At 37.8% G+C, this 72,089-nt stretch overlaps 1 protein-coding gene and 1 long non-coding RNA gene across 4 annotated transcripts; both read right to left on the bottom strand.

Moving 5' to 3' along the window:
• Nucleotides 1-27,064: 27,064 nt before the first annotated feature.
• LOC133778192 (uncharacterized) lies at nt 27,065-54,966 on the bottom strand. 3 transcript variants are annotated; one of them, XM_062218057.1, is made up of 25 exons: nt 54,789-54,966; nt 54,481-54,677; nt 31,917-32,134; nt 31,714-31,819; nt 31,523-31,624; nt 31,373-31,432; nt 31,212-31,290; nt 30,965-31,112; nt 30,697-30,820; nt 30,403-30,583; nt 30,272-30,300; nt 30,027-30,175; nt 29,788-29,890; nt 29,597-29,692; nt 29,454-29,509; nt 29,213-29,342; nt 28,886-28,948; nt 28,749-28,808; nt 28,511-28,672; nt 28,241-28,314; nt 28,078-28,171; nt 27,834-27,970; nt 27,671-27,751; nt 27,475-27,580; nt 27,065-27,339 (listed from the first exon to the last, which is right to left on the bottom strand). In XM_062218057.1, exons 2-25 carry the CDS (start codon nt 54,652-54,654, stop codon nt 27,253-27,255), a joined length of 2,619 nt encoding a protein of 872 aa, XP_062074041.1. In that variant the 5' UTR covers nt 54,655-54,677; nt 54,789-54,966; the 3' UTR covers nt 27,065-27,252. The 3 variants fall into 3 exon arrangements, with proteins under 3 accessions (XP_062074041.1, XP_062074042.1, XP_062074043.1); XM_062218058.1 differs by lacking the exon at nt 31,523-31,624 and having other exon boundaries at nt 54,789-54,965; XM_062218059.1 differs by lacking the exons at nt 31,523-31,624; nt 31,714-31,819; nt 54,481-54,677; nt 54,789-54,966 and having other exon boundaries at nt 31,917-32,055.
• An 8,061-nt stretch (nt 54,967-63,027) lies between these two features.
• LOC133833979 (uncharacterized) lies at nt 63,028-65,090 on the bottom strand. Its single transcript, XR_009893247.1, has 2 exons — nt 63,639-65,090; nt 63,028-63,456 (listed from the first exon to the last, which is right to left on the bottom strand). It is a non-coding gene; the product is annotated as an uncharacterized LOC133833979 (long non-coding RNA).
• Nucleotides 65,091-72,089: the final 6,999 nt, after the last annotated feature.

The raw sequence follows: 72,089 nt of genomic DNA, 5'->3' as shown, positions 1-72,089 counted from the left end.
TTAAGCTTGAGTTTCAATGCATTCATGCACAGTTTACTCAATATATCCATGTCTGGCCTCATTATTGTCAAGGTCGAATCTTACTTTTACCATGTACTCGAAAGTACTTATATGGCATGTAATCTTGGTAGTTTAGTTATATTTTTCTTTTCTAGTCATTTTTTTCATCCTCGAGTAGGCCCTCGAGGTTGTGAGGTCAAAACTAATTTTCGCAAAATTTTCTAGCCTTGGACTCAACTTAATTCGAAGCAGGTTTATTTACATTCCAACTTTCTATCGATTAGTTTTAGCTGGTTTGTTCCAAACTTATTTAGCTCATGTCTGGTTTGTAATCCATCCACTTATATTTTTTTATAATATGGTTGTGTCCAGACCATCTTATAATCTGGTTATGTCCAGAACATCTTAGCTCACGTGTTTGGTTATTAATCCATACACTTGTAATTTTTATAATCTGTTTATGTCGAGAACATCTTAGCTCGCATGTTTGGTTATTGATCCATACACTTATAATTTTTATAATCTGGTTATGTTCAGACCATCTTAACTCGCGTGTTTGGTTATTAATCCACACACTTATAATTTTTAGCCTGGTTATAGTCCAAACAATTTTAGTTCATGTATACACTTATAAACTTTTATGTCGGGTTAACGATCCAAACATTTATGTCAGGTTATATCCAGACATTTATGTCGGGTTAGATCCAGACATTTTTGTTCTTATGTTATTTATTTTTTAAAACTTATGTCGTGTACATTTATTTTTGTACACGTGCACACACAGTCGTGTAGGGCTATTTTCAAGGATAGGATTTTTAATTTTATTTATTTATTTAATTAATTAATGGATAATTCAAAAATCGGTTTTTGGATTTTTTCATTAATAGAATAATTAATTAATTAAAAAAATAAATTGTAAGTTGGTTACAGATTTATTTTTTAAATTTGAATATTTTCTTTCAAGTATGACTAATCAAAAAATATTTAGATATCAGAAAAAACTCAGTCTATTCGCTCTGTGAAAAATAGAACGATAGTTTTCTCTCCCTGAAAAATAAAGAACCAATTCTTAGGCCTATTCTCTTGATCTCATGTGTTGAGTACATCAAGTAGAATCACAAATAAACTATCATTCGTTCTCTAAGTGCCCACACACTTCTTGAGGTGAAGTGAACACTTTGGAAGATCATGGTGTGAGTGCTAAGGAGCAGATTGGATAGGAAGATCGTTCTAAATACGAAAAGATAGCAAGGATACTTGATAGTCTTGCGATATGATTTCTATTTTTATCTTACTTATGATTAATGTATGTATATTAATGGATCCGCATATTTAAAGGTAGTTCTTCGATCTGATCGAGGAGGAGAGTACCTGGATTAAGAATTCGAGGACCACCTACGTGAGCATGGAATTAAATCCCAACTCACTGCACCAGGATAGCTACAACAGAATGGTGTTTCTGAAAGAAGGAACATGACGTTATTGGACATGATTAGATCAATGATGAGTTACTCATCATTGCCATTATCATTCTGGGGCTATGCCATTCAATGTGCAATGTACATATTGAATGTCGTTCCTTTCAATTCTATCAAAAAGACACCATTGGAATTATGGAATGGTACTAAACCTAATTTACACCATTTTCGTATATGGGGGTGTCCAGCACACATGCTGAAAGGAAAGACTGGAAAACTGGAATCTCACACTGAACTGTGAATGTTTGTGGGAATTCCAAAGAGACTATAGGTGGTATATTTTATAGTCCTAAAGAAAATAAAACATTTGTAACGACAAATGCTACTTTTCTTGAATATGACTATATAAATAATCATAAACCTCATAGTAAGGTTGTACTGGAGGAGATAGTCTCAGATCAAGTAATAAGATCACCGAATGTGTCCAATGAACAACGACAAGAGGAAACCACAAGTTCTAGTTAGAACAATAGAGAGCTTCGTCATAGTGGGAGGATTGTTAGGCAGCTAACTTGCTATGAACATGAGTTTAGATGCTGGTGTCTGACACAAACAAAGATGATCCATTGACATACAGAGATGCAATGGAAGATTTTGACAAAGAAAAATAGCAAGATGCCATGAACTTGGAAATGGAATCAATGTATTCTAATTCCGCCGGTACTCTTGAAGATCTTCCTAAAAATGTTAAACCTATTGGTTGTAAGTGGATATTCAAGAGAAAAAGAGGAGCAGATAGAAAAGTGGAAACTTTCAAAGCTATGTAATATATGTTTCTCATAAAGGTAGTTTTGTAATTTTGCTATTGAAGATATCTTTGCCATTTTACATATTTATGGGTTTAGATATGTATGGATTCCCATGGAAATAAAATTCATAGTTTCTTATGTTTAAATATCTTGGGAAAGATTGTAAAATCCCGACATGTGCATAATGCCAAATAAATAAATAATGACTCGGATTAAAGTTATTATTTATTTTATGAATATTTTTATAATAATAATAATATGGTATGAGTTTTTTTATTATTTTATGAGTTATATTATTATTATTATTTAAATAGATTAAATAATAGCAATTATAAGCAACTATGAAATGACTATAATGTCCCTATTTTTGGGATTTGTTGAGGGATATTTTGAGGACATTTTATGATAAAAAATATCCCAAATATTTGATTAAAATTCGCGATATAACCATATATTACTTATTTTAGTTGTTTATTTTTTTTTTAAATAAAGGAAAATTCCATAGTTTTGTGGGAATTGGAGGAAGAAACGTTCAAATATCAACCAAGCCATTTTTTACTCGTTTATTTCTAGTTATAGCATGACCAAGAGGGTTTTTGAGTGAGAGAAAGTGTGGGAAGCAAGCAGAGAGAGAGAGAAAGAACAATTTCTCTCACAAAACCTAGAGAGAGAAAGGATAATTTCGGGTTTAGGAAGCTTAAGAAAAATATGGGTTGTTTTGATAATTTTAGATGCATTCTTTATGATATAAGGAAGGTTTTTGATGTGATAAAATGACCTGGAAGTGTTGTTTTTGAAACCCACTATTTTTACCATTAAAGTTAAGGTTCTTGGAGGATTTCAGATTTGAAAGTGTTTAGACAAATTTTGTGTGCATGGAGCCACGTGTACAAGCTTAGGGGACTCCAAGGATTAATTTGGACTTAAAGAATCGGAACTTAAAGGCTTAAAACACAAAGTGCATTTTTTTGCTCCATTTTTAGTGGTACACCAGACTTGGAGAAGAAGACTTCGGAACAAGAGATTACAAACATCTTCTTGGGCTGGGGTTTATTGCTTTGAAGTGCTGGACACAAGGGGATCATTTTCCAAGCAAGAGAAGGGTTGGAACGCAGCAAAAACTCAGCCCTAGAGTCGCCGATGCCGAATAAAAAGACAACTTCGGCGATAGCTTCAGCGAACCCGATCTGGGCATTTCTAGAGGTTTTTCTTTTAATTTTTTTTTCTTGTTTTAGATTCTACATGATAATTTAGAGTGTTTGGTGAAGTTTGATATTTATTTGATAAATCCTTGATTTATTATGAATTATTTAATTTTTCTTAGGAAATAATTATGAAAAATACTTAAACTATTTAGAAAATTCAAGGATAATTTTTATATGATCTGTGATTGATACAAAACAATTTGATATGTTTAGATTGAAAGTTTAAACGTTTTTGTAATTTTCTTGAATTTATTTGGTTATTTCTTAAATAAATTATAGAAAATAGCTAGGCTAATGTAAATGGCTCTGAATAATTATTGTAAGCTTGTTTAATGGTTAGAAGCTATTCTGTGAAATTTTAGATAATTATTTACTGCTTACTATTTATCTTGAATTATTTGAATTAAAATAGGTTATCTACGTAGATAAATTATAGAAAATAAGATGGTGTTGTTAAAATTATTGTTTATTGTTTGGAAACTGTTCTTATGAAGTTAAAATTGTATCTTAGTGTCTTGAACTGATTTAGAACTATGTTAGGTTGATTTGGTATTTTATGCATGTAAGAAAAATGTAATTTTATGCATAAATAATAACAATAATTTGTATAAGTTTCTAAGTTGTTTAATCATGTTTTATTATCTGTATAGATGGTTAGGAAGCATGTTAGGTGGGTAATTGTATTGAGTATCTAATTATTTTGGGAATTATGTGTAATTAAAATGATAATTACTGAAAATAAATAATTATAAGGAAATAATTAGTTTAATCTGATTTTATAGGCATAAAAATAAACTTAGAATCTGACTTAGTATATTGTGGTCATTTATTTGGTTATTTGATTATGATCTATTTTTTGTGTGCATAAATATGATAAGAAATGTGATGATTATTATTATAGGTTGTGATTTTGTGGTGAAACCTTGATGTGTTTCATAATTGTGAGAGTGTGTCATTGTATTGCTGGGTGTTTAGGATCTAGTTTTTAGCAAGGACACTTAGTGAGGGGTTCAAGGTAGAACAAATGAATATTTTTTTGCAATTGAGGTAAGAAGAGTGGACATCTGTGCACAGGGTGTATGTTTAAGCATACAACCTTGTTTCTTGGTTTGTATTGTACTGTGGTTGATTATTTTATATACTTAGTATTGTTAGCATGAGAATAGTGCTAGGGTTTTCGCTGCTTGTGTGAGTATAACACTTGCAGGTACACTAAGAGCTTATCATTGGTGAGTACAACTTGTGGTAAGTGAATGCTCCGTTGGATGCCAAGTGTGAGAATAACACAAGGCAGGGCATATTACATTTTATGTTTGATCAACATGAGTGTATGGTTGATTATTGTATGTGAGCATAATGTGCAGTATAAGACTTTGTTTGTTATGTGTGTGAGTATAGCATTCATTGTATCGGTATAATATGAATTGTTATTGCTTAAGGTTTTGATTAAGTTGTGTTTTGTTATCTGGTTAGGGGGATTGTGTCCTACATAGCTCTTCTTATTGGGCGTTAGCTCATGGTTACTATGTGTGCAAGTAAAGGCAAAGCAACACAGTGAGTGAAGTAGGCTCGAGGCGTGGATCTTACATGTTAGCGGAGGGGTCGCAACGTTTTAATGTTTTAAAGACTTAATGAACTTTTATCACTTTTGGACTATGTGTTTTTTAATGTTAGATTAAGTTTTAAGACTTGAAAATTTTTTATTTTTAAGAAACAATGAGATCTCATGCCTTGTTTATTTCAATAAAATAGTCTTTTAAATGGTTATTTCATTTATTGATTTAAATGGACTTTCCTAAGTGACGTCTCGGGAAACCAGGGCGTTATAAGCTAGGCTTGTAGCCAAGGGTTACACTCAAAGAGAATGGGTAGATTATGAAGAAACTTTTTCACCTATAGCCATGCATAAATCCATATGCATACTCTTGTCCATAGCTTCTTGCATGGATTATGACATATAGAAAATGAATGTTAAGACATCTTTTTTGAATGGCTATCTTGACGAAACCATTTATATGTCTCAACCAGAAGGGTTCATAGTAAAAGGTAAAGAGAAAAAAGTTTGCAAGCTTCTTAGGTCCATTTATGGACTCAAACAAGCTTCGAGATCTTGGAATCTGAGATTTGATGACACAATAAAAACGTTTGGTTTTGAACAAAACGTTGATGAGCCTTGTGTCTACAAAAAAAATCAAAGATGGCATCGTGGTATTCTTGGTTCTTTAAGTTGAGGACATCCTACTGATTGGTAATGATGTTGGAACATTGACAAAAGTACAGAAATGGCTAGTCGAGCACTTCCAAATGAAAGATTTGGGAGATGTAAACTATGTTCTAGGCATAAAGATCCTTCGGGATCGTCAGAACAAAGTTTTGGCTTTGTCTCAAGCTACTTATATAGATAAGGTACTGGAACGATTCGATATGCAAAATTCCAAGAAGGGCGATATGCCAACCCATCATGGAATTATCTTTTCTAAAGAGTAGTGTTCTAAAACACCTCAAGAAGAAGAGGATATGAGACAGTATCCTTACGCCTCTGCGATAGGCAGTCTAATATATGATATGCTGTGTACAAGACCTGACATTTGTTATGCATTAGGGATAGTCAGCCGTTATTAATCCAATCCTGGATTGAGCCATTGAATCACAGTAAAGAGTATTCTCAAATATCTCTAGAAAACTAGAGAATATATGCTTGTATATTTAGGTGGTGACCTGAACCCCACAGAATACACTAATTTTGATTTTCAATCAGACAAAGATAGTCGAAAATCTACTTCTGGATCAATGTTCACACTTGGTGGAGGAGCTGTGGTCTAGCGTAGTATTAAACAAACCATTATCGCATATTCTACCATGGAAGCCGAGTACATAGCGGCTTGTGAAGAAACTAATGAGGCTGTGTGGCTAAAGAAGTTCTATTCCAATCTGGAAATTGTTCCAGATATGAATAAGTCACTTGTCCTATACTGTGACAACAGTGGGGTAGTAGCTAACTCGAAGGAACTGAGAAGTCTCAAGAGGGGAAAGCATATTGAAAGGAAATATCATTTGATTAGGGATATTGTTCACATATGAGATGTAGCAGTTATGAAGATAGCTTCAGAACATAAACTTGTCAATCCTTTTACTAAGACTTTGTCTACCAAGTCGTTTAAAGATCATGTTAGCAATATGAGTTTGAGGGAGATGTCTCATTTGCTTTAGGTCAAGTGGGAGATTATTGGGATTAGTGCCCTTTATAGCATATGTTTTGAACAATGTTTTATGAAATAAATAATTGAAATGAATTTTTTCATATATTGTTTGTTTATCAGAAAATTCCCAAATTCGTTATTGTGACTACAATCTTGTATTGGTACGAAATGATTAAGATTGTAGGGAACAAATTTAAACACTTCGCAGTAAAACAAAGTTATGTGGAATCTTTGGATTAAATATTGTAAGTAGGGTTCACTAGTATTATGAATACATGTAATCTAGATTAGGATTACTGATGTAGTAGGACATCTTAGTGGAGGTACTTTGTATAAAGTGGTTATACATGAACAAGACCCGATATGTTATTAATACTTAATAATATTGTTTACTTTATAAGCATTAATTAAACATATCAATAAGATGATCATAGACAAATTGATCTTAATCATGAAGTTATTATGAACTCTTGTTTATATCATATGAGTTCTTTGTTTCACTCGTTATGGTTTGTCAGAATGATTAGGCTGAAAATTTTTGTTTTGGGAACTCATTGATGTAAATGACTGAGCACATAATATCCAGATATGGAATCTATACCTTTCCGAGATCAATTGAATAATGGTTCTCTTAAGGGTTGACTTTTGGAACTGAAAGGTTATCGAGCTCAAATTCATAAATCAGTTTATGAATTAACCTTCACTAGTAAAGTTAATGGTACTTAAGGAAACAAGATATAATTAAAGAAGTTAAACAGTAATTAACTCCTACTTTAATTATGAACCAAGTGATTAAATCGATGGACACTTCTATGTTTTAAAAGTACTCAATAAATAAATGTTTATAATAACAATAGTGCAATCTCATATTTTTAGTGGAATAATATAGAGATTAATAAATTGAGGTTATAAAGTGCTTTAATTAGTAATCTAAATTTATTGGAGTTTGAAACTATAGGTCCATAGGTCCCCTAGATGGCTCTATTAGCACTACTCAAGGTGAGAGTTGAAATTGAGAAAAATCAGGAAAATGACATATTTGGAAGAAATTTGTTCTTTAGGGTCAAATATGTAATTGGGACAAATTAATTAATTAATATATTAATTTTTAAAATTAATATAATAATTAATTATATTTTTGAAAATTATTTTTTAACTAAAAGGGAATTTTCAAAAATAACATTTAAATAATTAAGACAATTAATTAGTTTTATTTATTTAAATAAAGTGAAAAGGATATATCTCATAATTCATATTGGATTTGAAGTTGAAATGATATTTATTCTTTAATTAATATGTTGACGCCGTTTTTCGTCAACTTAAATTGTAGAGCAATTAAACAATAAAACAATTAAGTGAATGAATGGTGAAGAAAGACAGTAGGATTTTTAAGTGGTTCAACAATTAATTCTGCCTAGTCCACGAGTCTATGTTATTATGACTTAGGAGTTTTCTGAAAATTCTTCAGAGATGAATTACCCAGAGCTCCAGAAATCAGAAAATCCATCCTTTACAAGTGGTGATTCCTTCTCTATTTATAGAGAAGGTTGCAGAATTCATTCCCACATATTTCGAGAAGATATTCTGTAAATCAATTGAAATAATGATATTAAATGCATTATCTCTTATATACAAGGAAACGTCCCACGAAGATCGGGAACGGATTACAGATTAAATGGTATCCCTTAAATATTGGGATTACACAACAGGAGCATGTTCAAACGTAATGGACTATCCCAGGAAATTCATCAAGTCTTCGAGATCAGCGATTGACATTGAATTATCAAGACTATGAGTCAGTCACGAGCTTGCCACTCAACTTCATGCTATGCTCAAGAAAGGTGGGTGCTGACAAGGCTGCCACATCCGAGCTTGCACTTCCCGAGATCGAGCTATCTCGTCTGAAGACAATCGGTAAAAATATATTCAAGTGTCGTACCTTTACCCATCGTGAGCTTGGAGAATATTCGAGGCAACACATCCTCGAGGTCGTTGTTTTACTTCAGAGGGGTTTAACGGTTGAATCGTGTGGATACCAAAAATTCACATAAAAAAAAATACATGCATGATCCCGCATTGAGATGAATAAGGGTTTGCGAACATGAAAGAATTGAACCAACGAGCAACACAAGCTAAGTTATAGAGATCGCGATAGCCTATAGCCTAAGGCATAAATGCTCACATGAGGATAGGCCACTATGCGCAAACTGACCTTTGTGGAAGCCAAAAGAAAACGTAATACAAACCCAAGGTAGTCCCAAGAGGCCACGGGTCAAATGATGGAACCTTCGATCCCTACGATATTGGCTACATCCTAGACATGCCCATCTCATACATATGCACCATGCCTTGCGAAGCCGCCCACGGACCTACGGGCCTCACGCGGGTGCCATCTCACGCAGGCGCACCCATGGCCCTGCACCTCACACAGTCACGGCCCCTACCTCGCCCAGGTACCGTCTCGCGCGCCTAGGGGCCTCACTTGGGTGACATCTCGCGCAGGCACTCAAACAGGCCTCGCGCTTCACGCAGCCACAACCCCTGCCTCGCCCAGGTGCCATCTCGTGCACCAGCCACGACAAGGGCCTCGTGACCTCGCCTCGCACACCAGCCACTCTAAGGGCCTCGTGGTCTCGCCTCGCGCACCAGCCACGCTAAGGGCCTAGTGCCCTCGCCTCGCGCACCTGCCATGTTAAGGGCCTAGTGGCCTCACCTCGTGCACCAGTCACGCTAAAGGCCGAGCGGCCTCACCTTGCGCACCCGCCACGACAAGGGCCTCATGGCCTCACCTCGCGCACCCTCCATGACAAGGGCCTCGTGGCCTCACCTCGCGCACCAGCCACGCTAAGGTCCTAGTGGTCTCACCTCGCAGACCAGCCACGATAAGGGCCTCGTGGCCTCGCCTCGCACACCAGCCACGCTAAGGGCCTTGTGACCTCGCCTCGTGCACCATCCATGCTAAGGGCCTACTGTCCTCGCCTCGTGCACCAACCACGTCCTTAAAGGCCTCGCAAGACATGGCCTCCCCAAATCATCTTGCGTCCTTAGGGGACTCGCAAGACATAGGCTCCCCAAAGCGTCTCGCACCCTTCGGGGCCTCACAAGACATCACCTACACTAAACACTCCTCGACCACACACCAAGGGCCTCGCGGCATGGGGCTGCAAAGCGATGGTCTCGCAAGGTGAGATCCTAATCTCATTCATAGGCATCATGCTTCATCGCACACGCAGCAGGCCTCGTTGAAGAGGCCTTACCTCTGTTACTGAGGTAAGTGCCACCAACGGGGCACCACTCTCCCTGTGAGTCCCATGAGATGAAGAGTCAAGGGTCTCTTGAACATGCAGTCGAGGAAGGTCAAAAAGGGCCTCACAACAATTCGACATGAAGTCAGAAGAGATACGGAATGAGCCTATAGACCAAGAAGAGTTAGAGTACAGCTACAATGTCCACGCCAGATAGGTAGTGGCAGTACAAGAATGGTACATGGTCAGGACTCCCTGAGCACGCTTATGAGGTCTATACCCAACAAGTAGTGGAGGCATAATATGGTACCAAGAGAGGAATACTTTTGCAGACCCCTGACACGCACTAGAGCCGACCACCACTCTTCCCACACCACTACCACCTGTGCTATTACCCTGACAGTGTACTCATGTACTACTTTGTCCCGAGGGACCACCATGTATAAGGGGCCATTAGAGCCCAGCTATAAATAGAGCATGACCCCTCAGAATAGGGGGTTGGAAAATTCATTGTATGCTGAAGCTATTAAGCAATATACAGTTTTTACTCCATTGTTGATCTGTGTTTATCCTTCCATAAGTCCATTCTAAGTTCTTATCTAAACATCACCCTACTTACCTTTGAGTTTTTCGATCTAATTTCGTTGACGAGATTTCACCGTCAACAGTTTGGCGTCGTCTGTGGGAAGAACAAGCATCAAGCCAACGTTCTTTCATCATTTCTATAAAAGAAAGATGCCAATGCGTTCACAACGTTTGCGGCAACTACAAGATGTCGAGGTTCACCTGGACGGAGAATGAATGAGGGCTTCCAAGAAAGACCCTCCTCCGCCTGGGCATGAGAATATGCTGGAGGAATGTCCTCCCCCAAGGGAGGAGAAGTAAGTATCATCCCCAGCTATCTGGCCCGACGGAGGTCACTCAGAGCCACCAGTGTACCCACATCCCCGGTCCCCGGTGGCACCATGCTCAGGCCACCAAGACCCGGGTCCCTCGATGCACAGGCCTGGTAAGAGTCCTCGAGTACACTCTGTGAGTTCCAGCTCAAGGACTCGCTTCTACAAGAATGAGATTCGAGAGTTACATAAAAATATTTGAAGGTTGGAAACCACACTAGAGAACATGTAGGAGGTGTTAAACGACCTCCTATGAGGAAAGTCGAGCATACCCCTTACTAAGAGTAAAGAGGAGGAGCATGAAAAAAGGGAAAACACTGTCCCCATAGACGATGGGAGAACCCGATTCTCCACCAGTAAAACCCCTCAGACAAAGTACCATGAGGGACCTAGTCCGAAAAAATACCCCCAGGAGCAACGGCGGAGGGATGATGAAGGTCATAAGAACGACGCAGAAGTCACCTCAAAAGAGGCGCCCCCTGGCCTAAGAGAAAAACTCCATGGGAAGAGGACAAAAGTAAGAAACACACCCCCCGCGGTTCCCCCAAGGAACACAACCAGGGCAAGGGATCAGACTGTGAACCTGCAAGACTCCTTAAGCAAAAAGAGGAGGAGACTAGACAGCAAAACGCAACACCCTCAAGGAAAGATTATCGCTGCACTCGGGGGGGGGGGGGGGGGGGCATAGATATGACGAAAATTTTGACCATGACTCGCCCTTCACAAGGGAGATCCAGGCTGAGCAAATCCTCGCCAACCTCAGAGAGCCTCGCATGACTCCATAAGAGGGTACTACGGACCCAAAGTATCACTTAGACTACTTCAATAACTTGATGAGGTTAATAGGGGTCAATAGCAGAGCAAAATGTCATTTCTTTGTTGTTACACTTAAAGGTGTTGCATACAAGTGGTTTAAGAGGTTAAGGCCAGGAACAATCAAATCATGGCAGCAATTCTCTGGCAAATTTCTTCGGCAGCACCATCTGGTCTGTGATTATGTTATGCCGATTACCAGCCTCGCTAACATAAAGCAAGGCAAAAATGAAAGTCTGAAGAAATATATCCATAGGTTCAATATGGAAGCAACAAAGGTGGGAAGTTTAACCAAATCCGAGCTCAAGATGGCTATTACAGCCGGAGTTCGTCCAGGAAGAAAGTTATGGGGTAACATGCTCAAAAGAGAAGTTTCGAATTTATATGATTTCTTTGAAAGAGCACAGAAGTACATACGTGTGGAAGAAGGCCATAAGAACTCGCATATTGAGAGAAGTGAACCTTCCTCCAGTCGCCCTACCACCGATACATCTGAAGATTCCATATAGAAGAGAACGCCGTGCTAGAGGGGTCGCTGACCAAGTTTGAAATCGGACGAGGACCATCTAGCCGTAAAGGTACTGACTCAGGGGATATCACCTCAAAAATTGTAAAAAGGTTCTCAAAGTAGATGCTTGCAAAAAGGGTCTCAAAGTAGACGCTCGTAAAAAGGGTCTCAAAGTAGACCCTTGCAAAAAGGGTCTCAAAGTAGACCCTTGCAAAAATAGTACTGTGCCTAATGACAAGAAGGACGCTTCTCGCAAGAAATAATAAGTGCGCGCAAAAATATATAAAAGGATAACTAGAACCCAAGTGGTCAACATATCCTTACAGATTCAATCAAGGTGCACCAAAGAGAGACCTATCGAACCCCTTTCCCGTGGGCTCCAAAGGACCTCGAGCATGAAAAAACTAAATAAATATAATAATAAAAAAACAAAAAGAAAGAGAAGAATCTACAAGGACGCCTAAAGGCTTCCCTATAGACTGGGGGGGAAAGTGTGGATACAAATAATCCACATAAAAAAATACATACATGATCCCGCATTGAGATGAGTAAGGGTTTGCGAACATGAAAGAATTGACCCAATGAGCAACACAATCTAAGTTATAGAGATCGGGCAAGCCTAGAGCCTAAGGACTAAATGCTCACATGAGGATAGGCCACGTTGTGCAAAATGACCTTTGTGGAAGCCAAAAGAAAACGTAATACAAACCCAAGGTAGTCCCAAGAGGCCACGGGTCAAATGATGGAACCTTCGATCCCTACGATATTGGCTACATCCTAGACATGCCCATCTCGTACATATGCACCACGCCTTGCAAAGCCACCCACGGACCTACGGGCCTCACGCGAGTGCCATCTCACGCAGGCGCACACACGGCCTTGCACCTCACACAGCCGCGGCCCCTACCTCGCCCAGGTGCCGTCTCGCGCGCCTAGGGCCCTCACTTGGGTGACATCTCGCGCAGGCACTCAAACAGGCCTCGCGCTTCACGCAGCCACGGCCCCTGCCTCGCCCAGGTGCCATCTCGTGCACCAGCCACGACAAGGGCCTCGTGGCCTCGCCTCGCGCACCAGCCACGACAAGGGCCTCGTGGTCTCGCCTCGCGCACCAGCCACACTAAGGGCCTAGTGTCCTCACCTTGCGCACCTGCCACGTTAAGGGCCTAGTGGCCTCACCTCGCGCACCAGCCACGCTAAGGGCCGAGTGGCCTCACCTCGTGCACCCGCCACGACAAGGGCCGAGTGGCCTCAACTCATGCACCCGCCATGACAAGGGCCTCGTGGCCTCACCTCGCACACCAGCCACGCTAAGGTCCTAGTGGCCTCGCCTCATGGACCAGCCACGACAAGGGCCTCGTGGCCTTGCCTCGCACACTAACCACGCTTAGGGCCTTGTGACCTCGCCTCGCGCACCAGCCATGGTAAGGGCCTAGTGTCCTCGCCTCGCGCATCAGCCACGTCCTTAAAGGCCTCGCAAGACATGGCCTCCCCAAAGCATCTTGCGTCCTTAGGGGCCTCACAAGACATAGCCTCCCCAAAGTGTCTCGCACCCTTCAGGGCCTCGCGAGACATCGCCTCCACTAAACACCCCTCGACCACACACCAAGGGCCTCGCGGCATGGGGCTGCAAAGCGATGGTCTCGCAAGGTGAGATCCTAATCTCATTCGTAGGCATCATGCTTCATCGCACACACAGCAAGCCTCGTTGAAGAGGCCTTACCTCTGTTACTGAGGTAAGTGCCACCAACGGGGCACCATTCTCCCTGTGAGTCCCATGAGATGAAGAGTCAAGGGTCTCTTGAACATGCAGTCGAGGAAGGTCAAAAAGGGCCTCACAACGATTCGACTAGAAGTCGGAAGAGATACGGAATGAGCCTACAGACCAAGAAGAGTTAGAGTACGGATACAATGTCCACGCCAGACAGGTAATGGCAGTACAAGAATGGTACATGGTCAGGACTCCCTCAGCACGCTTATGAGGTCTATACCCAACAAGTAGTGGAGGCATAATATGGTACCAAGAGAATAGTACTTTTGCAGACCCCTGACAAGTGCTAGAGCAGACCACCATTCTTCGCACACCACTACCACCTGTGCTATTACCCTGACAATGTACTCATGTACTATTTTGTCCAGAGGGACCACCATGTATATGGGGCCATTAGAGCCCAGCTATAAATAGATCATGACCCCTCAGAATAGGGGGTTGGAAAATTCATTGTATGCTGAAGCTATTAAGCAATATACAGTTTTTACTCCATTGTTGATCTGTGTTTATCCTTCCATAAGTCCATTCTAAGTTCTTATCTAAACATCACCCTACGTACCTTTGAGTTTTCTGATCTAATTTCGTTGACGAGATTTCACCATCAACAAATCGTATGATGTCCGCATATATTTTGAGATCACACTTGACGAGCCCAGTTTTCGGGGTCATAACTTCTTTTCTCAAAATCTGGGTGTAACATTTTGCCCCCTCCAAAGTGTCAGTTTGAATCCCGTGAGAAGGAAACTTTTGAACTGCCCTTCTTGGAAATCGTACCATCAATTGTACTCGAGTGTAGACACACATCAGCCAGGTACTGGATGGTCAGAGTACTTGAGTGCTTTTGATACCACATGCACGTCCATCCACCTGCCACCTTTATGGCGTCAGTCTTCTATTTGTCCCTGGCCATTTGATCAAATACTGAAATTGGCCAATGGTCCAGATCACCTCGCCGATTGGTATCCTCTGGGTCCTATAAATATGCCATCATCTTCTTCATTTTAACATTACGTTTTCATTTTTTAGAGAAAAGAAAACCATAACTCAAAAACTTCGGTCCTTGCATATTCTCCAAGCCGAGGAAGCAAAATACAGCTAGTCTGTTTGACTCCGTGAAATCATTCTTGCAACCTCTCCTTCGATCTTCGATTTTTCTGTATCCACCAACAACATTGTGTAAGTATCTATTCTTATCTATGTATATATTTTATTCTTTCCATGCATGTCTTACGTTGTTGCACTTAGACACATTTACTAGTTTCGCACTAGAATGCTTTAATCAATACCGTGTAGTTTTTTAGGCTCTTCTGTTGTTATGGATTTTCCAAACCCAGAATTTGCATGAACGATGCAAATTCGACTCTTATAATGGGTTATCTTAATTTCGAGTATCATATCGTGTAGACCAAGAAACTGGGTATAGAATTAGGGTTTTCAGATTGCACGTTTCCAAAAAATATCACTTTTTGAGTAATCGCCAACTTTTTTCCCTAAAAATCTGGGATTCTCAAAAATAAATCTACCTTTCCCCCTTTAGGTGGAATACACGCTATGAGCCTGATCTCGTTCTTTTGATCGAGCTCGTTCCATAGCTTCGATCATTCGAGCTTAGGTCATCTTGATTTTCATTCTTAATTTCTTGCTCGCCTAGCCCTCACCCTTTTGTTCTCTTGCTAGATGCCGCAGAACTCGGAAGAGCGGTGGGGGTCAAAATTTGTGATTCCTTACTCACCGGAAACTCCGAGCCTGGAGTCACCTTTTACTCGGAACCAGTGCTTGATACGGGAGCACGAACTTAGGTGCGAGCAAGAAGACACTCGAGCTCATTTCTGACGCCAAATTGATGGGGTTGAGGAGAGAAAAAGGATAAAACTCAAGGTCGCAATCTATCCAGACCCAGACCCCGAGCCCAGACCGATCCCTCTCGACCTTACTCTTAAAGTGACAGTCGCATTCAAACCGGGTGACCTCAAATTTTTACTGATGGATGATCCATCAAATCCTCCATCTACCTCGCAGCCAACAACTATTCCCACCTCGAAGGGAGAATTTTTTGAGGCCGAGCATTATTGGAGCTCGATTTCTTCACTAGGGCAGATCTTTGACATCTTGGCCCTCCATGGAATTGGACTATCAGGCTCGCTGAGGTGTTGAGCTCCAACCTCCTACGAGTGAAACTGTCGCGCCCCGGGAGATGGTAATCCCGACAGTAATTTAAAATATGCGGCTTGGAGCCATGAGCACATGAGGGCAGGGGCCTTATTGCCTTGGATTTCATCGGGCTCGCTCCCTTCCAACTCAACACCAACTCATACAGGGTTTTGTCAGCCCTGATGTCGCTTTACCACGAGCTAAAGTGGGAAGGACCTTCACCAAAGGAGATTTTATATCTCTTCTCCTTGAAAAGAAATCCCTCCCGAGCTCGGGGAGGAGATGGCTTCTATTATCTCTCGAGCTATCCTCGTGAGAAGAAAATCTTCGAGGATCTCCCAAAACATCCTCCCAACTACAAGGTGGCCTTCTTTTGGATGGATAGTCTAGCTCCCTCCAAACACTATTCGTTCAGGCGAATCCATTAGTATACGACCTCTTTTTTTTTTCTTTTCGTGTTCGAATTCTTACTTAGGCTCGAACCACTCATAATATCTTTATTTCTTCATCCAACTATCATTGTCCGACTCCCACTGGTAAGATGAAGGATCATAAAAAGACTTTGCTTCAACTCCCTTATGGCAGGCGATCCCTGTCTTATCTTCTTCATGAAGATAAGCATCGAGCCTGTAGTCTCTTAGAGAAGGAATAATCCACAAACGATTGATCCAACAAGAAGTACACCCAGTGGGAGTCTGTTCCTCTCCCAACCTACAACCATCCTTCAAGACATAGCTCTAAGGCACGATCCCTAGCTTGCCATCGCAGGAGTCCGTGCTCGGGGAACGAGGCCAATGACGAGGCTTTGAGCTCGAGTGACAGAGGTACGATCATCCTTAGCTCAGCTTTATGGTCTCCTTCGCTTCTTAAGCATAAGCCCCAACACCTTAATCTTGTGTGAAGATGATAGGAACCACTTTTATGTATGGTCTTGAGAGGGTCCATAGGTTTGATAGTTGGCTAAGGAAGTACGATACGATGTATAGTATGAACAAGGTCTGGGATGGAATAGCCATCCAATACAGGATGAATGATTATAGGGACCTTTCGAGGTTGACTTTCAAAATATAGGGAAGGGACTCCCCCTGCCTCTTCCGAAGATGGGGGAATTATGTGGTCGCCGAGCACGAGCTCGGGGGAGAGTTCAAGTTAGGTTCCTCGTTACTTGTCCTTTTATTCCTTGACTGTTTGCATTATGCTAACTTTTTATGTCTTGAAATTTCTTATAATGTGGTGTGACTGTGCAGGCACTATGGATTCTGATCTCGAGACTGTGCTCACCATGGGTGAGGGGGCTAAGAAGAGCAAGCGCCTGAGAGCCTCGCAGAAGTTTGATCGACCTGCTAAGGTTTCTAAGAGGACCGAGAAGACTCCTCCCCTAGCTCCCATTGCTACGAACCCAGCTGTGGGTCCTGCCTCCCAAGTCGATGCGTCCACCACAAATGCTCCTCCTTCGCCTCCTGCCGTCAAGATTCTCCCCACGCTTGACCCTCTTCCAAAGAAACCATCGTCCAAAGGGCATCTGTTGTCGAATTCTACTCATGTTGATGAGTATGTTGTCGACAATGCTGTCGGGACCCATGGGGCTACACTAGGCTCGGACGTCCTGTCTCAGGTAGGCCAGAGCATTAGCAGCTTCGAGGCTCCCCAGTGGAAATTCTTGAACAATGCTCGGGACTGCACCACCCTTTATGACAAGAGTGTCGAGCTCGCTGTTGCGGTAACTTCTTTCACCTTATTATCGTTGTTGTTGTGTTTGGTGTATGTTCTAACTTGATTTGTTTGTGTGTCAGTCCCTTACTGCGTTTGATCAGCTAAATTATAAGCTGAACAATGAGATCCATTCAAGCATGTCATATGCTCAAGAGGCGAAGGATTTTCAGCTCAAGCTCGCAGACGAGTTTAAGGCCGAAAAATCAAAACTGGAGGCTGAGGCTGAGCAGATGAAGTCCAGAATAGCAGAGCTCGAGAAGCTAAATTCCAGGCTTGATGAGCTTGAGAAGATCAATGCCAAGCTTGAGGAGGAGAAAAAGGCCACCTTCGAGATAATGGAGGAGGAAAAAACTTGTCTCCTCGAAGAGTTCAAGGAGAGGAAGGACCGAGCAGTTGACCTGGCCATGTACAGGATTTGGGCCAGCAATGCTGATCTCGATACCAGCTTCCTAGGCTCTTTTGAGGAGGAGCTTGTGGCCAAATGGCAAGCTCGTCTCGAAGCGGAGGAGGCTGCTCAGGAGGAGGCAGAGAAGGCTAAGGAGGATGCTGAGAAGGCTAAGGAGGGCGCTTCTTCCTCCTAAATCTCGATCCGGGGCTGCGTCCCTTTGAAACCTTTGTAATAGTTTTTATCTTTTGTTTTTTATGCCCTTGGGGCTAAGACAATTTATAGCTCGTAAAAGAGTTATTTTCTTATGATATTTATAATACCATATTTGACTTTACTTTAATATTTTTGCTTTACATTTCTTAAGTCGAAATTTTTCAAGCAATTTATATTAAGTGTACTTATGTTTGTTTATTCATACAAACACGTGGTGGATTTAAGCTCGAGCTTCAATACATTCATGCATAGTTTACTAGATGTACCTGTATCCGATCTCGTTACTTATCAAGGTCGGAACTTACTTTTACCATGCACTCAAAACTACTTATATGGTGTGTAATGTAGGTGGTTTAGTTATATCCTGCTTTTCTAGTTACTTTTCCTCGTCCTCGGGTAGCTCCCCAAAGTTATGAGGTCGAAACTATCTTTTTGCAAAATATTCTAGCTTCGATCTCGACTTAACTTGAAGTAGGTTTATTTATATTCCAAATTTCTGTCGATTAGTTTTAGCTGGTTTGTTCCAAACCTATTTAGGTCGTGCTTTTGGTTCGTAATCCATATAGTTATACGTTTTTTATCTAGGTATATCTTGATCGCGCATTTGGTTACATCCAAATTACCTTGGTTATATCCAAATACTTTACTTTTAATGTCCAAATTATTTTTGCTTGCGTATTCAGATATATCCAAATACTTTACTTTTAATAATCTGGTTATTTTTTAATAGTTTGGTAATGTCCAAACTATCCTAGCTCGAGTATTTGGTTGAATCCAAACACGTATATTCTTTAATAGTTTGGTTATGTCCAAACTATCTTAGCTCGCGTATTTGGTTAAATCCAAACACTTTTATTCTTTTCGTGTATGCTATTTTTTATTTTTTCAAGCTTACAGTATATATACCACTAATGCCCCCTTAATATCCTATAAGTGTGACCATAGGTTATTAAATTAAGAGAGTTTGCAAAAAATACAGCATATTGAGACAAAAATGAACTTTATTCTAAATTGAACAATTTATTAACGAGAACATAGTAAAAAAAACAAGCACGGTTATAGGTGACATCATTCCCAAACTATTGATAGTAAGGTCATAGATGTTCGCCATTCCATGCTCATGGTACCAAATCCTCGTTCAATCTTGCCAATTTGTAGATGCCAGGTCGGATAATCAATTCAATTTGATAAGGTCCTTCCCAATTAGGCCCGAGCACGCTAGCAGCCGGATCTCGCGTAGCTAAGATCACACGCCTTAGCACCAAGTCTTCCAAACCGAATTTTCTGTCTCGAACCTTTCTATTGAAATACCCGGTAGCTCGCTGCTGAAATATGCTGCATTTTTTAGTTGAGCCTCGTCTCGTCTTTCTTCAATCAGGTCTAGACTTAATTTTTGCTGGGATTGGTTTGAAGCTTGATCATAAGTGTGGGTACGAATGGTGGGTATTTCGACCTCGATTGGTAGCATAGCCTTGCATCAATATGCCAGAGAAAAATGGGTATGTCCTGTTGAAGTACGAGATGTGGTTCGATATGCCCACAAGACTTGGGGCAACTCTTCAGGCCATTTTCCCTTAGCTTCTTCCAATTTCTTCTTCATAGAATTCTTCAGAGTTTTGTTCACAGCCTCGACTTGGCCATTCTCTTGGGGATGGGCCACAGAGGAGAAGCTCTTTATTATCCAATTTTTCTCACAAAAGTTGGTAAACAGTTCACTATCGAACTGAGTACCATTATCCGATACTATCCTCCTCGGCATTCCATATCGGTAGATTATATTTTTTACCACAAAGTGCAAGACTTTCTTTGAGGTAATTGTTGCTAGAGGTTCGGCCTCAGTCCACTTCGTAAAGTAATCTACTGCGACTACTGCGTACTTAACTCCGCCTTTGCCAGTTGGCAACGAGCCTATGAGGTCAATTCCCCAGACTGCAAATGGCCATGGGGAGATCATCATAGTTAGCTCGGAAGGTGGAGCTCGGGGGAATGTGGAGAACCGTTGACACTTATCGCATCTCTTAACGTAATCAAATGAGTCTGCTTTGATAGTGGGCCAGAAGTATCATTGGCGTATAATTTTCTTAGATAGGCTATGCCCCCCTGTATGGTCTCCACAGAATCCTTCATGTATCTCTTCTAGGATCTTCTTAGCCTCGGGTGGAGTCACACATCGGAGTAGTGGCATAGAGTATCCCCTTCGATATAGCCTTCATTCCACAATAGTGTATCTAGGAATCAAATACATCAGTTTTCGAGCCTTGTTCCGTTCTACAGGGTACTCAACTATTGGGGTCATCCAAGTTGGCTCGGAGTTAATCATGCAGACATCTTCTTGTTTGGGCTCGCTTATACTGGTTTCCGATAGATGCTCAATTAGCACAACACTCAGCTCGTCGACCTCGGTGGATGTGACGAGCCTGGCTAGGGCATCTGCATTCGAATTTTGTTCTCGGGGAACCTGATCTATTGTGTAGAATTCAAAATGTTCGAGAGCTGCTTTTGCTTTTTATAAATATGCAGTCATTCTTGTCCCACGAGCCTGGTATTCCCCTAAAATTTGGTTGACTACCAACTGGGAGTCACTGTAGAATGTATCGCCTTAGCCTTGAGTTCCTTGGCTATTCGAAGTCCCGCCAGTAGAGCTTCGTATTCAGCCTCGTTGTTTGACACTTCCAAATCAAATCTCAAAGCGCAGTGAAATCGACTTCCAGTTGGGGTGATTAGTATTATTCCTGCCCCCGATCCATTTTCGTTGGAAGACCCGACATAAAGTTTCCACAGTTCATGGGCTGGGGTTATAACTTCGTTGTCAGTCATTCTAGTGCATTCCACTATGAAGTCTGCCAGAGCCTATCCTCTTATGGTTGTCCTCGGATGATAAGTGATCTTGAATTTCCCGAGCTCAACAGTCCATTTTAACAATCGGCCCGAGGCTTCTGGCTTGGACAAGACTTATCGTAGTGGTTGGCCGGTCAGCACATGGATGGGGTGCGCTTGGAAGTAGGGTCGAAGCTTTCGAGATGAGTGAATTGGGCTGAGAGCTAACTTCTCCATTAAGGGGTATCTCGATTCTACCCCCAGTAACCTTTTGTTGACATGGTATACTGGCTTTTGCACCTTCTGTTCTTCTCGGACGAGCACGATGCTAATGGTGTGCTCGGTTGTAGCGAGATATAGGTACAAAATTTCTCTTGTGACAGGTTTCAACAAGATAGGAGGTTCTTTGAGGTGCTTTTTGAGCTCTTGAAATGCCAGCTCGCATTCCTCTGTCCATTCGAATTTTTTGCCCCCTCTCAAAAGGTTGAAAAATGGAAGACAGCGGTCCGTAGATTTCGAGATAAACCTACTCAATGCCGCCATCCGTCCAGTCAAACTCTGGACATCCTTATGCTTTTAAGGTGAGGGCATGTCAATTAACGCTTGGGTCTTGTCAGGATTTTCCTCTATTCCTCGAGCATTTACAATGAAACCTAGGAACTTCCCCGACAATACTCCAAAAGAGCATTTTTGGGGGTTGAGCTTCATGTTGTACTTCCGTAGCATGGCAAAGCATTCTTCAAGGTCGTCCACATGGTTATTGTTATGTTTAGATTTAACTAACATATCATCAACATAAACGTCCATGTTATTACCTATCTGTTCGGAGAACATCATGTTTACGAGTCGTTGGTATGTGGCTCCAGCATTCTTGAGTCCAAACGACATGACATTGTAGCAACATATTCCTTTATCTATCACAAAACTCGTATGCTCTTGGTCCGGGGCATGCATGGAAATCTAGTTATATCCAGAATAAGCGTCCATGAACGATATAAGTCCATGCCCATATGTGGCATCTACGAGATGGTCGATCCGAGGCAAGGGGAAGCAGTCCTTAGGATATGCTTTATTGAGGTCTGAGTAATTAATACAGGTTCGCCATGTTCCATTAGGTTTTGGAACTAGCACCGGGTTAGCGACCCAATCCGGGTAGAAGGCATCTCGTATGAATCGATTTGCCTTTAACCTGTCGACCTCTTCCTTCAAGGCGTTCTTCCTGTCATCGTCCAGGAGTCTTTGTTTTTGCTGCTTCAGGGGGAAGTTCTTGTCAATATTAAGAGCGTGGCTTATCACATTCAGACTTATCCCTACCATGTCGGAATGTGACCACGTGAAAACATCCTAGTTCTTTTTCAAAAAGAAAATTAATTGCTATTTTGTTTCTTCCGAAAGGTTTTTCCCCACCTTCATAGTTTTAAGGGGGGTCAACTTCTTCGAGCTTGACCTCTTCGAGCTCTTCTAACGGCTTGAGATCAGCTCTTTCTTCTATTCTTGTATCAATTTCTTTGTCTATCTCGAAGATTGTCCCATCCTTATTCTGAATTATGACAAGTGTTTGTGCACTTGTCTGTTTCTTTCCTCTAACGGAAATGCTATAACATTCCCTCCCTGGGAGCTGGTCTCCTTTCAGAGTTCTGATGCAACTAGAAGTTAGGAACTTGATGGTCAGATGCCTTACAGACGAAACTGCCCCATCCCTACTAGGGCGGGTCTCCTGAGCAGTACATTGTAGGCCGATGGCAGATCCACTACTACGAATTCCATCATCTTGGTTGTTGAGACCGGGAAGTCTCCCAAGGTTACGGGGAGTTCGATGGATCCCATACAGGAAATCCATTCTCCTGAAAAGTCGTACAACATCGTTGCACAGGCTTTTAGGTCGCGAAGCGTGAGTCCCATCTTTTTTAAGGTGGCCTTGTAGAGGATATTTACTGAGCTCCCGTTATCAACTAGGACTCGGTGTACCCTCTTGTTTGCGAGCTGAAGGGTGATGACCAACGGGTCATTGTGAGAAAACTGCACATGTAGAGTCCAAGAACTTTACTTAGCTAATTGTTTAGTAGTATTATAGTATGTATAGTATTATCTTTGTAACTGTGGATTTTTTGTTCAGACCGGGAATTATTTGGACACTCATAGTAGTACTTATAGATTTTCTAAGTTTAATCTATAGTTTAAGAATATTAAGTTAACCTAAGGTTTGATTAATGTGACTGATATTAAAGATTATATTTATTATACTATAAGGTTTAGATATCAACCAATAGGATTTTAAGCACATGTTATGAATGGTGATTAAGGATTAAGTATTTTTGAGGATTAAATTTAATAAGAAGTAAAGTTTGAATGTTATAGGGTCAGTCAGCAGCTTTGAATACGTTGAGGGCTTAGTCAAGGCTGTTTACTCCATTCAAACTTAGCTAAAAATGTGTAATTTCGTGTTTAAATATTCAGCGTGTGCCGATATATCGCAGCTATAGGGGGCGATATGTCGCAGCACGTAGATACGGAAAACACGAATCGATGCACGGTCGCCTCGGGAACAGTGGTCCAGGCGATATATCGCCTACAGGGGGCGATATATCGCCTCCACCAGCATGTTTTCAAACACTTTTGAATTCTTTTCCTTTCAGCCATTCAAACTCCTTCATAAGTCCAGCATCTTTTGAACGAGTCTTCAGCCTCTGCTGAACGATTATTCAAATTATTTTCACCTAAAAAGCCATTATTTTTATTCAAGTAAAATCAAGATACTTTCATTCCCAAACTCTATAAATAGGACCTAGTACCCAGCCATTATTCACCTTTTACTCTAAGTTCAGAGGCTGCAAGTGCTAGGAGAGTGTGAGAGTTAAACACTTGGGTGGGAAAATCATAAGCTTAAACATCATAAACTTATCAAACGCTTTGGGAAGTAAGATTCTTTAGTATTTCGGTTGTGGTGTAGATTGATCTTGCAAGTCTTTGAGGTAAACCCAAAACTCTATTTCATTTGCTTCATGTTGTTTTGTTTCTCAAAGCCTTCTACTCACTCCCCTAACCTCATTCTTATTTTGGTTAGGGAATCCAAGTTCTTAAGCCCATAAGTTTCGGTAAGCATATTTCTCAATAGTTTAGTCTTCCTATTCATTTTCATTTCTTCTTCTTCATAAGACTCACTCTTTCTCATATGGTTTTAGGAGTGTTCCAAAAGTCCCAACTCAGTCCATCATATCCCGATAACTTTGGTAAGGAAAATAGGATAGAATCTATATGCTTATTGCTTATGTTATCTTATGTGTTATGTTATGAAATATGATACGTTATGAATATGTTATGAATGTGTATGTTTGTAGGCTTGGGCTTATGCCCTATTTGACTAACAAGACCCCAAAAAGATTATGGGCATATGCCTACTTAGCTAGTAGGACCCCACTAATCTCATGGGCATAAGCTTGTTTAGTCTATGGGACCCCAAGTAATAATGGCCATTATAATAAGTGTATGTATTAAGTGTTATGATATGTCTTTACGTTTATTATGAAATTTATGTTTATGACTATGTGTTAGATTTTCCTTGCTGGGCATTAGGCTCATTCCTTTTTGTTTTATGTGCAGGAAAATAGTTTAAGAGGCGGTAAGATTCGTGGACGCTTAGAGGATGTGTATCGATGGTGAATGGAGTCAAGGGGCCGAGCGTTATTCGATTCGAGGATGTAGTCTTGTATTTACTTTTTATGGTTTTACATGTATTTTCCGCATTTTCTATGTAACTCTTTTCACTTTAAGTTATTTTTGTTTTAAAGACAATGGGTACCCATATCCTACTTATTTTTATGAAAGTAACCTTTGTTTCTACAAGTTTATAATAAATTATGGTATTTTCGCAAATGTATGTTTTAGTAAGAATTTGTATGTATAGTTTGATAATGGTCCAAGAGTCTAGATTAGTGGGTCATTACAGATGCGTCGTCCTCAGTAAAAGTTATGGGTTGAGATTCAACCCTTTGTGTTTTGGAGCTCTGGGTTCGGGTTCGTAGGGAGACCAGTAACTAGTTTTCAGTTTGTTCACATATCGTTTTTGGGCATTCTTGCCCAATCCTGCAATATGTGGTCCCTCTGAAATGGTTATGAAATCTTCTCCATCAATCGGAGGGGGTCGCTCATCCTCCCTCGCTCGGGAGTTGTTATTCTGGGCAGGTGGAGCCGCTATTGCCCTCTGGCTGGTGGAAGCCTGATTGGGGTTTTGATTCCTAACATACTGTTTGAAATATCCCCTCGAGATCAGGCCTTCGATCTCATCTTTTAATTGCTAGCACTCATCGATTGTATGTCCGATATCTCTATGGAATCTGCAGTACTTGCTGGAGTCACTTTTCTCTTTTTGGTTCCTCATGGGGTCCGGCTGTCTGAAAGGGACCTGCTTTTCATTAGCCAGGTAGATGTTATCCTGAGACTCGTTGAGCTCGGTATACACTTTGTATACGGAGAAATATCTTTCCCCTTTCTTCTTCTTTCCTCCTTCCGCCTTGGGGTTATTCCCTTCATTCTTCTTCCTTTTAGAAGGGTTTTCCTCGGGGGGTTTTGAGGTCGTAGGATCCACTGAGGTTGAGGCAGAGTTTGTGTTTGTTGTTGTAGTTATGGGCTGAGATGTCATATTTAATGGTGACCTCGCCTCTTCTACATTAACAAACCTCTGAGCTCGTCGATTGAACTCGGTTAAGGACCTTACGGGCTTCCTCTGCATATCCTCCCAGAGAGTACTTCCAGGCATTACTCCAACACGGATAGCCATTAAATGGCTACTGTCGTCCGCGTCACGTGCCAGGGCGACTTCCAAATTAAACCTTGTGAGGTAACTTTTCAATGTTTCATTCGGCTGCTGTCGGACATTGGTCAAGGCAGATGCCTCAGGGCCTAATATCTGCTTTTCCCCATCTTTATCCCAGTGTAAGGGAGATCTACACCTGCGCCCATAGGGAGATCTACACTTGCCTTTCTTGGACAAAGAGAAGTCATCGTCGCCGTTTTCTTGTACCGAAGCCTCCTGCTTCACTGGGGCTTCACCCAATTTCTGCCCTTCACCCAATTGCATAAAGAGATCATAAGTATTGGAATAGAGTTGGTAACATGAGGCGCCTCATGTTACCAACTCTATTCCAATACTTATGATCTCTTTATGCAATTGTGCCTCTATTGTATTAAGGCCGAGACACTTCCATGTCCCCTCCTACTCAATGCGTCAACTGCTACGTTGGCATTGCCTGGGTTCTATAGAATTTCACAATCATAGTCTTTTACCCATTCTTATCACTTTCGCTGTCTCAAATTTAACTCCTTCTGAGTGAAGAAGTATTTCAAACTTTTATGATCGGTGTAAATCTTGCACTTGTCTTCATATAGGTGATGTCTCCAAATCTTGAATGCGAACACTACTGCTGCCAGCTCTAGATCGTGAGTAGGATACCTCTGTTCATAATCCTTGAGTTGTCTCGAGGCATAAGCTACTACCTTTCAATTTTTCATTAGCACGCATCCCAAGCCATTCTTGGATGCATTGCAATACACCACGAATTTTCCCTCTTCGGTGTGAACACAAAGGATAAATGCAGAGATCAATTTGTCTTTCATAGTTTGAAAACTCTCTTCACATTTCTCAGTCTAGGTGAACTTCTGGTGCTTGTGGGTCAGATTGGTCAAGGGCGTTGCAATCTTGGAAAAACCCTCAACAATGTCAAAAAAACAACTAAAAAATAACAATTGGACAATAACTAGACATCAACCCACTACATTAAAAAACGACTAAAAACAACAATTGGACAACTATAATATAAGTATAACACTACTTATAAATATAGATTTATGGTAACAATTGATTTAGGAAAATAAAAATTAAAAAGTGAGAATAAAAATGAGAGAGGCTAAGATGACTACAAAGTTAGATTCATGAAAGTTGGGGCTAAAATTATAGTATTAATCAACATAACCAATAGAATAATAGTTACTCAAAAACAACATCCAACATATAAAGAGATAAATTTAAAAAAAAAAAACATATAATGAGATCAAATCAAGAAACAAGAGCTAGGATTTATTGAAATAGCCTCAAGTCCAATAAAAACACCATCAATTAAATTCAACTCCGTAGGTAGTTGGAATGCCTCTATATGGATTGCTAAATGTAGCCACATTGCCAGGACGTGAAAACACAATCTGCAACCAAAATAATAAATTAAAAAAAACCCTAAGTTTGACATGACTTTGTATTTATTAAATTAAGAAACTAACAAAAGGTAGTAGATTTCAAAGTCAAAGAATTTGTCTATCTTCTCAATAGCTAAATTGTACCTGGTAATCGCCAAGAGTGTGAGACTTGAAACCTGCTGCACAATAATCAAAATAATACTCCCACGTCCTAATGAATTTGTCATTGTATCCAAGAGCCATGATTTCACTGTCAAAACACACTCAAATTAATGTCCCAATATACCCAAGTGTTACAAAAATATATAAAACCTACACCATTACATGGTTATTTACTAACCCTTGCTTCTCCAAGAAATTTTTTCTCCAAATCCTTAGAGTTTGGTAGTAATGGATTCCAATGTTTTCAATGTGCTCCACACTACACTTCCATTAATAATGATTAGTAAAAATAAAAAGTAAATAGTTTTGCAACAAAATATCTACAATCTAAAGTACTATACCAGAGTCTAGATGAAGCAGTCATGGCAGATGTTACTCTACTTAATGAAGGTAGTAATCCACCAGGAAAAATGTACTCCTTGATAAAATCTGAACTTCTCCTATACTCCTCGTATCGTTGATCCGGTATTGATATAAACTAACAAAAATCGCGAAGAGAGCATCACCTTGAGCTATTGGAACTTTAAAATAAGAAGAATTATGAAATGTAATTTGTCAAATTGACAAATAAGTGTCCTTCATTACCTGTAGAACAAAAAGGCCATTCTCTGCTAGTACAGACTCACAACAACCAAAAAAGTCTCCAATGAACTCATGGCCAACGTGTTCTATCATCTCACTACAAAATGAAATATTTTTTCATTACATCGAGTGTTATTGTTTGATACAAAATACTACATTAACTCACCAAGATATGATTCTGTCACATTTGTAGCCAGCAGGCAATTGTCGATAGTCACAAAGAAGAAATTTGATATTTTCCTGTTAGCAGAATTGGTCAAAAGTAAATAAAAATAATTATATTGTTACTTATATTTCTAGAATCAAAAGGTGTTATTTATAGACTATTAAGTACTCAGAGACCCATATAAAAGATCAAGGTGATGTAGTACTTTGCATAGCTTCAATATAAAATATACTATAATATAGAAGTTTGTTCATCATATATATTTGGTACCTGAAGGCCAACATCTTTCACTTTCTTTTGTGCTATTTTCAGTTGTTCCTTCGATAGAGTGATGCCAGTGTACTTGCATCCAGTTCTTTTGACAACTTCAATGGCCAAACTTCCCCAACCACACCCAATTTCAAGAACTTCATGACTCTTATCAATTCTGGCCTGAATAGAGGGGAAAAAAATATTTTACAAAACAGACATCAAATAATAGATGGAAAGTGTACAAAAGGAGACTCACTTTCTCAATAAGAATAGATATTTTTCGCAATTGTGCAGCCTTCAACTCTTCATCTATTGACTGAAATAATTCATAAAACAAATTAGTTTAAGTTAAACCTATAAAGCATAAAACTATTGGGGACTTGTAGTTCTTACCTTAAATACAGCAGAAGAGTATGACATCGTTTCATCCAGGAACAGTGCAAAGAGTTCATTACTCTAAAAACACAAGAGAATATAGTAAGCTTCTTCTGGAATTTTACTTTTTCAAGGAAAAAAACTCTGGATTTCTATCTGTGCTTTCAATAGTTTATGGTTACCACTTATTCTTTAGATTCTTTTCAAATATAATTGTTTCCGCTGCCCTTGTTAACCAGAAGTTCAATTTTTAATTTGTTATAACATGTATTTACATATCTATTTATACAACCCACAATTAGTACACATAGTATAAGCATAAACTCTGATCCATAGATATTGTACCAGATCATAATGGCGAGAGATGTTCCTGCGAGCTTGTGTAAGGGTGTTTTGCCTTGAAACATGCTGAAAGAAATATTTTGCTGAGGCTATACTAGCTGTGAACAACAGTGGAGTCCACCATCCCCTCAAGCTAACAACAAAAAAGTCCTAAGTAAGTGAGTTTTAGGAGATAAAAACTAGTATCATTCTTCGTGCTAATACATGTCGTCAAATTATTTATATATATATATATATATATTACCCTTTCTTGTTTAGTTTGGAGGCTGAAGAATTTGAATCTCTATTGGCGATGAAAATCTACAAAAGCAAGTTTGACAGGAAGTTACTAAGTAAATAAAAAATCAAGTACATGTAAAATTTTCTTAGAAACCTACGAATGCTTACCAGAAAGAGATTTAGTAGACCTTGATCTTTGTCAACAAAAGTAAAATCTCCATTGACATAAGCATCCGCAAGGCCTAAATCAGCTTGTGTTGCAACCTGGCAAATAAATTTTACTTGTGAGTATCAATATTGGTGTTAAAACTATAATTATGGTAACCAAAATATCCATCAAGTGACAAAAAACCGCATACCTTCCAATAAAATTGTGAACTGTGAACTTTGATAGCTACTTTCAGAGAACATCCTTTTGTGTTTCCTTCAAAAGTAAACATTGTACCCCCTTCTTCCAATATACTTTTATATAACCAAAAATCACATATGAATTATCTCAGTTGAAAAAGAAATTAAGAAGTTGTAAGGGTTTGAATTCTTATTCAGAAAAGAACTAGCAGATTCAAAGGACTTCAATTTCATCAGTACAATTACTCACATTAAACATCCTGCAGTGATAAATTGTGTAAGAAATCTAGTAACAAAAAGGCGTGCTCCTCTTTCTACCAGGGAAGGTACCATGTGATTTGGATTACTAAGAAGGTCACAACTTTTTCCAATCAAACCATATGCTGCAGTCATTCCTGCCTAAAAATAGAGGTAACGTTTTTCTTGTGTTGTTTTTTCATCATGGTAGAATGCACTTGGATAAATATTGGAAGGTCGTTGTAGTTTAGAAAGTACCTTTAATCCATCCTCATGGAAGCCATAACCTAATATAAAGTGAATTTAATTAATATTAGCATGTTAAAACATGAGAAAATTCATTGTCATTGTTTCAAAACATCTGGTTTCCCATTAAGCAAAATTCTTACCCTGGTATGCTCCGCAAAACCAAATTCCTCTATTTCCTTGAATTTGATGAATCTCGAGTGAAGCTTTTGATGTTGTAACAGACGGGACTGGATGACTAGTTGAAAACTTAACCAATGTATGGTTTGGTGGATAATCAGGATTGAGTGTCACAAGAAAAGGGAGACTTGTTTCACCAAGATTCTGCGTATTCATATATTTAGGTTATAGTCTTAATGCAATCTATTTAATAAAGTTTAGCATTGACTTTGTTAATGTTTGAGACGAAATGTAAAATAGTTTATGTGTGTACTCACCTGAATCATATTGAGCCAGTATGTCAAAGATACTTTCTTGTCTCTCCTTCCTAGGAAGTTCCATGCACTCCATGCGGCTGGGTTTTTGGGCATTAAAGTTTTGTCACGATGAAGGTAAATGTCACTGCCAGCAGAAAGTTAAGACAATGACTATACATGTTTGACTTAATATCCATGAGATAAAGACAATATGTGCATGCTCTTATGTGGCAATATGTGATTGGTTGACATCATAATGAAAAAGTGGGTGTTACTAGGAGGAGCAAACCTATAAACATATTGGAAAGCACCAAGTACTCTCTGTTCAACAGGAGTAGCTTGGTCTCCAAGTAATCTCACAGCATCAGGAGCATGAACAGCCAATATGCACTTATTATACACTTCTTTAGAACCATCTTCATTGTGAACCACACAACCTGTTAAACATTCTCATAAAAACACTTATAACATCAGAAAAAAACATCAAATGTAATTAGTCATAATTAGTAATAAGTTTAAAGTAGTTGAGTACTAACCCTCGTCAATGGTTGAAATCATTTGTACCTCGGAACAGGTTCTTATGTGACAACCTCTACTCTCTAGCTCAGCTCTTACCTTTTTTTGTGTTTTTTTTTTTCAAAATTAGTTAGCATAACGTCTCTTTATTTAGTATGTATAGTAAATTCAAGTTACTTACTTTCTTCACATAACAATGTGAACGTCCTTTGACAGTAAGCCATTGAGGATGACCAAATAACTGCATTAGCCATAAACAATATCAAAATATCACAACAAATTTAAATATAACATATTCATGTCTATGTAATTGAGTGGTGTGTGTGTGTACCTGGAGGAGATGGTGATTGCGACAAAATGAAAGAACAGAGAAAGCAGAGAAAATCATAACATCTTCCGAATGGCAGGACCATATTGATCCACATATTGGAATCTATGCAGAATCATTAATAATATTAATGTTATTGCCAAGTTAGTGATACATATACATGTGATTTAGTAGAAAGGGTTAAGTGATCTCACAAGATAAGCTTTTATAAACAAGTCGGAGTAACCATGAGACTTAAGGAAGTCTCCTAACGTTTCATTTCGGTCTATGTCCGGGTTGTTATTAAACATATCAAGATATCTAATATGGTCATAAATAAATAAATGAAATGAAATTAATAATAAAGAAAATGAGTATAAAGTGGGTAGTAAAGACTAGAGAAGATAGTGGAATTGACCTGTTCACGTCATCTTTGAACTTAACAATTTCTCTAATCATTTGATAGAAGTAGGGATTAAAGAAATTCTTCTTCTGAGCAAATAAACTCGAGAAGCCATTTCGGGTACCCCACTCACATCCTTCTCCTTTGTCTAAGCTTACTGAGAATGACATATCTGACGTCTCCATCTCAACTCCAAGCTTTTCAAAAAACTCCATCATGTTTGGATATGAAACCTGTCCAATTTACATTTAAATTTTTATTAAATACAATTACATTGAAAGTAGATAAATTTCCCCCCTCAAATTTTAATTTTATGGATATACATTTCTTAAAATTCAAAGGAAAAATTCTAATTTGGCCTCTGTGTTTTTCTCAAATACACGATCGGTCCTTGTGTTTTGTTAAATAACAATTCGAATTTTGTTTTTTACAAAATGAATCAAAATAGTATATTATACTCAATTTTGATCAATAAAACTTCAAATATAATTTTTCATTCTCAGCTCATAGATCACTTTCTCCGCTTCTCTGAACCCATCACTTCATTAACGACTCAAGAATTGTACTTATAATTGAAAATATTTTGACCAAAATCAGGTTTAGGATACTATTCTATTTTGTAACACACATGGTCCAAATTGTCATTTAATAAAATACGATGACCAATCACGTATTTGATAAAAACATAGATGCTAAAATAATATTTTTCCAAATTCAAATTGTACACATTTTACTTATAGTTTAAAGAAAATATAATTTGATCTCAATTCTTAAACTCTTTTATGGTGTGTACTTTATAAATTTTATGTCATCAAAGTTTTTGTTTGTTATAAGTTTTGGCTTTTTCTAGCCTAGACTAGTGAATCTAATGGGATTTTGTTTACCTTGCGAGGGAGTTAAAACCTAGACTTGGTAGATTTCAAATTCTCTATTCATACATGATTAAATAAAAAAATAAAAAAAAGTCTTTTTAATGTATAAACTTGAAAAGTTTTTATTTGGAATTTAATCATTTTCAAAATATTAAAGGCTAATTAGTGAATTTTATTTCTTAATTTTCTTTTGTGTAATTATTAAATTGGTATTTATTACTATTATTTTGATTTTAATTATACCTTTAACCTAACGGGATACTTTTCAATTAGATTAAGTAGTTACTTAAATTATTTATTTGTATGTGTATGAATTTATTTGTAATTTATCAATCTCTTTTGGCTTTCAAGTAGTTTATGGTTTTTCAAATGGAAGCTATTGCTTTATTAAAGGGACTTATATGGGCTTTCGATCTCAGTTTTCTATGTGGTCTAGAAGCCAATCTTTCCAAAGTTCGTACATTTTTAATGGCATCTTTCGAGGATTTAAAATCGGACTATTCTTGAAGAATTTTTTCGGGTTTGCTTTATTGTTTAAATTGCTAGAGATAACTTTGTCTAATATCACTTGCTTAGTTTTTTAGCTACTCATATTTTGACTATATAAGTTATTTGGCTGGACAATGAGCTTTTGGATATATGTTAGTAGTTCATTTCTTTGCAATATTAAGGTGACTCAATTACTTTTTCAATAATAATAATAATAATAATTAAAACATCTAAACTAGCTATTTTATTATTGATCAATAAATATAATGCGATTTTACATTTACTAATTAAATATATAATTTTATTATTGTTGACGCGGTTTTTCGTCAACAGGTAATTATACGAATAAATAGGATAGATTAGTGCAAATTGGTAAACCGTAATATGAAAAGAATTGTAATAGCAGTCGAAAGATGGTCACTCCCTTTCTTTTTGGGTGGTTCGAAGGTTAAAATCTCTCTAGTCCACCAATCGATATTATTGATATCTTTTGATTATTTTTTTACAAAGTGCCTTGTTACAAAAATCTCACAATCCTTAGCACTACCCAGGGTCTTCGTATTTATAGGAAGAAGACATCAGGGTTGGAAATGGGGTGATCTCTTTACCATTCACGTCATCTCTGTGACGCTGATGATTAATTCCTAAACCTTGCAGTGAAGTGAGGTCTAATCAACAAGTAAGGATGGGTAATGGGCTGCATGGCCCAAGTCAGATACGGGATGTCCGAATACACACGTTTATACTGCGCATCCGAGAAATCAGGAATAAAACAGACATGTGATGTCTGATATAGGCACATTTATATTGCGTGGTTTACTTTACAAGGATTCGGGTGTCAGATCTCTGCCGCATTCCGAGCTTAATGTAGCGCCAGCACGTGGCACTCATACTGCTGACAGGATGCCTCTGAGTAGCAGTTAACTCTCTAATCCGCTCGGGCTGGATAAATGCAGGTCCATAACAAGCAGCTCCGGGTGGACGATTTACATGTGGCAGATCGAATTAGGCCTTTTTCTAGCTCGCCAGTAGTGCGCGGATATTTAGAGCGTACATTTGCACCCCAAGCCCCTGCTCGTGACCCATGACATCATCTGTTATCTTCACAGTGGGGGCTTTTAAGTTTCCCTTTCAACTCTTTATGTCCCGCCCACTGCGTGGGTAACGGACACGTGGAGCGCCGTGGTTGGCGACTGTTCAGTTTCCGAGAATTACATTAAATGTCCTAGCCTGCTTTCAGCCATCGTTTCGACTCTCGAGTTATGACCCTCGTATCTCGCATTAATTTGATCGAACGATTCTCTTTTCTTTACACCTCTAACGTATATATAAGGTTGGCCATCTTCTGTATTAGCCACCCTTCATTTGAAAGTTTTTCCTCATTTTCTCTCTTTTTAGTCTCAGAAGCTTTTCTTCTTCAGATTATCATCCCAGAGATCCCTACGCTCTCGTCACAAGAGTTTCTTCATCATTCAAGCTTTAAGGATTCCACCAGGACTCCGATTCCTACGCTTTTTATGAATTTTGCATGGAGAATACACTGTAAGTCCTCTGCCTGTTGCATGTTTTGATCTTTTCGTTTCTCTGTTGGGTAAACTTCTTTCTTAGTCGCACATTGTAGGTTGTTTTTGGCTGGTTTTTGGTGCATAGGTTTTGATCCTAGGCATATCGACTATTTGAGAACATGTCTAGGAATGCGATGCTCATGACAAGATAATTTCTGGGTAATTTTTTCTGGGTAGCTTTTCTGGGTAGCCTTAGGGAATGCCTGTTTGGAGAATGGAAGGTGAGAGGTTTCTAGGGTACAAAACCGGGTAGCTTAAGGGTCACGCTTCCTAGGCAGTTTTGCTTTTTAAAACTTTCCCTCCAAGGCAAGCACTATCCTGACCCTTCTGACAGACAAATCCCGAGCAATCGGGGATCCGTTGGAAACGTGGGCGCGTGACCATGGGAACACGTGGCTTCACATACCGCGAGCTGAGATTACCTCAGTCCGTGTATGAAAATCATTTCTCGCGCTATATTCCCTTTTCTATTTTTAGGTCGCCTATTTAAACTTTTCTTCATTCTTGTTCGGTAGGCGACCAGATGGGACCCAAGAAGAACATACCCAAGAAGAGCATGGCTGGCTCGTCATCCCAGTAGTCCAGCAAAGGGAAAGAGATTGCGGTGGGGTCTCCCATCCCCCAATTCGGTCCCATGGTGGAGAAAGAGGTCGAGGTGGGACCTGACGCCATCTTCGAGGCAGAGAGGATAGTCTCGAAGATTATGAACCAAGGGAGGATCAACAAGACCTTACTGTCCCATAACATCGAAGTTGGGACATGCACTCTTGTTGCCCGACCTCCCCTCGAGGGCGAAAGGAGCTGCTCACCTCTTGATAAGGAGTTCGCGGCCTGGAGCGACGAACACCTCAAGGCCGGGGCCTTCCTACCTCTAGACCAGTACTTCACGGATTTCCTGAATTACGTGAAGCTGGCTCCCTTCCAACTGCCCCTAACTCTTACCGTCTACTGGCGGGGCTGAGGTACCTCTTCCTGAAGCACGAGTGGGAGGCCCCTACACCAGCGGACATCCTTTACTTCTTCTGCCTCAAAGCCAGCCCGGATCAAAGGGGCGAGGCGACGGGTTCTACTATTTGACCCGTTTTCCCAACTCTCCCGTAGTCATCGAGCTGCCCAACCACCCCAACAACTTCAAGGACCAGTTCTTCATGTCAACGGGGTTTCGCAACTGCGAGTACCACTACTTCAACCGTCCTCGTAAGTTCTCTCTATTCTCAGCTCGCGAAATCACCATATTGCTTTATTTCTTTTCGTGCGTATTGACTTGAACATCATCGTTCAGCCATTTTTGCGAGGACGGCCAAATCAGTGACCCTTGGGGGTCAATACGAAACCTTGGCGGGGCTTCCGCCAAGTGAGAAAGACTACCGCCAGCTCGTGTCTGATGAGACAATGATGGCGTGTAAGTTAATTTCTACGGGCCAGACGCTGGCCTTGAGGAGGACGCGGGCTAGTCAACCAGTAGCCCATGAGCTGATGCTCATCCCCAAGGGGGATGCCGAAGATGGTGACGACGACGAGCCGGACGAAGAAGATTAGGTGGCGCTCGTGCGACAAAAGCAAGCTCTAGAGGCTGCTCAAGGCCTCGACGTGGATCGGGCTCAGTCGAGGGCAGCAGCCGGCCGCTTCAGCCAAGGTAACCCATACCTGTTTAGGGACTTAGACAGGGCTTCCACAGACCTAAGGCTTGCTAGGTTTAACCCCCGCCATCTCGTACATCGTCATCGAGATAACCCAGACCTTAACATAACCCTACTCTAGTGTGTAGATCAACTAGTGTTACGCCATGATATGGGCCGTCCTAGGGGCACCGTAGTAGTAGATAACACCTTGTCCTTTAGGTCGGCCGTTTTTGAGGAGTACGGGACCAACCTTAGGTCGTGGTCCTCCCTCCTGGAGGGTGTAATCGCTCCAGGGCTTAGGCAATACGTAGAGGAGTCCAGTCCTGAGGCGGATCCAGACCCAGAGCCCCCTCTTATCCGTGAAGTAATAGACTTAAGCTCCCCTATATAATCTCCGAGGCCGGAGGTCGTGGCAATAGATTCCTTCTCTAGCTCGGAGAGTAGGACCTTTTCAATACACCTTTAGATTTTTCTTGTAATAAAGTAACCTTACATATATATTAACATTCCCTTCTTTTTGTTTCAGGCGAAGAGATGGCACAGCCCGGAGACAACATCCTGTGATCCATCTTCCAGGGGGGAATCCTCCCTCCGAACCGTCCGGGCCACTGGTCAAGAAACCCCGGCTAGCCAAGAAGACTCCTCCTTCCGGGACCACCTCCAAGTCTCCTGCTAAGGGGAGGGGCCAGGTCCCTGCAGCCACAGAGAACATGCCCCCACCTCCCCCGCGACCTCCAACCCCTACTCGGGAATAGGAGGCACCAGCCAGAACCCCTCCAGTTCTCCCTCCCACCGTGCGCATCCCGGTTAATGGCCAGGCCCTTGAGAAAATCCCCAAGGCCTTCCGAGGGACAGTCTACGAGACCGCGAGCTATAGGGTGGAGCATTATTACAATGCCACCCCGAGGGACTTAAGGGAGATCAAGACGAGGAGCCCTGATAAAGTCATGGAGTCTTCGCGAAAATACAAGCTGAGCAATTTTTCATTCTGGTCTTGGTCAAACGCCCGGACTCTATGCGAGGCTATCTTTGTTTCGATAGGAAGGACGGCCTCGCTCCCGAAGTTCGGTGCAAGGTCCGGTACGCCCATAGTACCTGGGGGGGCTGTTCAGGCCAAACTCCCTTGGCTTCATCCAACCTCTTCTTAAGGCTCGCTTTTAGTGTCTTATTCACAACCTCGACCTGTCCATTAGCCTGGGGGTAGGCCACGGAGGAAAAACTTTTAATTATGTCGTGCCTCCCGCAGAATTCGGTGAAGAGGTCGCTATCGAACTGGGTTCCGTTATCCGACACGATCTTCTTTGGTAGCCCGAATCGGCAGACAATATTCTTAACCACAAAGTCGAGGACCCTCTTTGATGTAATCGTCGCCAGGGGCTCCGCCTCTGCCCATTTCGTGAAGTATTCAATAGCCACCACCGCATAGCGAACTCCTCCTTTTCCCGTGGGCAGGGCACCAACTAAATCAATTCCCCAGACCGCGAACGGCCACGGGGACGAGATCATCTTCAGCTCGACTGGAGGGACTCGGGCGACCGTGGCGAACCTCTGGCACTTTTCGCACTTTTGGACATAATAAATCGAGTCCTTCGATAGAGTGGGCCAATAATATCCTTGCCTTAATATCTTCAAGGCCAGGTTTTGCCCCCCAACGTGATCTCCACAAAATCCCTCATGCATCTCCTGCATAATAGTTTTTGCTTAGCCTGGCAGAACACACCGCAGAAGAGGTAAAGAAAGACCACGCCAGTACAACGTCCCGTCTACCATTGCATACCTTGGAGCTTGGTAAAGTATCCTCCTCGCGTCGTTTCTCTCTTCAGGTAACTTTCCTATTGTGAGGTACTCGACTATGGGAGTCATCCAGGTCACCCTGGAGTCGATCATCCCGACCTCTCTCCCGGTTTCCTCTATGCTTGGCCTTTCCAAGTATTCCACCGGTACCAGGCCCAAGGTTTCTGCCTCCCCGGAGGTGGCAAGCTTTGCTAAGGCGTCAGCATTGGCGTTCTGCTCTCGAGGTATCTTTTCAACTAGGTTGTACCAAAATGCGGACAGCTCTTTCTTTACCTTGGCCAGGTAGGCCGCCATCTTGGTTCCCCGCGCTTGGTATTCTCTTGATACCTGGTTTACCACGAGCTGCAAATTGCTATAGCACTGGATGGAGCTAGCCTACAGCTCCTGGGCCACCCTTAGACCAGTCAATAAAGCTTCGTACTCGGCCTCGTTGTTGGATGCTTCGAATCCGAACCGTAACGTGGAGTGGAAACGATGTCCCTCCGGTGATATCAAAATGACTCCAGCTCCGGATCCATTCTCGTTAGACGAACCGTCCACAAAGACTTTCCACGAGGCTCGTACTAGTTCTTCCACTGGTTCTTCTTGGAATCCCATGCATTCTGCTACAAAATCAACCAGAGCTTGGCTTTTGATCGCAGTTCGTGGCACGTACAATATCTCGAATTGGTTGAGCTCGATAGCCCATTTCAAAAGACGCCACGATGTCTTAGGTTTCTGCAAAACCTACCTTAAAGGTTGATCGGTTGTGACGTGGATTGAATGGGACTGGAAGTATGGCCTGAGCTTTCTGGAGGCCGTGATAAGGCAGAACGCCATCTTTTCCATCATCGGATATCTAGACTCGACTCCGAGAAGCCTCTTGCTAATGTAGTAGACCGGCTTCTGAGACCGGTCCTCCTCACAAACCAGCACGGCGCTGGCTGCATCTTCCGTTACAGCTAGGTAAAGAAAAAAAGGCTCTCCTGTTGTTGGCTTAGATAACACGGGCGGCTCAGCTAAATGTGCTTTTAGGTCGAGGAAAGCACGCTCGCACTCATCGGTCCACTCAAACTTTTTATTTCCCCGGAGCAGGTTATAGAATGGAAAACACTTGTCGGTCGATTTGGAAATGAACCGATTAAGGGCTACCACCCTTCCTGTTAGACTTTGGACGTCTTTTCGCGACCGGGGTGATGGCATTTCGAGTAGCGACCTGATTTTATCGGGGTTCGCCTCTATTCCTTTGGTGTTGACTATGAAACCCAGAAATTTTCCTGACGCAACCCCGAAGGTACATTTTTGGGGATTCAGACTCATGTCGTACTGTCTTAAAATCTTAAAACATTCCTTCAGATCGGGGACATGGTTATCGACAGTTTTTGACTTGACCAACATGTCGTCAACATACACTTCCATGTTTTTCCCAATCTGATTAGCACACATCCTGTTGACCAATCTCTGATATGTATCTCCTGCATTCTTCAACCCGAAGGGCATGACCTTGTAACAATAAACGTTAGTTGGGGTCATGAAGCTAGTGTGTTCCTGGTCTGCAGGATTCATGGCGATCTGGTTATAGCCCGAGTATGCATCCATGAAGGACATGAGCTCGTGCCCCGAAGTGTCATCTACCAATTGGTCAATTCTCGGCAAGGGGAAGCAATCTTTGGGGCAGGATTTATTCAGATCGGAAAATTCGATGCAGGTCCGCCACTTCCCGTTGGGCTTCGGGACCAAAACAGGATTGGCGATCCAGATCGGGTATTTCGCCTCGCGAATAAAACCGCACCTTAGGAGTCGAGCTACTTCCTCTTCTAAGGCCTCAGCTCGAGTCGTGCCCAGGCGCCTCTATTTCCGGGACTTCGTTGGTACGTTTTTGTCCAAGTTGAGGGTGTGCATGATGACGCTTGGGCTGATCCCTATCATGTCTTCATGAGACCAGGCATTCACATCTAGATTATCTTGTAGGAATCTCAACAGCTCCGCCTTTCTCTCAATACACAGGTTTTTCTCGAGCTTCACCACATTCGAGGGGTCTTTCGGATCGATGTTCACCTCTTCGAGTTCTTCGATGGCCTGGAGCTCGGATCTATCTTCGCCTATCCTGGGGTCGATATCATCATTCAAGGTGATACCTTCCCCGCTGGCTTCCTGAGGTTTTTCTATCTCAGGAATAGATCCTACTCCCTGAGATTCCTCATTTTCGCTTTGAATGGTCATCGTCTGCTGCCCGGGTCGTGATTTTCCCTTCATGGAAATTCTATAGCATTCCATGGCAGCGAACTGATCACCTCGGACCGTACATATCCCCCATAGAGGAAGGGAATTTGACTGCGAGATGGCGGATAGAAGTTATGGCCTCAAATTCCATCAACGTAGGTCGACCCAGAATAACATTGTATGCGGTGGGACAATCGATAACCACGAACTCGAGGAGCTTAGAGGCAGTTCGGGGCCCCTCTCCCAAGGTTATTACTAGCTCGATTGTTCCTATCGCTGTCGACCCTTCCCCAGAAAATCCATACAACATCATGGAGGTGGCCTTCAGCTCAGTGACAGATAATCCCATTTTCTCCAGCGTAGACTGGAACAGCAGGTTCACCGAACTCCCATTATCGACTAGTATCCTCCTAACTCTCCAGCTGGCGAGCTGGGCGGTTATGACTAGAGGATCGTTATGGGGGAACTGGACGTGACTAGCGTCCTCCTCGGTAAAAATGATTGGTTGCCTCTCCAATCGTTGCTGTATGGATAGATGCTACTCCGGGACGAATTCCACTCCGTTGTGAGCCTTCAACTCATTGACATATCTCTTCTGGGCACCTCTGCTCGTGCTGGCCAAATTGGGGCCTCTGGAGATTGTGGATACCTCTCCTCCTATTACAGGAGGAGGGGTATCCTGACTTATCCGGGGCCTGGGCTGATTTACCGGAGCTTCCGGGGTTGGCTGACTGGTAGGAACCCAATTCCGCGCATACTGAGCCAAAGGTCCGGCTCTGATGAGTGTCTCGATCTCATCCTTCAAATGCCTACAATCATCAATGTTGTGGCCAATGTTGTTGTGGAATCGGCAGAACTTGGAAGGGTCCCTCTTAGCCTTCTGGTGTTTCAAAGGCTCCGGCTTTTTCTAGGGGAGGCGGGCAGAATTTGCTAGGAAAATGTGTTCCCTAGTGTTTGTGAGCTCGGTATAGCTCGCGTGGACTGGCTTAAAATTTTCCACGGTCTTGTTCTTCTTCGGACTGTGCTGGTCGCCCTCACCGCTCCTCTTTCTCTTGCCTCCACCCCCTTGGTTATTCTTGGCAACGGTTTGAGTCATTTCACGACATCCGTTTCCGCTCCAACGAGCTGATCAAGGGTTTGGCTGGTTCCTGCGACTGACGCTCGCACCTCTTCCAGGTTTATCCATTCCTGGGCCTTGTTTAGGAACTCATCCATGGTGCTGACACCTCTTCTCTGTATCTCTTTCCATAGCCCGCCTCCAACGAGGATTCCAGTCCTCAAGGCCATAAGCTTGGAACTAACGTCTACGTCCCTGGCTTGAGCCGCGACGTTTGTGAACCTGCTCAGGTAAGCTTTCAAAGGTTCCCCAAGCTGTTGCTTCACGTTCGCCAGGGTGTCAATTTTGACGCGAGCAACTTGAGAAGCTCGGAATGCCCTCTTGAAGTCGGCAGAAAAATTCGTCCACGAGCTGATGGAATGCTTTTTACACTGCTTGAACCACTTCCTAGCTGGCTCGATCAAGGTGGAAGGGAATATCAAACATCTCAGCTCGGGGCCGATATTATGGACCATGATCAGAGTATTGAACATACCCAAATGGTCCGACAGGTTTCTGTCTCCATCGAATTTAGATAGGTGGGGCATCCGGAAACCCGGCGGGTATGTTGTGGCCGCTATGTTGGAGGCAAAAAGCTCGAGTTCATCCCCCGAGTCATACTCGTCCTTCTCCTTTTCTGACAAGAGCTTCATCATTAGCTCCTCCATCTGAGCTAAACGTTCTAGGGTCTGATCCTTAATCCCTTCGTTGTTCTGAGGCTGTTCAACAGCTCCAGTTCCATTGTACGCATTAGGCATGTTATTGTCCCTCTAAGCTTGAGCTTGGTTAGGTGGGACATTCCCACTGTCACGTACTTCGGAATGACCACCCTCTTGGCGAGCACGACTTCTATTTCTGGCTGGATTCCCCCTCTGCGAGTTGAGGTGATCTCGAAGGTCGGCCCTCGAGGTGGCCTGAGGGCTGTGTGTCGAACTTAAGCGATTACGCAGGTCTCCACTGGATCTGCCACTTCGGTGGCTCTCAGTCTAGTAGCTCCCGTTGGAAAAGCTTGGAGCTCGCTGCTGGGGGTGAGGATCCGGGACCTCCCCGCGTGCTCGATTGCGATGGGAAGGATCGGCGGAAGGAGGATTTCTTCTGCTGCTCTCATGTGTTGGAATGTCACGAACTGGACAGGGAGGAGATGGCTATCTTATTGCCGACGGGGGATGCCTAATTGGCAAAGCGATCCTAGTCCCATCCGGGCGGATCAAATTAGCTCGCGGCCATTCTACTCTACCATCTCCAGCATCTTGCGCCCGGCGGTCTGACCGCGGCACAAGAGGGCTGGCCGGAGCAGGTTGCATGTGCGAGCCTTCCCTGGATCTCCTCCGCGAGCTGCCACGATCCCTTCTGGGCGCGTTTTACGTTGGAGTCGAGCTAGGAGTTGAGGTTCTGACTGATCGGCTGAATTGTTGATTGGCCTTGGGAAACTCCTCAAACCTAGCTTCCTGGTTATGGTGCGACATGGGTGCAGAACTCGGGGTTGAGGTTCTGACCGATCGACTGGGTCTGAACCGATTATCCCTGCGGGACTTGTGAGTCCCACTTTGCCTCTTTCCGACATTAACGTCGGTTACAAGAGGGGGTAGCCGGGCCAAGACTTCTTTGATTTTCTTACTTGCTCTGGATAGCTGAACCCTAAACTGTTTGTTCTCCGTCTCTATCGCCATCAGGTAACCCAGGTTCGGATTTGGCGGTCTGGGCATCGAGCTCGCGGTGTCGTCTTGGCCCATCGACTGCTTTCCCGATCACTGCTGGACCTCGAGGTTTGGTTCATCGGATATGGCGGCATGGTAGGCCTCCTGCCCATCATGTTGATCCGCCTTGTTACCATGCCTCGAACGAGTAACCACCATGATCAGGTTTTTGTGATAGCACCAATCTAAATCCTCTCAATGAAAGCACCAAACTGTTGACGCATTTTTTTGCCAACAGGTAATTATACAAATAAATAGGATGGATTAGTGCAAATTGGTAAACTGTAATATGAAAAGAATTGTAATTTAGACTTTGGGAACTAATAGCAGTAGAAAGATGGTCACTCCCTTTCTTTTTGGGTGGTTCGAAGGTTAAAATCTCTCTAGTCCACCAGTCGATATTATTGATATCTTTTGACTATTTTCTTACAAAGTGCCTTGTTACAAAAATCTCCCAACCCTTTGCACTACCCAGGGTCTTGATATTTATAGGAAGAAGACATCTGGGTTGGCAATGGGGTCATCCCATGATCTCTTTACCATTCACGTCATCTCTGTGACGATGATGATTAATTCCTAAACCTTGCAGTGAAGTGAGGTCTAATCAATAGGTAAGGATGGGTAATGGTCCGCATGGCCCAAGTCAGATGCGGGATGTCCGAATACACACGTTTATACTGTGCATCCAAGAAATCAGGAATAAAACAGATATGTGATGTCTGATATATGCACGTTTATATTGCGTGGTTGAATTTACAAGGATTCGGGTGTCAGATCTCTGCCGCATTCCGAGCTTAATGTGGCGCCAGCACGTGACACTCATACTGCTGACAGGATGCCTCTGAGTAGCAGTTAACTCTCTAATCCGCTCGGGCTGGATAGATGGAGGTCCGTAACAAACAGCTCCGGGTGGACGATTTACACGTGGCAGATCAAATTAGGCCATTTTCTAGCTCGCTAGTAGTGCACGGATATTTAGGGCATACAATTATTAATTAATTATTTTTATGCATAAGTGTTTAATTAAATATAATTATATATGAAATTTGTTTATTAAAATTTATATATCATTTATTTATTTTTAAAAAGTAATTTTTTTATGTGTTCACCCAAATATTATAAAATGATATTCCTAGGAATTTAATACAAAATTTTCATGCACAATCAAACATAGATTTAAAATTTTCCAAATAAATTATATTCTTCTTCTTAATATTGTCACCAATCATATAATTAATAATCACTAATATTTTTTAATAAATATTCACTACTAGAAATATAGGTTTTTACTTCGGTTTTTATATTGAGCATACAAAAAAACTGAAGTAAAAACCTTTTCAAACTCTTTTACTTCACTTTTGAATTTGGCGCTTTGAAAAAAATTACATACTACTTCGCTTTTAAAAAAAACGAAGTTAAAAATTCAAAGTGAAGAGGGTCATGTTTGGTTGCACATGCCCGTGACTTCTGTTTAGAGATAATAAAGATGTGAAAAAATGGCCAAGTCAAACGCGGCCCTTGTGCACCTTTTACTTCGGTTTTTACCTAAAAATCGAAGTAAAAGGTGCACAACCCAGCCCACCTCAGCCCCTTCTACTTCGATTTTTAGGTAAAAACCGAAATAGAAAATGCACTTTCTACTTCAGTTTTGACCTAAAAACCGAAGTAAAAGGGTAATATAACCCTCTCCCCCACCCCGAACGGTCATATCCCTCTTTCTCCTCTGTACCAAAAATCCCCAAAACCTCCATTAACAACCGTGAGCCAACACCCATTTTCGTTCTCCAAACCCTTTTTTTTTTGTTTTTTTCTTTATTTCTTACTACTTTTCTTCATTATAAACCGAAATATAGCCCCAAAATCCTTTTTTTTTAGAGAAAAAAAATAAATTTGGTAGTGGGTATTTGTTCTCATGGTTTCTTGATGTTTCTTGCCAGATTTTGACCGGAGTTTTGTCATTGCAAGGTGTTTTTGAGCTTCAAAACAGGTATGGATTACTAAAATTGATTTTTTATTTCGCTTGTCAAATGGACGCAAAATGTGTTATATGGGTCATAGACGATATTTGCATTTAAGTCATCCTGACAGAAATAAAGAAAAAGCATTTGACGGTACTGTGGAACGAGACCTTGCTCCTTTGCCATTGTCAGGTGAGCAAATTCTTAAGGAAGTAGAAAAAATTGACTTTAGGTACGGGAAGAAGAATAAAAACAAAAAAGTCAATGGATGTTTTCAAAGAAAATCAATTTTCTTTCAACTTCCTTACTGGAAATATTTACTCGTTAGACATTGCTTGGATGTCATGCACATAGAAAAAAATGTATGTGAAAGTATAATCGGTACATTACTTGATATCCCAGGTAAAACCAAAGATGGTTTGTCTAGTCGTTTAGATCTTGTTGAGATAGGTATAAGACACCGCTTGGCACCTGAAGAAAAAGGTAAACGCACATATTTGTCTCCTGCTTGTTTTATCTTGTCTAAAGAAGAGAAACAAGTCGTATGGCATTCATTGGCAGAGATGAAAGTGCCTGATGGTTATTCATCGAATGTTCGAAACTTGGTATCTATGCAAGATTTGAAGTTAATTGGAATGAAATCACATGATTGTCATGTATTAATGCAACAATTACTTCCAATTGCCATTCGGTCAGTTTTACCAAAAAGAGTTCGAGATAGTGTGACAAGTGCGTGCATCTTCTTTAATCAACTATGCAGAAAAGAATTGGAAATGAAGAAGTTGAATGCATTGCATGATGAAATAGTTGAAACTTTATGCAAGATTGAAAAATATTTTCCACCATCTTTTTTTGACATCATGATACATTTGATGGGCCATTTAGTAAGAGAAGCAAAGTTGTGTGGGCCAGTTTGGGCGAGATGGATGTATCCATTTGAAATGAATATGAAGGTGTTGAAAGGATATGTACGTAATCACCTTCGCCCTGAAGCTTGTATGGTTGAGTGTTATTTAGCAGAAGAAGCTGTGGAATTTTGTTTAGAGTGCATGGTTGGAATCGACACAATCGGAATTAGCAAACCACAGAATAACTCGGATGGAGTTGATAGAGGATTACGAGGGAAAGGAACAGTAGTGACCATATCTCGTGCAGAATTAGATCAAACTCATTTAGTTGTGATGGAAAACAATCATGAGATTCAACCATATATAACGTAAGTTATAAATTTAATAAACATTATGCTCATTTTTATGTATAATTGAAATTTTAATGTTGTACTTTTTATTTGCAGTGAGCACATGGAGTTATTACAATCAATGATTCCAAACAAGGTTAAAAATAAACACAAATGGATTATAGATGAGCATCATAAAACATTTAGTCGATGGTTGAAAAATACTATTCTAGCAAGGTTGGAAGAAGAAAACCATGGAGTGTCGACAGAGTTAAAACGCATATCATTTGGAGCAAGTGTTCATGTAATAAAGAACCATGCTTACATTGTTGGAGGAATAAGATTTCACACAAAGTAAAGAGATGATGCTCGAATGGTTCAAAATAGTGGAGTAAGTATTGTTGCAGAAGCAATGCATTTCGCTAGTGCAAAAGACAATAATCCAGTAGCTGGTACTATGACATATTATGGGGTTGTTGAAGAAATATGGGAGCTTGATTATTCCTTATTTAAAATTCCCCTTCTCAAGTGTTCTTGGGTGGACAACAATGTTGGGGTTAGAATTGATGAACTTGGATCACTTTGGTTGATTTAAGTAAGAAAGGTCACAAGAATGATCCTTTCATCATGGCTACCCAAGCAAAACAAGTATTTTACATAACTGATCTTGCTGATGATAAATGGTCAGTTGTTTTACGAACCCCGGAAAGGCAGTTTATAGAAGATGAAAATGACGAAGAAAATGATGATTTGTTTCATGATAATTTTATTGTTGGACAACCAATACATGAGCAAGTTGAGCAAATCAATGATTTCAATGAAGATGATGATGATGGGGAATACATTAGAAATGATATTAGACACGGAATATGGGTAGATTGTGAATCAACCAAGAAAAGAAAAAGGAAAAGAAAATGTGTCTACTGAGTAATGTATTCATTTTTATGTTAAATATGTATTTATTTATGTCATAATTGTAACGTTAATTCTTGTTTATGTGCATATGACAAATTCTGAAGGGGAGAACACACCAAATAGGCGAGGCCCAACAAAGAAAAACAATATCAATAATAAAAAAGCTAAGGTAATAAAGAGAAATATTAAGTTTAATGATAAAGGTCAACCTATAGGGAAAGCATATAGCGAGATGCAATCGTACCTTGGAGTTAAAACTAGGAGAACAGTCTCTCTCAATTAAAAGGATTGGAGACAAGCCCCACAAGAATTGAAGAATAGAATATGGGAGGATGTATATGTAAGAAAATATTTTAGTTACTTTAATTTATTGATCATTTTCATGAATTACTTTGCATTTCATTAATCATTTTCTTTCTATTTCAGGGTGGCTTTAACATTCCAGAAAATTGGAAACCATAACTAATTAAATGTGCGGGAAGAATAATGAGAGATTTTAAGACCAACATCACTAGTGAATACATCTACCCTTTGGAAAAAGACGGTCTAATAGATGAACTCCAATTCCTTCCTAAGAAATATCTAGAACTTGACCAGAAAAGTTTCTGGTCTGCTAATGGCGCCCCAGCGCCATTCCTGGCGCCCCAGTGCAAGGCAGGGCAGGTTTTGGGCTTCTCTGACTTTGGGGCAGCGCCACTAGGCAACGCCCCAGTGCTAGTGAATTTTCCAGCAAGCCTATGTTAGGGCTCGGGATGACTTTTAAGGCTTAGGGATGGGTTCCTTTACCCCGGTTGAGTAGATTGGGATTCCTGAGAGTGCGGGATGGATCCCGGGAGTAAGGTTTTAGATTGTAAACCTTTTTTATGATTTATTTTATTGATGGGATTCAATATTTGGTTATGACTAGGTGACCGCTAAAGGATCAAAGGATTGATCGCTCTCAAGGGTTGTTCTTTTATTAATTCTTGCTCGAACCTGAGGTAAGAAAACTGCACCCTGTGTATATGTGACATGCATAGTTATTCTTGATGCATGTTGGATGTTTAAATGTAATGCATATGATGCACGAGAAACATGTGATTAGGGCATGTCGTGAATATTGAATATGAGATTGTTCAGAGCTTGAGCCTCTGTGTTTATGCATGATCCTAATTGTGCTAGTAATTATTGAGTAAGCATGTTGAATGCCCTGTATTCAGATATTTGACATATGACATATGTTTGGTGGCATTGCTTACTTATGTATGGCACTGACTAGTCAGAGTCGGCACTGGTCGAGTATCCCAAACCTAATAGCCGAGAACGGCATAGCGTCATGAACGCAGGGCCGATTAAAAGATTAGATCTAATCGATATCAACATTGAATGACTCTAAGGCATTAATGCTGGACCGACCCTAAGGTCGATGAATCTTATAAGCGCTTGACTAATCTAAGCTAGTTACTCAAAGCCAGGGCCTAAGGCCTAGGTGAGAGCTTGTCACATGGCTATGGAGCAGTATTCCATGGTTATGACTCTATGGTCACGAGGAAGGTTATGTTGGTGACCAGTCATCATGCACCTATACTATTTAAGCTAGTGAGAAGATCACTTATCTATAAGCCCCGGTGACCCTATCGTCACATGGCTATTGGGAACGGAACCCACCTCAGTGACTATTACAACTGTCACTCTTCTATTTGGGGCTAAAAGCCTTGGATGATTATTATGATCATTGGTTAATGTGTTATACTCAACATTACGTGGACTCAATTGCCTGCTTGAATAGGGCTATATCTGCTAGGCGTGTGCCTTATGATTTGATGACATGTTATTACTGTTCATGAGCATATTAAGTTTTCTTGCTAGGCTTCGGCTCACGGTTGCTATGTGGTGCAGGTAAAGGCAAAAGAAATCTGGACCATCCTTGAGTTGGAGAGCTTAGGTGACGATGTGTACATATGCAGCTGCTCGACCACCACGGTCGAGGTTTGAAGGGGAACTAGGGTTAAACCCTGTTTTGCTGCCTAGATCGGCTGGTTGTAAATATTTTCTTGTAATAGGCCTCTAAATTATATTCTTGGGATCTCAATGTATATAATAAACGTTCTAATGAAATGTTACATCTTAACCAAAAAAAATTAATCCCTAAACCACTAATCATACTTAGTTACACGTTTTTGGCCAAATGACTCGATTAGCGAGTTTAGCACTGTTTACAAGGCACACCGTAACGATCCCTGGAGTTTAGGGCGTTACATTTACTTAGTTAGCTATTTAGTAGTAGTTGTAGTATTTTAGATTTCGTAGATTTTGGTTCAAACCGGGACTTAGTTGGAAACTCCTAGCAATAGTTATGGATTTTATAAGTTTAACCTATAGTTTAAGAATATTAATTATAACATAAGGTTTGATTAATATTGCTGATCATAAATATGATATTTATTATAACCTAATGTTTAGATAGAGCCAATAGGAATATGACACTTGTCATAAGCATGATTATTAATGAATTAGTATTTTAATGATAAAATAAGGAAATATAAGCTTTAGCCTTCACCAGAAAATGTTAGGGTCGTAGTTTGACTCAGTCAAAACACTTATCCAACCTTAATTATGATGAAAAACTACAATTACATGTTTAAAATATTCACGTATGACGATATATCGCAGCTAGGAGCCGATATATCGCCTGACGAAGAATACGGAAAACACGTTGATGTTGCACGAACGTACGAACGGAGGTTCGGGATTAGGGCAGAGTCGATATATCGCCACATAGGGGCGATATATCGGCCTAATTTTTTTTTTTTTAATTTTTAAAACAAGCCTTGACTCCTTAGACCTACCTCTGAATAGTTTTGACTGAGTCTTCAGCCTCTGATTGACGAATATTCAATTATTTTCAATTTTATTCATTATTTTTGTTCAAAGCCAAAAAGAAGATATTTATTCCTAGAACTCTATAAATAGGACCTAGTACCCAGTCCTTCCACTCACTCTTCGGCTGTGATCAGACTCCAAGGTGCTAGTACTACCATAGAGTGATAAACACTTGGGTTGGGAAAAAGCTTTGCCATTCTTAAGCTTTATAAAATACTTGGGAAGTGAGATTTGGTGTATTTCGGTATTGGAGTTAGACCAATCCATAAGGTCTACTAAGGTACTCTTATTCTTTAAATTCAATCCTTTGAAAACTCTTTAGTTTTCTTTAGTCCTTTTATTCAGATCCTAACTTTTGATATTGGTTTTTGATTAGGCTCTGGAATCTGAAAGATCTTTTTTGGTAAGTTTTGTCTTGAAGGTTTAGTTTCCATATTAATTCTTTACTCTTTAGAAATACTCACCATTCTTATTGTTGTTTTTAGGAGTGTTCCAAGTCCCGCATTTGTTCTCAATTATCTTGGTGTTGGTAAGGAAAATAAGATGGTTATTATATGCTTATATGTTATGATTATGTTATAATATGTTATGTTATGATATGATATGTGTTATGATATATATGTTTTAGGGCTTATAGTTGCTTAGTTAGCAAACCTCATTGTATTTTGAGGCTTATAGTTGCTCAGCTAACAAACCCTAAAATTTACCATGTATATGGGTTATAGTTGAGATATATGTTTTATAGTGTATGTTTTGTTATGATCTTATGTTTACTTTTGATGTTATATATATGTTGGTAGATTTTCCTTGTTGGGCATTAGACTCATTCTTTTTTTTTAGTGTAATGTAGGAAAATAGATACAAAGGCGGAATGATTCTTGGAAGTTTGGTGTGTGTGTTGAGGTGAATGGAGTGGATGGGCTGCGTATCGATTCGAGGACGACATTATTTTCTTTAGTCTCTTTAAATTACGTTTTTATGTATTTTCCGCATTTAGCTTTGTAAATAATTTCATTTAAAGTTATATTTTATTTTAAAGCAATGAGCTTATTTATATATTACAAATATTACTTTAAAGTTTTCAATAAAGTTATGAATTTTTCTCATGTATGTTCTCTTCGAAGTAGCAGTTATGTCTAGTAGGGTTAATGATCTAAGTTTTAGAAATAGTTGGGTCATTACAGTGTCATTGACAGAGCTCAACACGTTTGGCGCAGTCATCTTAGATTGTTCTTAGTTTGATCTCTTCCTGATCTAGTTAGTGTTCATGGAGCTTGTAAATCACTGCTTAATTTTTTCTGTAATGGTATTTATTTTGCCTTTAATCTTTTGGATGATTATTGATCATTAGTTATTATTGAGGTTGATATATTCTCGATGGTCAACAATGTAAACGGCTCGGTAAGCCTAAGATGTTCATTTGAATTTGATGTGTAATTCAACCTATTAGACTATTTCCAATGCAAGATGTAAATTTTGTGACAAATTTAACATAAAAAATAAGTTAATAATATATTTGGCCCAATATTTATAATTGTGCTATAATATACAATATGCAAATTAACACACACAAAAAATCAATAATTAATTTAATATTTATTAAGAACATACAAAAATTAATTTTTTATTATCCAAATCATGTACTCCAAGAAATTTGTCATTAAATAAATAAATAAAAAATGATATATGGTTAGTCATTAATTGTCAACTACTAAATTATAGTAATTAGTGGCAATATGGTAAATAAAAAAGTAGTATTTATTGATATACAAATTTTGCTTATGCTATATATTATGCCAAATTTGGCATAACTTTTAGTATCCGCCAAATTTTACATACTTTTTGAAACTTCATTAGAGTCGTACTTTTTGTAAGAAGTGATAAATATATTATTACACAAACTTTTTAAGAGTGGATTGAAGATGTTACGTACATTGTTTGAATAACCGTTGTAATGAAATTTACTTTTATCCTTTAAAAAAAAAATGAGAGAGAAGAAGAAGAATGGGTTGAGCTTTGGAATGACTAATAAGACACACGAGAGAGACTCGAATTTTATTCGGATCTTCTAAAACAAATATGAATTGCCAACAAACAACATGTGATCATTATTTGCAATTAAGTAATGTATTATGTTTACACAAATATTGAGTATATTAATTATATCTATTCAGTACTATATTTTTCGCTCTCTCATTCGAAATTCATTGCTGCTATTGATATAATATTCATATAAGTATAATTTATGTCTATGTTATAAAATTATTATGAAAAAAATCAAATATTTGTCTTTAAAAAAATTAATAATATTACTAGTATACTCGTAATAATATATTATAGGATGATTTTGTTGGCACCCATTGTTTTTCAGTCCTCACCTAATTTCTAATTACACCGCTCATAAAGTTAAAAATTTATTTTCACACCCTCACTAATTTTCATTTGATACAAAATCACCCTTTTATTCTCTTAATTACAAAATAAGAACAAATAATGTTATTTAAAAAAAACATTAATTCATAAAATTACTAATTTACAAGATATTTTATTTTAATTTTAATATTTATATTTTATTTTATAATTGTTATTTAGTTTATGTGTTAAGTGTGTGCGAAAAATATAATGTTATTATTAAATAATTAGTAAGGATATTTGTGTAAATTTATAACAAATACATAATTAGAAACAATTAATTAATTAGCCCTACATTTGAAAGAAAGAAAATATCAAAGAGGTAGAAAATTAGAAGGAAAGAAGAGGAAATATATATCTTAATTGTTTGGTATGTAGGAATAAAAAAAATTGATTTTTATAAAATTATTATATTACCCTTAAATTATTAATATAAAATGGGATATTTGCGGCAAAAGTACCCAAATTTTTAACGTTTGTAGAACTTAAGTATCCAATTTATTTTTTTCGGGCGAAAGTACCTTCTGTCTATGTTTTCTTGCAGCTGTCAGTTCAAACTGTTAAGTGCGTTTGTAACATGTTGGTGAAAGCACCAAATTAAATGAATATTTGTAGTTATAGTACCTAATTTAATAGATATGTACGACAAAAGTACCAAAGTTATGAGAAATTTGCGGCAAAAATACTCAGGTTATAAGCAAATTGACATCATGTGGTGAACTTAGCGACAAAATAAACAACTACAACAAAACATGGACGGAATGTACTTTCGCCGATAAAAAATTAACTTAAGTACTTGAGTGCTACAAACGTAATAATTTGAGTATTTTCATCACAAATATCTCATATAAATATTGTTCAATAAAAATAATATAGTAATTTTTTGCTTGTGTGCTTTCATAAAACTTAGCTCTTTATTTTTTTCTCCAATTTGGAAGGGAATATTTTTGTGGGCCCACTCAATATTCTTCTCTTTACTTTTCTTTCCTACCAAATACTGAGGGTGTTTGTTTTGAGTAGTTGAGTTGCATTGGAAAGTGTGGAGGGATTTATGATGGATGTAATATTAAACTCTGTGTACAAAATGGTTTACTTTACCGCTAAAATACATGTGGGGCTCACACAAATTATTAACTTTACCCCTTAAAATTTGAACCAAACATAAAAAGAGATTTAGATTCTCATTCCCACATTTAATTTACCACATACCAAACACTCATTCTTTTCACTTTTCTTTCCTCTCACTATTATTCTTCTCTACCAAACATAGGGTAGAGAGAGTGTGGAAAGAGAAAAATTCGATGCAAATAAAATCACTCTATATTAAATAATATTAAATTAAACACTAAGGGTGCATTTAATGCACCATATGTGTATTGTATTGTATTACATTATAATATATTATGTTTTATAATATATTTTTATATAGGACTCTATTCAGTGTTATTCAGTGTTCACTTGTATTCACATATAAATATATAATATTTTACACATTATTCTCTAAGTAAGATTTTGTATATTTTGAGAATGTTTATGAAACAAAACACTTTTGTTGCACTAAAACAGTTTTAAGTGAAACGATCTTTCTCCAAGTAATACAAAATTACTAAAAAAAACAAAACAGAAATATTTTGAAATGAAAGTCCGAAAAAATAAATATAAATTGACACCTCGACCACTACTTCTCCTGGTAGGGGGCTATCAAAATAATATAATGGTTATTTTGATTTCGTGTGTATGCTTTAAAGTGTAAGGGATTTAAATTGTTTTCCACCTGCTTCTTGGTGGGAATACTTGAAAATAATCCAACTTTACAGGACGGAATTATATTTGAATTGTGGTATCAATATCAAGTAATTGTGCCCAGTATTTTAGAGTTAGATAGAAAAATATGCAAGGACAGACAGAGAGAACTTACAGGATTGAAGACCATGAAACCAAGGTCCAAATCAAAACCATCAAAAGTAACAGTGTTGGCATGGCCTCCCAAGTATTGTTCTTTCTCATATAGAACCACTTCCACGCCGTTTTGTGCCAAAACATAGGCTGAAACCAGTCCACTAATACCAGCTCCCACCACTGCCACCCTCATCCCTTCTTCTGAGTTTTATTTGTCTGCATTAAACATTATTATTTATAGGAAAAATCAAAAGTATTACAATATTAGTATGACATTTCTTGTGGCCAAACAAGAATATTAGTACAACTATATAAAACCTTAGTTACCTTAGTTTCAATGCTTTGCAACTCCAAACCTTTTGTGTTCATAGTAAGATCATGTAAATAAATATATAATAAAGTACAAAACAGAGATGATAGTCATTGGTAGGTAGAAATGGTGTGCAGAGGCTCTAGCTAGGCTTTTGTTGTGAAGTCGGGCATCACTTAAATTGATCTCTCATCATTTTGGTAATATTTTAATTCCAACTAGAAATCTTTTCACTGAGGTGAATATAAGTAATACTATTAGGCAATGTCTATAATTGTAATAGTATTTCTACCACATCTTTATTTCTTTCATGCCTTTTTTCCTAATTAATTAATTAATTCTTTCTAATTATATATATATAGGGAACTTATTTAGTCCCTCACTTCCATTTGAAGGACTTAGTCCTTCATGGATTTTGAGTGGTTAGATCTATTTTATTATGTATTAGATGGTTGGATTTCAATGTTTACATAAATAGACGTTGAAATACTTATATACCCATTGCTAGTCATTTACAACGGACTAATTTTTTTTTGCTTTCATATTTTTATAATACTATTTTTTTGGCTTTCATATTTCTAAGTTTTCTTTCATTTTAGTCCCCAATTTTGTCCAAACAAACACACTTAAAAATTAAAAAATAAATTATAAAGTTAAACACAAAATTTGCCAATAAATAAAATATAACATATTTAAACAAAATAGCTATAAAAACACACAAAATTCTATAAAATAAAATAATGCTAACAAAGAAAAATTTACTTAAAATTGCTATCAATTATATGAGTTCAAAACTCAATTTTAATTACTTAATTAAATAAAACTAATAGTAGTTTTGTCATATTGATAAAATTTATTTATCAAATATAAGTTTAGGGTACCAGATATGTATGATTTTAAAATACAAGGTATCAAAATTATACTTTGCAAAAACACAAGGTACCCTATATCAAAATGATTTTAAAATACAGGGTATCAAATGAGTAAATTCACTTAAAATGTGGAAAAATAACTTTATTTTGTAGCGCTATTAGTGGAGTATAAGAGTATGATGTAAAATAGAAAAAAAAATGAGATTTTAGTAGCGAAAGAGATGAAAATTTCCTAAATGCGACTCTTTTAAGCCTTTTAAGTATATCATTTTCTTTGACATTAAAACCCAAACAATTAATTTTATCTTTTTTACTAATTAAGATTAAAATTTATTAAATAATATGAATTAAAAAAAATAATTACTAGTTTAAATTTGTAGACATTCAATTTTATAAATATATATATAAAAATTGAGCAAACATAATTTTTGTTTTGCTAAATCAAATTTATATCTTAAATTGTATAAATCAACAATACAAAAAGATATCAAAATTATAAATAAAAAACATAGACTTACTCGTACAGACAATTGTGCCGCAATAGGTCTTATGTCGTTGCAAAATGTTATTAGATTTTTTTAAATAAATAAATAAAATATTTTTGAATTATTTTGAATTTATGTTTTAATTTTTGAATTTTAAGTTTTATTATGAGAATTGAAGTGATACATTTAAAAAATAATTTGATTTAATCTAGATTAATATATTTTTATTACTTAGGTCAAAATGCTATAGTACATTAGTAGTTTATGGTGACCTTAACTTATTATGGAGTATTTTGGACCTAATCAATGATCAGATTGTTAGAGTTGATGCCCTAAAAGCATGTGCAAAGACATTTTGTTAGGATATAATCAATGATCAAATTGTTAGGGTTGAATTTATTGATCAAAAGACTCTAATTGATGTCGATCACACCCCGATCTAGTAGTTGATGACAATCTTAGCTAATTATAGGGTACTTTGGACCTAAACAACAGTCGGATTGTCATCCATAGTGTTCCAAAATAAACAATCACACTAATAAAGAGTGTTCATGTTGACTTAAGTGGTTGAAAAGCTCCAATCGATGTCGATTGCCCCTAATTTTACTCAAGGTAGTAGTTTGTGGCGACCTTGGCTAATTATAGGATATTTTGGATCTAATCAACGATCGGATTGCCACACTTAATGCTCCAAGATCCACAATCGCACTTATAAAGAGTGTTCATGTTGACGTGAGTGGCCAAAAGTCTCCTGACAAATGCTCAAAAATGCATATTTATTATACTAAAAATTGAAAATCAATTAAATTTTAATTAATATTTTCATGAAATCAATGACATATATTTTTATTTTGAAAATATTTAGTTGATCTATTTTTTAAGGAATATAGAGCATTGTGGCAGATCTAAAAATAAATATAAATGGAGCAAATGTAGGACCAATAATCAAGAAAATGATATTTTTGCAAACAAAACAATAACCCAAAGTGCATCAGGCTCACAACGGTGTAAGGAGCAAACGACCCAAGTTTAGATTTTTAATATTTTTAATTGCAAAATTACTCTATGTAATTTGTAATAAGTTTTATTTCACTTTAGTCATTTTACCTTACTATAAATAGGTATTTAGGTCATTAGAAGAATATATCATTTCAGATAGAGAAATCCAGAGAAAACGCTGAACACGCTTAGAGACAATTTTATTTACTTATTTTGTTATGAGTTTCTAAGTTTTCACATTATTAAAATGGACGATGAAACCTAGTATACTTAATTAATTATTTATTTTTGTATTGATTCTCAATTATACAATATAATGTTAATGAGTTTCGCTTCAATCAATAATTTCTTTCATCTTTAATATCATTTATTTTGTATAGTTAGAAATTATTAAAGATTGGTTAAATTATAGGAAAATCACTTGGTACCCTTTTTGTAACTTAATTACAAAAATATTGTGCCTTATTTAATTTACGTTATTACCGGTTTTGGTGTATCATTTTTTCAGGTTTTTTGTTTTTTTTTTTGTCAGCTTTATATCTTTGTCTTTCTTCTCCTTAACTTCAAAAATCTTTTCCGGCCACACCGCTAGTCGGTGGGCTCAAGAGAGGTATTATCGTGACCTACTCTTCATGGTGGTTATTTTGATATGTGGGAAACATATATTTTTTTCTCCGTCGCCGGAGAAGATGACTAGAAAAAAAAAAGCAACATTTTAGTTTATTTTTTTTATATTTTGCTAACCAAGAAAGTAACTAAATTTTAAACTTAAACAAAATTTAATATACCAAATTTTGTATTCTCATTTTACATTTAAAAGATACCATATGGTATTCTAAACAACTTTAAAGTTATTTTATAAATATTTCAAGTAACTTTTTTAAAATAGATTCTTTAGGATTGTTTGGTAATTTTTAAATAAAACATAAGAAGATTCTTTCTGATAACTCACTAAGTTTGTTGGTTGCTTTAAATTTGTGGCATGCCCAAAATTTTAGTCATATATCAAAAGGTAACCAATTTGTATCTTAAATGATTTTAAAAGCAATGGAAATGTAGCTTTTAAAAGTAACTATGCAATATACTAAATAGTATAGTTTCTAATAAGCGATTCATAGTAACTTGAAACTATAGGAGTAATTTTTTATACTATATGATAACTAATTAGTTTTTTAAAATAGGCTTGAAGGTAACATAAAAATATCTTAAATAATAAGACATGTAAATTACATAAGTGACAAAAAGTATATTAAAAGTTTCCATTAAAAGGTATCGTGTAGTGTAGTATACTATATTAATTTTTATTGATAAACTATATGGTAACTTATTGTACTACATATGGAAACTTATTAGTTTATTAAATAAGCTTGAAGGTTACCAAAATGTATCTTAAATAATAAGATACCATAATATAACCTAAAATAACTTATTAGTATATTAAGATGTCTACAAATAAGTTTTGGAGGTAACCAAAAGGTACTGAAAATAATATGATCTAAAAATAAAAATTTTAATAAAAAAAAGTGACCAATTGGTATCTTATCGATATCATAAGCAACCAAAATGTAATTTTTTACAACCCGGAAAAAACAAAAAAAAAATTCTATTACACCTTGGTATTAAATGAGCCAAACGAGATTGACTATTCTTTTACATCGGCGGAGTCCCGCCCCTATTAATCTGCTGGTATTGATAGAATACCGGCGGGGTGTCAGTCCGCCGGTAATGTATATTACTAGCGCGTAATGCCCTATTATTACCGGCGAAAGCCTCCCCTGTAATACTGCCTTTTGTTGTAGTGTTGTAAGAATCATTTTATTTGCTAGTGACATGGTAGTTTTATGACTCATATCTATTTATATAAGTGACATGAATTTATGTTGTTGTGAGAATATACCAACGTGATTGCAAGAGAATTAGGTAAATTTTTAAAAAAAGAGAAAAAAAGATGAAAGCTATTAAAGTTACCATGCATCATGCCCTAGTCCTACTTACATTACATTTAGTAGTATTAATATTCTGGTACTCTTACAATCTACTTTAATTTTGTTACAAAAAAATTCATTAAAAAATACTTATGGAAAGTGAAACTCTTAGGTACCTAATACCATATAATGGCCGAAATTCATACAAAATTAACTATACAACACTAAGGTACCTAATTAGTGCTAATTCATTCATCCAACCATTAAAACATATTTTAAGCTTTTACTAACACAATTCACACAAAAAAAAAAAAAAACTAAACTCATTAGTTCAGTTTTTTTTACTTTCTGCTATAATATTATTACTTACCACTTACTTCAAAATTACTTACCCGTGGAAAAATGATACTTTACCAATATCGTAAATAAGTTACAAATCAATACTAAGATGACAATATTCTCCTTAATTGTACACTTTTTTGGACATAAAATTACCTCATTGCCCTTACCTTTAACAGTCACATCAATACAACTATTCATAATGGGTTTATATAACCGGTTCTATAGGTAAAATACTATAAAAAAAAAAATATATATATATATATCAAACTATCTCACATCATGACACTTGGAAAATTTAATGGGCCCCACTTGTGGGACTAAGTCCTGAGAGGGCCATATATATATATCTTTATAAATTTACATAAATATTCTTATTAATTCAAGCAATAAACCTATATTTCTTCGCTCACACTCTTAATATATAGGAAATTTCATGTTATATGCATGATAAATTAGTAAAAAATTTTAATATACCAACATAAGTAACTATCCTAAATATATGACAATTTCAATTTTTTAGACAAAAATACCCCTATATTCAAACACCAATTTTCTCTCTCAATCCAAACTTTTTCTCTCTAACATCTCTCACTCTCTCACCCTCTCTAACATTCTAATTTAGTAGATCTCGAAAAAATACCAAAATTTTAAAAAAATAATATTGTGAAACTCACATTTGAATGAAAAAATATGAACCTCCAAAGTTTTCATCAAATTTTAGTACAGAATATCGAAATTGCATCGAAAAAACATCGTTTTGGACAAAAATCAAGTTTTCATGATTGCAACGCAACAGCATCGAAACACCATCAATTTGGCCAAAAAAAACAGGTTTTCATGATTGCATCGCAAGAGCATTGAAACACTATTGATTTTGCATCAAAACACCATCGATTTTGCATCGAAATTGCATCGAAACACCATCGAAAAAGCATTGTTTTGGCCAAAAATCAAAATTTCATGATTGCATCGCAATAGCATTGAAACAGCATCGATTTTGCATCAAAAAAACATTGTTTGGCCAAAAAAAACAAGTTTTTATGATTGCATCGAAAAAACATCGTTGTGGCCAAAAATCAAGTTTTCATAATTGCATCGCAATAGCATCGATTTTGCATCGAAACATCATCAATGTACTATCGATTTTGCATCAAAACATCATTTTGGCAAAAAAAAAAACAAGTTTTTATGATTGCATCGCAAGAGCATCGAAACATCATCGATTTTGCATCGAAATTGTATCGAAAAATCATCATTTTAGCCAAAAATCAAGTTTTCATGATTGCACCGCAATAACATCGAAACATCATCGATGGACCATCGATTTTGCATCGAAAAAGCATCATTTTGGAAAAAAAAAACAAGCTTTCATGTTTGCATCGCAAGAACATCGAAACACCATCGAAAACGCATCGTTTTGGCCAAAAATCAAGTTTTCATGATTGGATTGCAATAGCATCGAAACACCATCGATTTTGCATCGCAAAACATCGTTTTGACCAAAAAACAAGTTTTTATGTTTGCATCGCAAGAGAATCGAAACACCATCGATTTTGCATCGAAATTGCATCGAAAAAGCATCATTTTAGCCAAAAATCAAGTTTTCATTATTCCATCGCAACAACATCAAAACACTATTGATTTTGCATCGAAACATCATCGATACACCATCGATTTTGCATCGAAAAAGCATCGTTTTAGAAAAGAAAAAAAATATGATTGCATCACAAGAGCATCGAAACACCATCGATTTTGCATCGAAATTGCGTAAAAAAAGCATATTTTATCCAAAAATCAAATTTTCATGATTGCATCGCAATAACATCGAAACAAAATCGATTTTGCATCGAAATATCATCGATGCACCATCGATTTTGTATCGAAACACCATCGATTTTGCATCGAACAAGCATCGTTTTGGCAAAAAAACAAGTTTTCATGTTTGCATGGCAAGAACATCAAAACACCATTGATTTTGCATCGAAACACCATCGATTTTGCATCGAAAAAGTAATATTTTTGCCAAAAATCAAGTTTTATGATTGCATCGAAATTGCATCGATTTTGCATCGAAAATGCATCATTTCGATGCAATTTTGATGTTTTTTTTTTATAGTATTTCGATGTAAAATCAATGCTGTTTCGATGCTTTTGTGATGCAATCATAAAAATTAATTTTTTGGCCACAATGATGACTTTTCGATGCAAAATCGATGGTGTTTCGATGTTGTTGCGATGCAATCATGAAAACTTGATTTTTGTCCAAAGTGATGCTTTTTCGATGCAATTTCGATGTTTTACACTTAAATTTGACAAAAACTTTAGAAGTTCATATTTTTTCATTCAAATGTCGGTTTCAAATTTTTTTTTTTTTTTAATTTTGGTATTTTTTCGAGATCTATAAGATTAGAATGTTAAAGAGAGTGAGAGAGTGAGAGATGTTAGAGAGAGAAAGTTTGGATTGAGAGAGAAAATAGGTATTTGAATGTTAGGGGTATTTTTGTCTAAAAAATTAAAATTGTCATATATTTGTAATAGTAACTTATGTTGGCATATTAAAAATTTTTACTAAGTTATCGTGCATATAACATGAAATTTCCCTAATATATTTACTATATTATTAATATAAATTTAGATTATCGATATTAAACGATATATTCTTACAAGCATGATAGTTCAACATGTTAGTTTTGTTTTAAACGAGATGATTTTTTTAATTTTACAATTATTTATTTTTATTTTCTATAAAATATGAATTTTACAAGTGTTTTGTTCAAAAGAATTTTTTTTTTTCTAGTATAATAAAGTACTGTAAGTAATAATAATATTTTTTTTAACACCAACCTCTCTCCTTCCAAAAATAAAAATAATAAAAAAAGAATTATCGTAGGGTTTTGCATCTTCAAAATTTGAATTTCTTTTTAAGAACTACGACACTGTAATAATAATAAGAGAAGCAAAAGTACTTAATGTTTTAAAAAAACTTGTAAATTGAAACCCAATCTTTTTTTTTTGGAAAAGTACCCAATGTTCACTTCCGTCAGATTCTGTTAGTACCTACTCTAACAAAGTTGTTAGATGCTAACAGGGTGTATAAGTGTCAACTCCTCATTGATCCACCTTATAATTTTTTTATAAAAAAATTATTTAAAATGATTTTAAAATAAACAATTAATATAAAAAAAAAATTATATAAAAAAAAATTAGAAAAATAGAAAAAAATAAAAAAAATCATATAAGGTATACATGTGCCAGCTCCTCATTGGTCCACCGTATAATTTTTTATATAGAAAATGATTTTAAAATAAAAAAATTGATAGAAAATATAATGTCCACATGTGTAACATTAAATGTATTTGTTTATTTCTTAAATCGAACCGTTTTCAGGTCTTCCCCATGTGAAATTCCTACATTGTTAGGGTTAATGTCCTAAAAACATGTGTAAAGACATTTTATTTATGGAATTTAATAAAAGTACGTTTTTCTTATAATAATTGATTGTTTGAATTATTAGTGAATAATTTATATAAATAACCGAACATTTCATATTCATCAATGGGAGTATGATCTTGTATTAGTACAAGAGGATTAAGATCAACAATGATGAATAGAAGAGCCAACAACATATTAAAGTGTAAAATATTTAATGAATGGTTGCTAGTACGGTTCGCTAAACATTTTTTTAAGAATGCTTGTGTAATGCCCTACTAATCCAGAACCGTTACACTGTGTGTTTGAAATAATGTTTAACTCGCTAAACGATTCATTTGGATTTAGAAAGTGTAATTAAACTAACTCAAAAGTTAGGTATTAAAATTTTGGCTAAAAGAGTATTACTTTTCATTAAAAGAGTTTAACATAAACATGGACTCCCAGAAAATAGTTTATAAATAGACAAAAGACCAACACATTACAAAATAGTCGCCCTAGGCGACAAAACAGGGTTCAACCCCTAATTCCTCCCAAGTAATCTTGGCTGTGGCGGTCGAGCATGCTGCATATGTACACGTCGCCCTTCAAGCTCTCCAACTCATGATTAGTCCAGCTTATTCTTGCCCTTACCTGCACCATAGAGCACCCGTGAGCCAATGCTCGACAAGAAAACCTCAGAAGGTATAACAATATATTCAGATATTCAAAAATAATAAATGCATGCTTCACATATATCAAATACATTCATTCCCGTCATATAACTTGTAAACACATTCTGTAGTGTACCAATAGAATATTCATTTAAATCATACATTCAATTAATCAGCCTAGGAGATTAGTCCTGCCAAGCGGCCTAACTGACCGAGGTGTATACTCAGGCACCCAGCCTGCGGTTCATGCCGAGTAATGTGGACGACACTCTCATATTTTACTTGTTCTCAGTCACACCGTCTAGGAAACAATCTTGCTGAACAACCCAGTCGAGTGAGTGTGTACTTAGGCGCTCAACTCTCGGCTCATGTTGAGCAAGTGGGGACCACACCCTCGGATTACGCTTGCCTTTCGGCCTGTGTTCCACATGCCTTGCTGAGCGGCCCAACCAAGCAACATGCGTACTCAGGCATTTAGCTCGCGGTTCTTGCCGGGCGAGTAGGGACTACACCCTTATTCAAGACTCGCCTTCACGACTTGTGTTCCACACGCACTGCCGAGTGGATCAACCGAGCGACATGCGTACTCAAGCATTCAACTTGCAGTTCTTGTTGGGTGATTAGACACTGCACCCTTATCCAAGAATCTCCTTTACGACCTGCGTTCCACACGCATTGCCTAATGGCCCAACATCAATGCGATAGCCGACAACCCCTCATTTAACACGATGGCCGAAAATCAGTTTAAATCATATATTCACAAATGATTCAAAGCTAATAAGCATACAAATCAAGTGCTCTATGTGCATATATCGGTTTTCTTACGTCTGGTCCTTAACAAGGCACATATTACGACCCCAGGCATGACCCCTTTCTTCCGAAGTCGATCGGTAACCCTAGTCAAAACCATAACAATGAATAACCATCAATAACGAGCGAATAAAGGCTTCCGGATCGAGTCCTAGCCTCCGAGACCTTGAATTCTACTAAATCGGGTAGTAGAGTCCTTCCTAAGCCCTTAAGTTTGAGTTAACGCAACTCAAAACCTCATTTGGCCACTTTGCCCAATTTGAGCCGCGACCCGCCCCTAAAGGAGTCATGGCGCGCCTCTAGGAAGAGAGCCCCGAGCCACAAAGGCACAGTGCATGCGCTGTGGCACCAAGGCGGTTTAGAAGAACCCCAGCGCCTCTGAGTTCATGTGGGTCGTGACGCCCCAAGAACAGTGTCGCGGCGCGACCCCACGAACCCAGAACTCCAGCGTTTTCCAAATTTCTAAACTCCCCAAAATTGTTCCAAAACACGGTTTTATTACAATTCAACCACATAAATGGTATCAACAACTCACAAACATCAAAACCCAACCCTTAAACTTAACAAAACATCAACCAAACTCAAAATTCAATGAAAATTCTAAAATCTCAAAACCAAAAATCTCAAAATTTAAAACCTTAAATGATCTATGATAAAACTGTTTGCCAATTGAAAGTTATGCTTAAAAGCTTCTAGACTTCTTCGTAATCACTATGATTCTTACCCTGCCTTAGTCTGAGCTCTAGAACTCAAGATATCTTAAAAAATCAATGAGAAGTTTAGAGAGAGAACGAGAGACAGAGAGACAGAGAGAGAGAATATGTTTGCTTGAGTTTTCTAAGTTAATGAATTCAGTCTAACTCATATATTCAAATGGTCCCAAATGACCGAAATACCCCCACTCAACCCGCTCCTCTCTCAACACCCCATAAGGACCAAACATGTCATTTTGACTCTCTAATCCTACTCTATATTACTCAAAATTCCCCAGATAATTCCGCTAATCATGGATTCTCACTATTTTTCCCAAAATATGACTCATACTACAATAAGTCCCGGTGACTCACCAGATCAACCATAATACCCCATTGGCTTACCCCAAGCCGGATATTAATCCCCATTGTCACTAAACCGCTCTATTGCTCAAAAGGGTCGTCTCCTGCTGAATATCTCAAATATATCCACATTACAGTGGGGGCTCAAGCACATAGCACATACAATCACAGATATATCCTCAGAGGGCTAGAATTACAACATTGCCCTTTTTACCAGAAATATGCCTATAAGCACATTTAATACACTTGAACATGCAAAATCAGTCATATAATAATACAACTCATGCAAATCACACAATCACATAATTAATCAATTAAAATCACATAATAATCTGATATTTCCCTGCTGCCCCCCTAATCAAGGCTCTTATTAGGAATTTTAGGACGTTACAACTTGTGATCTAACTATTGATTGTTGACGTATAAAGACATCTTAGTGAATGTGCTTTATATAATTGGATTATATATAAATAGGCTAATGTGAATCATTCTCGTTATATGTAAATAGACTGATGTGAATCAATCTCTCAATGAAAAGTTCTTCTCCAAGTCTCTAGATCTCATGTGTTGAGTAAATCTAGAGATAGAAAATTTGTATTTATATTCTACAAGCCACACATGTCCTAGTGTGTTAGAGGTTTGACTTGGAAGATTGTGGTGTGGATCTCAAAGTCATATTTCATGAATTGGATGTTTGTAATTGAATACTAGAACTATAATTACCGGCCATAACTATCTCTTGAATTTCATTTTATCGAACCAAATGTGACCTCAATTTCCTTAGTTTTAGTCATCACAACTCTACACCCTACAAGTAGATATGAACCTAAGAAATATTATTTAAATAAGGCGAAAAATTAAAGTTTACAAAATATATATGGTATGTAGAAAAAAGTCTATAAAAAGCCTAGCTATGTTATTAACTAATTAATCAAAAAATAATTAATTGTAATTAAAAGGTGGTTACGTATACCAACTAAGACAATATAAAAAATATACTCCATCACTTAATAAAGTGATATAATTATTTTTATATATTGTGATTCTTTAATATATTAGAAATGGTTAATACTATTTTGGACTCTATGTTTTGCCAAACTTACTGATCAGATTCTGTGTTTTGTTAAATAATAATTTGGATAACGCATTTTACAAAATGAAACAAAAGAGTACCCTAGACCAGATTTGGGTCAAACTTTTTTTAATATGACCAAAATACCCCTAGTTTTATAAATTAGTGAATTTAATAATCTCAAATGAAATATTATTAAATTAAAAATTAATAAAAAACTGATATAAAATTTAAAAAATAAAAAAATCACATTTTAATTAATTAAACATAAATTATAATAGTAATCAAATTAATCAAAATCCAATTAAAGAAAATACAAAACAAAACTCTAACCAAATAATCAAAACATATTCACCCAAATTTAAATCCCTAAAATTAATCAAAATACGTTCTTGAGTTCATATACTAAACTGAGATTCAAGCATCAATACAACTTCTATAAAAAAATTGAAATTTAGAAACCATTACAGATCCAAAAACCAATTTTCAATCCAAACAAGAAACAATTACAGATATAAACCCAGATTTATTTGAAGCTTTTCTTTTTTACTTCTAACAACAAAATCAAATCAGAAACACCAATTTTTCAACATAGAGAACCAAAATTTCATATTATATATCATCTTCAAATGTTCCTAAATAGGTAAACAAATAAACTCCAACACAATGAACTTTACTCACTAATTTAAGGAAAAAAAATTAGAATTAGAAAGGGAGATTTACTCCAATACTCCGGTAGTCCTCACGAGCCCCATTGTCAAGAAGAACCAGTCCCGTCCTTATCCTTGAAGCTCCGGCTGCCGTCCTCATCCTTGAAGTCCAGAACTTTTGTCCTCGAAGCCATGAAACAAGATCTGAAACAACACCCACAATCCAATCAAGACCCACACCCATTGTCCCATGTTGCAACAAATCCACCCTATCCATCAGACATGTCGTTGCCTGTGCATCCCTTGCACCCCAAGCTTAAGAACTGCGTTTTTCCTTCGCATTTGACCACCTCCACCGAAAAAAAGGAGGAGGAGGATATGTGTGCCTCACGTTGTTGCGCCTCCCCAGTGCCCCAAGCTCCAGATATGTGTCTCTCTTCTGCGAAATGAACTAGTCCGACCATCTACTGGAAGTAAGAGAATCTGGGCCATCTGCTAGAAGAAGAAGAAGAAGAAGAAGAAGAAGAAGAAGAAGAAGAAGAAGAAGAAGAAGAAGAAAGTGAAGATGGATTTAGGGTTTAGGTTTTTTTTCTTTAAGATTTTTCTTTTTAATTTTAATGTTGTTTGTTTTTGTTTTAGATTTTTAGATAAATAGGTTTTAGTTTTTTTTTTAATATTTTAAATTAAAATATGCTTTATTATTTACTATTTTCAAAATAATTTATATTTGCATCTATTTAAATAATTCATTAATTAATAAAATATGATGGTATTTTGGTCATATTAAAAAAATTGACTAAAATCTGGTCTATGGTACTCTTTTGTTCCATTTTGGAAAACGCAGAGTCTAAATTGTCATTTAACAAAACATAGGATCCGATCAGTAACTCTTGCAAAACACATGGGCCAAAATGATATTTACCTTATTAGAAAATTTGTCTGGCTGTTTTTCGTCAACTTAAAAAGGAGAGAAATTAAACTAGAATATATCAGAGGAAATAAAAGAAGATGAAAAACAGGAGGATTTTACGTGGTTCAGCAGTTAAATCTGCCTAGTCCACGAGTCTGTGTTATTAGCACTTGGGAGTTTTTCTGGAAACTTTTAAGAGAATAGTTGCCCAGAGTTTTCTCTCAAGATCTCAGAATTTCAGTTCCTTACAAATGGAGTTTCCTTCTCTACTTATAGAGAAGGTTTCATAATTCGTTCCGACATATTTCGGGAAGATATTTTGTGAATCAAATAATATAATGCTATTTAATGCATTATTCCCTACACATACGGAAACATCTCATAAAATGTGGGATTGGATAACAAATTAAATAATATCCCTTAAACATTGGGATTTACAATAATAAATACATTCATATGTAACCGATTAGCTCAGACACAAAGTTCATTACATCTCCGAGACTATCCGTCAATCACGAGCTCGTCACCTAACTTCGCCTACGCTCAGAACAAATAACCACTGATGAAGTCATCACATTCGAGCTTACACTTCCCGAGCTTGAACCATCTCATTTTGAAGGCAAGAGATGCATCAAGGAAATATATGTATCAAACCATGGTTATTTCAAGCTTAGAGCACATTCGAGGCTACAGACCCTCGAGCTTTTTGAGGTCGTTATTTACCACAAAGCGGTCTGACTAATGGATAATATGACAGCCGTGTATTTTTTGAGCTTACACTTAACGAGCCTAGATTTCAGGATCATAACTTCTCATGTTCGAAATCTGGGTGTAACATTGTGCCCCCTCAAAAGTATCAGTTCGAATCATTATGAGAAGGAAACTTTTGAATTGTCCCTCTCGGAAACTGTACCATTAAGTGTACTTGAGTATGGACACGCGCCAACCACGGGTTGCTCAATCAGAGTACTCAAGTACCTTTTCACCATTCCCACGTCTATTTGTCTGCCGCCATTACTTCATTTATACCTGACCGTCAGATCAGATACCAAATCTAGCCAATGGCCCAGATCAATTCGACCCTTGACATTCCCTGGGGTCTATAAACACACCCATATCGTCTTCCTCATTTTACTTTCACGTTTTGAGTTTTCAGGAAGAAAAGACCAGAGCTTAAAAAAAACTTCTTTCACTTTTGCATGTTTTCCAAGCCACGGAAACAAAAAGCTATTGGCATCTACGATTTTGTGAGTGCTTTCCTGCAACCACTCCTTCGATCATCCATCTCTCTGTATCCACCTGCGACCGTGTGAAAGTCTTTGTTCTTGATCTCATATGCTTATACATTTTTTTTTCTTCGTGCACGTTTGTATTGTTGTTGCACTATAGGCACATTTATCAGTTTTTCACTAGAATGTTCTTAGCTGATACTATGTAGATTTTAGGTTCTTATGATATTATGGGTTTCAAACCCAGACTTTGTGTAAGGGATGCAAATATGGATTTCTCTACTGTTATTATTCAAATTACGGGTATCATATCGTGTAAACCAAGAAATGGGGTATGAAATTAGGGTTTTTAAATTGCATGTTTTCCAAAAGTATCATCCTTTTGAGTAACCGCCAACTTTTTCCTTGAAAATCCGGGATTATTTAAAATAAATCCACTTTCCCCCTTTCGCGTTAAACACACGCTCGAAGCATGTCTCTTTCAACAGCTTAGGTTCCTTCCGAGTTCGATCCCGTTCTTTCGATCGAGCTTATTCCATGGTTTCGAGCATTCGAGCTCGAACTATCTTGAATTTTATCTTTTATTTCTTGTATGCCTGGCCCTCACCCTTTTTCTTTCTTGCTAGATGTCGCAGAATTTTAAAAAACGGTGGGGGTCAATACTCGCATTTCCCTATTCTCCGAAAACTCCGAGCCCTGAATCGCCCTATACTCGAAATCAGCGGCTAATTCGTGAGCACAAAGAGAGGTGTGAGCAAGAAGATATCTGAGCTCACTTCCAGTGTCAGATTGACGAGGTTGAGGAGAGGAAAAGGAAAAAACTTTGGGTCGCGATCTATCCAGATCCGGATCCCGAGCTTAGACCGATCCCTCTTGATCCCAAGTTCAAAGTAACAGTTGTCTTCAAGTCGGGTGATCTCAAATTCTCACTGATGGAAGAATCATCAAGTCGTCACTACTACAAAAAAGGGCAATTGTGTCAGTCAAACACGTCAGTCAACGCAGTTGACTGACGCTGTTGACCAAGAATTAGCATTTGTGGCAGTTGGACACTGCCACAAATGAGGGCCCAATTGCGTCATAACGTACACTAACGCTGTTTAATGGGACCGTTTGTGTCAGTGGGGAACTGACGCAAACGGGAAGTTAACGGCGTCAGTGGGCCACTGACGGTAACGGGAGTTTGCGTCAGTGGGGCACTGACGCAAACTCCCGTTACCGTCAGTGGCCCACTGACGCAACTGGGTCTCCCTTAATAAAACCCTCATCGTCCCAGCTGAGCCCCATTTCACTCAAACATAATTTCAGACCGTTTTCCTCCCAAACCAGCGGCGGCCAACCGAGGTTCTCCCCATTTAGGTACGTTTTTAGCCATTTTTTTTCAATTTTAATGTTAAAATAATGATTTATATATGTTTATGAAACTTATATATAGTTTTTTTGGATTTTTTTCTATAGATTTTGTTTTTTGAAGATATAATTTGAAAACCCATAATCTTTATTGGATTTTTGGGGTTTTCTACATCAAGAACTCACATTGCACAATTACCACAAGTAAGCGTAATTTTATTAATTTTTATGATTTAAATATAATTTTTGTGAATTTTTTTTTTTATAAATTGACTATATTTCGGATTTTTAATTTTTAGATAGTTTTATTAAATTTTTTTAAAAATTTAATTAAATTTCGAATTTACTATATAAATGAGTATATATATAGATTAATGTATATATTTTGTATAAGTTTCATTTTATTAAATGTTTAGTTTGATTATTATTAGTAAATTTTTGTTTATATTTTGTTAACTTTTTAAAAGTATTTTTAAATTTTGGGTTTAATTGGTTAAATAGGTATATATTAAAATTGTTTGTTTTTTTTAAGTTATATTTTATTATTGATTTAGTTAGGATATTTATAGTCGATTTTTATTTATGTGAGTTGTTAACTTTAAAAAAAAAAAAAAATTATTTCGGGTTTAAGTAAACAAATGAGTACATATAACAAATTATTTGTTTTCTTTAAGCATTTTCTTGTTTATTTAGTTACAATATAGCTTTATGATATTTTTCTTTATATTTTGTTAACTTTTTTATTTTTTTTTGTATATTGTTATATTTGAGTAGGTATTTTGTTGACAACTTTGTTGGTGAGATCAAGCTTTGGAGGATTTTATATTAGAGGTAATATTTTAAACCTTAATGTATAATTAATATATTGAACTTAGTAGCATGTACGAATTATAAAATAGTGGAGATAGGATCTGGGACTGTGTGCTGCGGTGATATAAGGCTATAATTGTGCATGTTTGATTGATTACTTGATTTGTTGTATTTATGTGATGAATATATGTTTATTTAAATTTTGGGAAATATGATAGAAATAGGGGAAATGCTGTCCAATTTTTTTTTAAGATTTAGTAATTTGAGAATTATGCATGTTTGATTGATTAATTGGTTTGTTGTGTTTATGTGATGAAATATGTTTATTTAAATTTTGGGAAATATGATAGAAATAGGGGAAATGCTGGTAAATTTTTTTTAGGATTTAGTAATTTGAGAATTATGCATGTTTGATTGATTAGTTGAATATTTTTGTGTATACCATGTGCTGTATAAATGCACATTTTAAATTTAGGAAATGTGAAAGAAATAGGGGAAATGCTGCCCAATTTTTTTTGGACATATTGTTTCCTTTATTTACTTTTCAATTAAGTAATCCACGAACTTAATTGTTAATGTTTGTTACTTTGTTTGTTTGTTTTTTTTGTTGTGTGAAGTTTGACAATGGATAGAGATTAGATGTCAGCGGATAGATTATCTATGAAATATAGGAATGGAGTTGAGTTTTTCTTGGAATTTTGTGCAAGAAATACTCAATCTCCTAATA

The sequence above is a fragment of the Humulus lupulus genome, chromosome 5, assembly GCF_963169125.1.
Source record: "Humulus lupulus chromosome 5, drHumLupu1.1, whole genome shotgun sequence".
Lineage (NCBI taxonomy): Eukaryota > Viridiplantae > Streptophyta > Magnoliopsida > Rosales > Cannabaceae > Humulus > Humulus lupulus.
This window is presented reverse-complemented; position numbering and strand designations above follow the sequence as displayed.

Bases quoted from the DNA above. Each gene is read 5' to 3' on its own strand.
- LOC133778192 (XM_062218057.1), bottom strand. From the start codon at position 54,654: ATGAGGGTGGCAGTGGTGGGAGCTGGTATTAGTGGACTGGTTTCAGCC. The intron at 29,693-29,787 runs GTATGCGGTTTT...TTTATTTGCCAG, and splicing joins GTTCACAATTTTATTGGAAG to GTTGCAACACAAGCTGATTT. The intron at 27,971-28,077 runs GTAATGAAGGAC...GATTTTTGTTAG, and splicing joins ATGGCCTTTTTGTTCTACAG to TTTATATCAATACCGGATCA.